Source organism: Pan troglodytes, chromosome 1 (assembly GCF_028858775.2).
Source record: "Pan troglodytes isolate AG18354 chromosome 1, NHGRI_mPanTro3-v2.0_pri, whole genome shotgun sequence".
Taxonomy (NCBI): Eukaryota; Metazoa; Chordata; class Mammalia; order Primates; family Hominidae; genus Pan; species Pan troglodytes.
The window spans coordinates 99798977-99850846 of record NC_072398.2 but is presented as its reverse complement, the minus strand read 5'-3'; the positions used below and the strand labels follow the sequence as shown (position 1 = coordinate 99850846).

At 40.6% G+C, this 51870-nt stretch overlaps 1 protein-coding gene and 1 pseudogene across 3 annotated transcripts; both read left to right on the top strand.

Annotated features, from left to right (window-relative positions):
• The first annotated feature begins 23490 nt into the window (after positions 1–23490).
• Positions 23491–42945, top strand: LOC748981 (neuroblastoma breakpoint family member 6-like protein). 3 transcript variants are annotated; one of them, XM_063797758.1, is made up of 8 exons: positions 23603–23721; positions 23937–24146; positions 28097–28199; positions 30778–31010; positions 34459–34583; positions 35021–35072; positions 35904–36067; positions 38247–42945. In XM_063797758.1, exons 2-4 carry the CDS (start codon positions 23969–23971, stop codon positions 30935–30937), a joined length of 441 nt encoding a protein of 146 aa, XP_063653828.1. In that variant the 5' UTR covers positions 23603–23721; positions 23937–23968; the 3' UTR covers positions 30938–31010; positions 34459–34583; positions 35021–35072; positions 35904–36067; positions 38247–42945. The 3 variants fall into 3 exon arrangements, with proteins under 3 accessions (XP_016781489.3, XP_063653828.1, XP_063653831.1); XM_016926000.3 differs by lacking the exon at positions 34459–34583 and having other exon boundaries at positions 23491–23721; XM_063797761.1 differs by lacking the exons at positions 34459–34583; positions 35021–35072.
• Positions 42946–45127: 2182 nt separating this feature from the next.
• Positions 45128–47970, top strand: LOC457253 (protein FAM91A1-like; annotated as a pseudogene).
• The last annotated feature ends 3900 nt before the right edge of the window (positions 47971–51870 follow it).

Genomic DNA, 51870 nt, shown 5'->3' with positions numbered 1-51870 from the left:
AAAGTGTGGTTATCAAAGGAGAACTGAGTTCGGATTCAGACCTGGAGTCCCACACCCTTGGTTAAGACATTATACCACCTTGAGTCTGGCCTGTTGACTGAGGGTGAGGCACTCCATCCTCGTCTGATTGTGGGGTCTTGACCTCAAGTGGTTTCCTGCAGGAAGAAGCAAATGGGTTTGCTTTCCTACCTCTGTCCAGTACCTTAGGGACCCTGAGAACTGGAGAGATTCTTGGAGAGCCATCTGGTGTATGTCATGGGTGGGCCTTGTTTGAAGGTCAGTCTGCCCAGTGGGCTGGCTCAGCCCGAATGAACTGTCTTGAATCTTTGGAGATGTCTGTGTACTTTTAAGGGTTTCTCATCCTTGCACCAAAAGATCCCCTGGAAATTAGGTGGGAAAACCTTAACTTTTGTGGAGCGTTGTATTTGTCTTAAAAGTTCATGCACATAGCCAGGTGTGGTGGCTCACGCCTGTTATCCTGTCCTGGATCCCTTGAGTCAAGGAGTTTGAGACCAACCTGGACAATATAATGAGACCCCATCTCTACAAAAAATAAAATATTAGCCAGGAGTGGTTGTGCGCATCTGTAGTCCTAGCTACTACTGTGGCTGAGGCGGGAGGAGCACTTGAGCCTGCACTGAGCTGTGATCTCACCAGTGTATTCCAGCCTGGGCCACAGAGCAACACCTTGACTCAAAACAAAAAACAAAAAACAAAAAACCAACAAGAAAAATTGTTGAAGATTTTGCATTCTGTCCCACTATCCATTGGTTTTCATGTCAAGATAATGTCAGAAGTTATTTACAATTGCTTCCAGAAGGAGCAGCCTTTTGATCTAGTGCACAGGTGTCCAGTCTATTGGCTTCTCAGGGCCACATTGGAAGAAGAATGCTCCTGGGCCACAGATAAAATACACTACTGCTAATGATAGCTGATGAGCTTAAAAAAAAAAAAAGGTTTGTGCATAATTTTCATGGAACCCACCACCACAGATAGGTGGAAAAGTCCCTGTAGTCAAAGGGTTGGACACGGCTGATCTAGTGTCTTGTCGTCCATTTTGGCTTTCTCCCTGACTCCAGAATGCAGGTAGAGATGTAGAGACATACTCTCAGGACAGCTGTTGAGATAAAAAAAATTCATTGTCATTTATTCCCAAGGACAGCTGTTTGCCATTTGCATTGAAAAAGTCTCCATTCAAACTGCTGTCACATATAAAATCTATTTTTGTGTCTGCATTTTTCTGTTGTCTTGGCCTTTGTGGGCAGTAGTGTATTTTAACCGAGCAATCTGTCCTTCCAAATAATGAAGCTGAAGTCAGCCTACCTGCTTGCCATTTTTCTTCCCCTTCCATTTTTCTAACCTCAGGATAATTGTAAGAATGAATTAAGATTTGTGTTTAAGGCCGGGCACAGTGTCTCAGGCCTGTAATGTCAGCACTTTGGGAGGCGGAGATGGATGTATCGTTTGATCTCAGGAGTTGAAGACCAGCCTGGGCAACATACTGAGACTCCGTCTTGTGTAATTAAATTAAAAATTTTAAAAAGGAGACAAAAGGACCTGTGTTTAAAATTTTAAAAAAGGAGGGAAGTTGTAATGCAAAATGTCGACTATGGTAGCTATGATTGGGAAAAATAATTTTTCATACAGCATTATCTGTTGACTTGTATTAGCAGCATACTGGTCATAAGCGTTTTGCTTTCCTCAAATATGATGGGGTAAGCTACTTTAAAGTGTGGTGGGGCTTTCTTCTGCATGGCTCCTGGAGGTGTTGAGTCCCAATTTAGCCACTTAATTTGGGTTTAGTTTTGATATGGATGAGGGAGACCGGCTTCATTCATGATGCACACAAAGTTTTGCCAGCAAGAAAAAAAAGGCAACCTGAATGTTCCTACTCATTAGATGCTATCTGGAGAGCTCCTACCCCACCGCCACAAAGGCCCTGGCCATTAAAAAGACTCAATGCAACCTTTCTGCATCTCATACTGTATTCTGCAAGATGCTCCTGTGAAAGAAAGTTGTGCTGCATCAGCCATCTCCCTCCTGAAGATCCCTGCGGATGAGGATTTGTGTTTTAAAGGTTCTCAGAAGTCCTGCAACAACAGTTCTCAAACTTATTTGTCCAGGGGTTATTTTCTTCCACTAAACGTAGTTGGGGAGACACGGCCTTAAGCCTTGAGCAGAGAAAGAGACAAGAAACTGTTGGCTCACTTACAACCAAGTGTTGTGTTTATGTTTTAGGTTTTTATGAAACTGAGGTGCTGTTTGAGGTTCTAAATGAAATTGGGTGGTTGAAGAGAGGCTGGTATCCCTGTAGACTTAGCCAGCCATGAGAGGTTGAGTTTTGTTGAAGGAGGTGTTTTACAAAGGGAAATAGGGTGTTTCCTGGGCATCGCATTAGCACTTAAATACATGTATCACTGAAATGAAATGAAATGATGCAATGATGACATGAAATGAAATGAAATGATGAAACGAAATGATGAAATGATGAAATGAAATGAAATGATAAAATGATGAAAAGAAATGAAATGATGAGATGAAATGGAATGGTGAAATGATGAAATGAAATGCTGAAATGAAATGAAATGATGAGATGAAATGAAATGATGAAATGATGAAATGGAATGCTGAAATGAAATGAAATGATGAGATGAAATGAAATGATGAAATGATGAAATGGAATGATGAAATGAAATGATGAAATGTTGAAATGAAATGGTGCAATGAAATGAGGAAATTAAATGCTGAAATGAAATGATGAAGTGAAATGGTGAAATGAAATGAAAGGATGAAATGATGTAATGAAGAAATGGTATGAAATGAAATGATGAAATGTAGTGAAATGATGAAATAATGAAATGAATGGTGGAGCCAAGATGCCGAATAGGAACAGCTACGGTCTACAACTCCCAGCATGAGCGATGCAGAAGACGGGTGATTTCTGCATTTCCATCTGAGGTACCGGGTTCATCTTACTAAGGGAGTGCCAAACAGTGGGTGCAGGACAGTGGGTGCAGCCCACCGTGTGGGAGCAGAAGCAGGGTGAGGCATTGCCTCACTCAAGAAGCACAAGGGATCAGGAAGTTCCCATTCCTAGTCAAAGAACGGGGTGACAGATGGCACCTGGAAAATCGGGTCACTGTCACCCTAATACTGCACTTTTCCAACAGGCTTGGAAAACGGCACACCAGGAGATTGTGTCCCACACCTGGCTCAGAGGGTCTTATGCCAATGGAGTCTTGCTGATTGCTAGCACGGCACTCTGAGATCAAACTGCAAGGTGGCAGCGAGGCTGGGGGAGTGGGGCCCGCCATTGCCCTGGCTTTCTTAGGTAAACAAAGCAGCCAGGCAGCTGGAACTGGTTGGAACCCACAACAGCTCCAGGAGGCCTGCCTGCCTCTGTAGGCTCCACCTCTGGGGGCAGGGCATAGACACACAAAAAGTCAGCAGTAACCTCTGCAGACTTAAATGTCCCTGTCTGACAGCTTTGAAGAGAGTAGTGGTTCTCCCAGCATGCAACTGGAGATCTGAGACTGGGCAGCTGCCTCCTAAAGTGGGTCACTGAACCCCGAGCAGTCTAACTGGGAGGCATCCCCCTGTAGGGACAGACTGACACCTCACTCGGCCGGGTAGTCCTCTGAGACCAAACTTCCAGAGGAATGATCAGACAGCTGAATTTGTGGTTCACCAAAATCCGCTGTTCTGCAGCCACCGCTGCTGATACCCAGGCAAACAGGGTCTGCCGTGGACCTCTAGTAAACTCCAACAGACCTGCAGCTGAGGGTCCTGTCTGTTAGAAGGAAAACTAACAAACAGAAAGGACACCCACACCAAAAACCCATCTGTACATCACCATCATCAAAGACCAAAAGTTGATAAAACCACAAAGATGGGGAGAAAACAGAGCAGAAAAACTGGAAACTCTAAAAAGCAGAGTGCCTCTCCTTCTCCTAAGGAATGCAGTTCCTCACCAGCAACGGAACAAAACTGGACAGAGAATAACTTTGACGATTTGAGAGAAGAAGGCTTCAGATGATCAAACTACTGCGAGCTACAGGAGGAAATTCAAACCAATAGCAAAGAAGTTAAAAACTTTGAAAAACAATTAGACGAATGTATAACTGGAATAACCAATGCAGAGAAATGCTTAAACGATCTGATGGAGCTGAAAGCCAAGTTTTGAGAACTACATGAAGAAGACAGAAGCCTCAGGAGCCAATGCAATCAACTGGAAGAAAGGGTATCAGTGATGGAAGATGAAATGAATGAAATGAAGGGAGAAGGGAAGTTTAGAGAAAAAAGAATAAAAAGAAATGAACAAAGCCTCCAGGAATTATGGGACTCTGTGAAAAGACCAAACCTACGTCTGATTGGTGTGCCTGAAAGTGACAGGGAGAATGGAACTCAGTTGGAAAACACTCTGCAAGATATTATCCAGGAGGACTTCCCCAATCTAGCAAGGCAGGCCAACATTCAGATTCAAGAAACACAGAGAATGCCACAAAGATACTCCTCAAGAAGAGAAACTCCAAGACACATAATTGTCAAATTCACCAAAGTTGAAATGAAGGAAAAAATGTTAAGGGCAGCCAGAGAGAAAGGTCAGGTTACCCACAAAGGGAAGCCCATCAGACTAACAGCTGATCTCTCGGCAGAAACTCTTCAAGCCAGAAGAGAGTGGGGGCCAATATTCAACATTCTTAAAGAAAAGAATTTTCAACCCACAATTTCATATCCAGCCAAACTAAGCTTCATAAGTGAAGGAGAAATAAAATCCTTTATAGACAAGCAAATGCTGAGAGATTTGCTTGCCCTAAAAGAGCTCCTGAAGGAAGCACTAAACATGGAAAGGAACAACTGGTACCAGCCACTGCAAAAACATGCCAAATTGTAAAGACCATTGAGACTAGGAAGAAACTGCATCAACAAACGAGCAAAATAACCAGCTAACATCATAATGACAGGATCAAATTCACACATAACAATATTAACTTTAAATGTAAATGGGCTAAATCCTCCAATTAAAAGACACAGACTGGCAAACTGGATAAGGAGACAAGACCCATCAGTGTGCTGTATTCAGGAAACCCATCTCATGTGCAGAGACACATATAGACTCAAAATAAAGGGATGGAGGAAGGTCTACCAAGCAAATGGAAAACAAAAAAAGGCAGGGGTTGCAATCCTAGTCTGTGATAAAATAGACTTTAAACCAACAAAGATCAAAAGAGACAAAGAAGGCCTTTACAAAATGGTAAAGTGATCAATTCAACAAGAAGAGCTAACTATCCTAAATATATATGCACCCAATATAGGAGCACCCAGATTCATAAAGCAAGTCCTGAGTGACCTACAAAGAGGCTTAGACTCCCCCTCAATCATAATGGGAGATTTTAACATGCCACTGTCAACATTAGACAGATCAATGAGACAGAAAGTTAGCAAGGACACCCAGGAATTGAACTCAGCTCTGCGCCAAGCACATGTAATAGACATCTGCGGAACTCTCCACCCCAAATCAACAGAATATACATTTTTTTCAGCACCACACCACACCCATTCCAAACTTGATCACATAGTTGGAAGTAAAGCTCTCCTCAGCAAATGTAAAAGAACAGAAATTATAACAAACTGTCTCTGAGACCACAGTGCAATCAAACTAGAACTCAGGATTAAGAAACTCACTGAAAACCGCTCAACTACATGGAAAATGAACAACCTGCTCTGGAATGACCACTGGGTACATAACAAAATGAAGGCAGAAATAAAGATGTTCTTTGAAACCAACGAGAACAAAGACAAAACATACCAGAATCTCTGGGACACAGTCAAAGCAGTGTGTAGAGGGAAATTTATAGCACTAAATGCCCACAAGAGAAAGCAGGAAAGATCCAAAATTGACACCCTAACATCACAATTAAAAGCACTTGAAAAGCAAGAGCAAACACATTCAAAAGCTAGCGGAAGGCAAGAAATAACTAAAATCAGAGCAGAACTGAAGGAAATAGAGACACAAAAAACCCTTCAAAAAATTAATGAATCCAGCAGCTGGTTTTTTGAAAAGATCAACAAAATTGATAGACCACTAGCAAGACTAGTAAAGAAGAAAAGAGAGAAGAATCAAATAGACGCAACAAAAAATGATAAAGGGGTTATCACCACCGATCCCACAGAAATACAATCTACCATCACAGAAAACTACAAACACCTCTATACAAATAAACTAGAAAATCTAGAAGAAATGGATAAATCCCTCGACACATACACTCTCCCAAGACTAAACCAGGAAGAAGTTGAATCTCTGAATAGACCAATAACAGGCTCTGAAATTGTGGCAATAATCAATAGCTTACCAACCAAAAAAAGTCCAGGACCAGATGGATTCACAGCAGAATTCTACCAGAGGTACAAGAAGGAACTGGTACCATTCCTTCTGAAATTATTCCAATCAATAGAAAAAGAGGGATTCCTCTCTAACTAATTTTATGAGGCCAGCATCATCCTGATACCAAAGCTGGGCAGAGATACAACCAAAAATGAGAATTTTAGACCAATATCCTTCATGAACATTGATGCAAAAATCCTCAATAAAATACTGGCAAACCAAATCCAGCAGCACATCAAAAAGCTTACCCACCATGATCAAGTAGGCTTCTTTCCTGGGATGCAAGGCTGGTTCAACATATGCAAATCAATAAACGTAATCCAGCATATAAACCTAACCAAGGACAAAAACCACATGATTATCTCAATAGATGAAGAAAAGTCCTTTGACAAAATTCAACAGCCCTTCATGCTAAAAATTCTCGATAAATTAGGTATTGATGGGATGTTATCTCAAAATAATAAGAGCTATCTATGACAAACCCACAGCCAATATCATACTGAATGGGCAAAAACTGGAAGCATTCCTTTTGAAAAGTGGCACATGACAGGGATGTCCTCTCTCACCACTCCTATTCAACATAGTGTTGGAAGTTCTGGCCAGGGCAATCAGGCAGGAGAAGGAAACAAAGGGTATTCAATTAGGAAAAGAGGAAGTCAAATTGTCCCCGTTTGCAGATGACATGGTTGTATATCTAGAAAAGCCCATTGTCTCAGGCCAAAATCTCCTTAAGCTGATAAGCAACTTCAGCAAAGTCTTAGGATACAAAATCAATGTACAAAATTCACAAGAATTCTTGTACACCAATAACAGACAAACAGAGTGCCCAATCATGTGGGAACTCCCATTCACAATTGCTTCAAAGAGAATAAAATACCCAGGAACCCAACTTACAAGGGACATGAAGGACCTCTTCAAGGAGAACTGCAAACCACTGCTCAATGAAATAAAAGAGGATACAAACAAATGGAAGAACATTCCATGCTCTTGGGTTGGAAGAATCAGTATCGTGAAAATGGCCATACTGCCCAAGGTAATTTATAGATTCAATGCCATCCCCATCAAGCTACCAATGACTTTTTTCACAGAATTGGAAAAAACGACTTTAAAGTCCATATGGAACCAAAAAAGAGCCCGCATCGCCAAGTCAATCCTAAGCCAAAAGAACAAAGCTGGAGGCATCACGCTACCTGACTTCAAACTATACTACAAGGCTACCGTAACCAAAACAGCATGTTACTGGTACCAAAACACAGACATAGATCAATGGAACATTGATCTATGTTGATGAAGTCAACATTTGAACTTACTGCTCCTATTCCCACTCCCCAAATAAATGCTGTTAGCAGAAAAACAGGCTTTTCCAAAGTAGGAACTCAAAATCAAAGCAGACAACATTGATGTGGTCACATATAAACGATATTCTGACCACAAACACTTAACACGCGCATTATCCAAACCCCATGAGCAATCGCAGGGTACAGGATAGAGTGAATCTTTCAGGGCGCCAAGAGAAAGAAAGGTCAGCGAGTCATACATTTTAGCTCCTGAAATGAATATCCAGCACTGCCAATATATTCATCAAAGTGCCACAGTATTCTCTTAGATTACAGAAGCAGGTCTCCTAAGAGCTTTATACTATACCATTTCACTACTTAGTATATATTATCTTCATGATGGAGAAGTCATTTATTGAAAATACTCCAGGTATGTCTGGGGAGGGGAACAGTTTAAACTGATTGAAGAAGACATGTTTAAAAATAATAATAAGAACAACTTAAGAAGAGGGACCCGCCTTATTTATCTTTGTAATAATGATAGCTAGGTAGATATTTGCTATGTTATTGTTATTGTTGTTTATATATTTTCTTGAGACAGAGTTTTGCTCTTGTTGCCCAGGCTGGAGGGCAGCGGCGCGATCTCAGCTCACTGCAACCTCTGCCTCCTGGGTTCAAGCGATTCTCCTGCCACAGCCTCCTGAGTAGCTGGGATTACAGGTGCCCACCACCACACTCAGCTAATTTTTTTTGTATTTTTAGTAGAGATGGGGTTCCACCATGGTGGCCAGGCTGGTCTCAAACTCTTGACCTCAGGTGATCCACCCGCCTCGGCCTCCCAAAGAGCTGAGATTACAGGCATGAGCTACGGCGCCTGGCCGGTATTTGATATATTATTATTCTATAACCCTCTGGGGGTTGCAGTTTATATAAATATGGTCAAAGTTACAGTCTTATACATTTTTCTGTACTAATAAATAGATTTCATTATTATTTTAAATGACTACCTAATTGGGACAAAGAACCAGAAATAGGGTGAGGATAAGAGAAAGTAATGAAGAGAAAAGAGAGTTCAGAGTTAGAACAAACAGGCCTGGCGTCTGCCTAGATAGATATGAGAAAGAGAGATCCCAAAGTAGTATATTGTGACATGTTTTATTTGGCCCACATGGTATTTTTTTTAATGTGAATTTATTGTCAACATTAAAATATTGGGACATTTCACTTAGAGATCCAGATTTCAGGCTTCTCTTAAAACAAATAAACAGATGATGTAGGAATTCTCAGCTTGCATTCCCACTTAGTAAAAATCTGCCGTTGACGGCTCTAGTTTGCCACTGGAGATAATCCCAGCTGCCCACTTAATGCAGGAAGTCTTCCCTGTCTGGCCCTTGAAGGCATTTGAAGAGATGAAGGAAGTTTGGGGCCTGAAAAAATAGGAAGCATGGAAGAGGAAGCTTATTTTGGGACAAAGAACATGTAGACATGGAAAAGGTGTTGCAGGCAATCAAGAGAAACTAGCTAGCTGGTAGCTAATGAAGACACAGACTTGGGATTCAAGTGAGGTTTGGGTCTGAGATGTGGAACTGTGAGTTACCCATGAAGTTAAATTTAAAAAGCAGATGAAGTGGTTTAAAGAAAAGTTATCAAGGAAAAGAGAGCAGAGGACTGAGCCTTAAGTATTGTCCTCAAAAGACAGGGGGGCCACGTGAGGTGGCTCACGCCTGTAATCCCAGCACTTCGGGAGGCCGAGGTGGGCGGAACATGAGGTTAGGGGTTCGAGACCAGCCTGACCAACAGGGTGAAACCCTGTCTCTACTAAAAATACAAAAAAGTAGCCAGGCATGGTGGTGTGCACCTGTAACCCCAGCTACTCAGGAGGCTGAGGCAGGAGAATCGTTTGAACCCAGGAGATGGAGGTTGCAGTGAGCTGAGATCACACCATTGATCTCCAGCCTGGGCAACAGAGCGAGACTCTGTCTTGGAAAAAACAAAAACAAAAAGAGAGAGAGAGACAGAGGAAGAGGGAAAAAATGAGAGGCCATGGAGAACAAAACAATCACCATAGGTTCCATGATCTGGTCCCAGCCTGCCTAGCTTCATTTTCCACGCCTCTCAGCAAGCAGCCTTGATCCCAGCCAGACAGGCTATGTCTTAGAGAAACCTGGTGCTGTCAATGCCTTCTTCGAATCTATTTCCCATTGCCTGGAATGCTATTTTCTCCTCTCTGCCTGTGTTACATATTTGTTTGTTTTTTGAAACAGAGTCTCACTTTGTTCCCCAGGCAGGAGTGCAGTGGCATGATCTAGGCTCACTGCAACCTCCGCCTCCCGGGTTCAAGTGATTCTCCTGCCTCAGATTCCTGGGTAGCTGGGACTACAGGCGTGTACCGCCACGCCTGGCTAATTTGTGTATTTTTAGTAGAGATGGGGTTTCACCATGTTGGCCAGGCTGGTCTTGAACTCCTGACCTCGTGCTCTGCCCACCTTGGCCTTCCAAAGTGCTGGGATTACAAGTGTGAACCATCGCACCCGGCATGCGTTACATTTCTATTCACCTTTCTCGAATGAGCTCGGGCCCACGCTTCACCACTATGCTATATACGTATGTAAGAAGTCTGCACTTGCAGTCTGTAACTATATACAAACAAAAATCTTTTAAAAAACCAAAAAATAAGCCCAAGAGTTGCCCCAAATGCCCAAGAGATGCCTGTCACAGTGTCCCCTGCACCACTATCACATTGTTCTGAGTCTGCTGCCTTCCCATTTGATTGAGCCCTCCATGAGGTAAGGGACCAGGACTCCTTCATTTTATCCTCAGTGGAGTTCAATAAATGATAACAGAAAAAAGGAAGGGAAGGAATGAGCAACTGATGTGGCGGGATAAATCTTGACATAATGCTGGGTCACAGAAGTCAAGGAAGAAGAGCTATTTCTGCCAGAGAGAACCATCTCAAATATGAGATTCCATACGATGATGATTCCATTCGATTCCATTCGATGATTCCATTCTATTGCATTCAATAATGATTCTCTTCGAGTAAATTAGATGATTCCATTCGATTCCATTTGATGATTATTCTATTCGTGCCCATTAGATGATTCCACACAATTCCATTCGATGATGATTCTATTCGAGTCCATTCGATGATTCCATCCGATTCCATTCGAGGATGATTTCATTCAATTCCATTCATTGGTGATTGCATTCAATTCCATTCATTGATTCCATTCCATTCCATTCACCAATGATTCCATTCGATTCCATTCCGTGATTCCACTTGATTCCAGTTGATGATAATTCCATTCAATTCCATTCGATGATTCCATTTGATTCCATTCGATGATGATTGCTTCGATTCCGTTCAATGATTCCATTTGATTCCGTTGGATGATGATTCCGTTCTATTTCATTTGATGACTCCATTTGATTCCATTGGATGATGATTCCGTTCGATTTCATTTGATGATTCCTTTTGATTCTATTCGAGGATTCCATTCGATTCCATTCGATGATGATTCCATTTGAGTCCATTCGATAATTCCATTTGAGTCCATTCAATGATTCCATTTGATTCCATTTGATGATTCCATTCGTGTCCATTTGATCATTACTTTCGTATCCATTCGGTGATTCCATTGGATTACTTTTGATGATGTTCCCATTCGAATCCATTTGACGATGATCCCATTCGATTCCATTCAATGACGATTCCATTCGAGTCCATTCAGTGATTCCATTTGATTCCATTCAATGATGATTCCATTCATGTCCTTTTGATGATTCCATTCGAGTCCCTTCATTGATTCCATCTGATTCCATTTTATGATGATTCCATTCGAGTCCATTCGATGATTGCATTCGATTTCATTGGTTGATTCAATTGGAGTCTATTCAATTATTCCATTCGAGTCCATTTGATGATTCCATTTGATTCCATTCGATGATAATTCCATTCGAGTCCATTCGATGATGATTCCATTCGTTTCCATTCGATGATTCGGTGCGATTCCATTAGATGATCCCCTGTGATTCCTTTCCATGATGATGCCATTCCATTCCATTCGATGATTCCATTCTATTCTATTCCATGATGATTCCTTTTGATTCCATTCGCTGATGATTCCATTCGATTCCATTCAGTGGAGGATTCCATTCAATTCCATTCAATGATGACTGCATTTGGTTCCATTCGATGATGATTTGAATGGATTCCATTTGATTTCTCCATTCGATTACATTCATTGATGATTCCATTCTCTCCCAATACATTATTATTCCATTAGATTCCATTTGATGATGATTCCATTCGATACCATTCGATGACGATTCCATTCGATCCCATTTGATGATGATTCCATTCGATCCCATTCAATGATGATTCCATTCGATTCCATTTGATGATTCCTTTTGACTCCATTCAATGATTATTTCATTCGAGTTAATTCAATGACTCCATTCGATACCATACAATGATTATTCCATTCGAGTTAATTCAATGACTCCATTCGATACCATTCAATGATGATTTCTTTCGAGTCCATTCATTGATTCCATTCCAGTCCATTTGATGATTCCTTTCAATTCCTTTCGATGATGATTACATTTTAGTCCATTCAATGATTCCATTTGATTCCATTCGTTGATGATTCCATTCGAGGGCATTTGATGATTCCATTTGATTTCATTTGATGACGATGCCAATTTATTGCATTTGATGATTCCATTCTATTCCATTTGATCATGATTCCATTCGAGTCCATTCGATGATTCCATTCAATTCCATTCGATGATGATTCCACTTAAGTCCATTCGATGATTCCATTCGTGTCCATTCTATGATTCCATTAGATTCCATTCGATGATGATTCCATCTGATGCCATTCGATGATTCCATTTGATTCCATTCAAGGATGATTCCACTCGTGTCCATTCGATGATTGCATTCGATTCCATTTGATGATGATTCAATTCGTGTCCATTCCATGATTCCATTCAATTCCATTCGATGATGATTCCCTTCGAATCCATTCGATGATTCCATTCAATTACCATCAATGATTCTGTTCAATCCCATTCTATGATTCCCTTCGATTCCATTCGATGATCATTCCATTCGATTTAATTCAGTGATTCCATTGGATTCCATTCGATGTTGATTCCATTAGATTCCATTCGATGATGATTCCGTTCGACTCCATTCGATGATGATTCCATTCGATTTAATTCGATGATGACTCCATTCAGTTCTATTTCATGATGATTCTATTTGTTTTCATTCGACGATGATTCCATTAGATTCCATTCAATGATTCCATTCGATTACATTTGTTGATGATTCCATTCGATTCCATTCGATGATTCCATTTGATTCCATTCAATGATGATTCCATTCTGTTTCATTTGATAATGATTCTATTTGATTCCATTAGATGATGATTCCATTCGAGTCCATTCGATGGTTCCATTCCATTCCATTCGATGATAATTCCATTCGAGTCCATTTGATGGTTCCATTCAATCCCATTCGATGATAATTCCGTTCATGTCCATTCAATGATTCCATTCGATTCCATTCGATGATGATTGCTTTCGAGTCCATTCGATGATAGCATTCGAGTCCATTCGATTATTCCATTCAATTCCATTGAAAGTTGATTCAATTCTAGTCCATTTGATAATTCCATTCGATTCCATTCTCCGATGATTCCTCTCGAGTGCATTCAATGATTCCATTCAATTCCAGTCGATGATGATTCCATTCGATTCCATTCCCTGATGATTGCATTCTATTCCATTCGATGATTCCCTTCGATTCCATTCAAAGTTGATTCCATTCGCGTTGATTCGATTATTCCATTCAATTCCATTCTCCGATGATTTCATTCGAGTCCATTCGATGATTCCATTCAATTCCAGTCAATTACGATTCCATTCAATTCCATTCAATATTTCCATTCGAGTCCATTCGATGATGATTCCATTCGTGTCCATTTGATGATTCCATTCTTTTCCATTCGATGATGATTCCATTCGAATATATTTGATGATTCCATTCGAATCCATTCTATGATGATTATATTCGATTCCATTCGATGATTCCATTCGATTCCATTCGATGATTCCATTCGAGTACATTTGATGTTTCCACTCGATTCCATTCGATGATTATTCCATTGGAGTCCATTTGGCGATTCCTTTAGATTCCACTCGAAGATGATTCCATTCAATTCCATTTGATGATACCATTCGATTCCATTCATTGATGATTCCATTCAAGTGCATTTGATGGTACCATTCGATTCCATTCGATGATGATTCCATTCGTTTCCATTCAATAATTCCATTCGATTCCATTCAATGATGATTCCATTCAAGTCAGTTCGATGATTCCATTGGAATCGATTTGATGATGATTCCATTCAGTGATTCCATTCAATTCTATTCTATAATGATTCCAATCGATTCCATTCGATGATGATTCCATTGGATTCCATTCTATGATTCCATTGGATTCCATTAGACAATGATGCCATTCGATTCCATTCGATGATTCCATTCGATTCTATTTGATGATGATTCCATTCACTTCCATTCGATGATGATTGCATTCGATTCCAATCGATGATTCCGATCGATTCCATTCGATGATTAGATTTGATTCCATTAGATGATTCCATTTGATTCCATTTGATAATGATTCCATTCGAGCCCATTCGATAATTCCATTTGAGGCCAATCGATGATTCCATTCAATTTCTCCATTTGATTTCAATCGTTGATGATTGCATTCATTTCCATTAGATGATGATTCCTTTCGATTCCATTCGATGATGATTTCATTTGATAACATTCCATGATGATTCCATTCGATTCCTTTTGTTGATTCCATTCGATTCCATTTGATGATGATACCATTTGTGTCGATTCTATTAGCCATTTGATTCCATTCGATGATGATTCCATTCAAATCCATTCAATGATTTCATTCAAGTCCATTTGATGATTCCTTTCAATTCCATTCGATGATGATTCCATTCGATGATTCCACTTGATTTCATTCGGTGATGATTCCATTTGACTCCATTCAATGATTCCACTCGAGTCCATTCAGTTATTTCATTAGATTCTATTTGATGATGATTCCATTCGATGCCATTCGACGATTCCATTTGATTCCATTCAATGATGATTCCATTTGAGTTTATTTGATAATGACTGCATTCGATTCCATTCGATGATTCCATTTGATTCCATTTGATGATGACTCTGATCAATTCCATTCGATGATTCCATTTGGTTCCATTTGATGATTCCATTTGATTCCATTCAAAAATGATTCCATTCGAGTCCATTCGATGATTCCATTCGAGCCCATTCGATAATTCTATTTGAGTCCAATCCATGATTCCATTTGAGTCCATTCGATCATTCCATTTGAGTCCATTCGATGATGATTCCATTCGAGTCCATTCGATGATTCCATTCGAGTCCATCCCATAATTCCATTTGAGTCCATTTGATGATGCTTTTGATTCCGTTCAATGATATTCCATTCGAGTCCATTTGATGATTCCATTCGATTCTATTTGAAGATGATTCCATTTGTGTCCAGTCGGTGATTCCATTTGATTTCATTCGATGATGATTCCTTTCGAGTCCACTCGATGATTCCATTCGAGTCCATGCAATGATTAAATTCAAGTCCATTTGATGATTCCCTTCAATTCCACTTGATGTTTCCATTCGAGTAAATTCGATGATTCCATTTGATTCCATTCGATGATGATTCCATTCGAGTCCATTCGATGATTCTATTCGAATCCATTTGATGATTGCTTTTGGTTATACTTGATGAAGATTCCATTTGATTCCATTCGATGATGCTTCCATTCGAATCCCTTTGATGATTCCATTAGATTCCATTCTCTGATGATTACATTCAAGTCCAATTGATGATTCCTCTCAATTCCATACGATGATGATTCCATTCAATTCCATTCGATGATTCCATTCTATTGCATTCAATAATGATTCTCTTCGAGTAAATTAGATGATTCCATTCGATTCCATTTGATGATTATTCTATTCGTGCCCATTAGATGATTCCACACAATTCCATTCGATGATGATTCTATTCGAGTCCATTCGATGATTCCATTCGATTCCATTCGAGGATGATTCCATCTCAAAAAAAAAAGAAAGAAAGTTTCATTATAATGTGTTTTGCTATATGTCTCTTTAAGTTTATCTTACTTAGAGTTTGTCTGGCTACTGTGTTTGTATTCATGTCTTTCATCAAATTTGGGAAGTTTTCAGCCATTATTTCTTCAAATATTCTCTTGCCCTCCTCTCCCTCTTCTTTAGAAATTCCACAATGCAAGGCTGGATGCTGTGCCTCATGCCTGTAATATCAGCATTTTGGGAGGCCGAGGCAGGAGGATCACCTGAGGTCAGGAGTTTGAGACCAGCCTGACCAACATGGAGAAACCCCATCTCTACTAAAAATACAAAATTAGCCAGACATGGTGGTGCATGCCTGCAATCCCAGCTACTCAGGAGGCTGAGGTGGGTAAATTGCTTGAACCCAGGAGGCAGAGTTTGTGGTGAGCTGAAATCGCACCATTGCATTCCAGTCTGGGCAGCAAGAGTGAAACTCCATCCCCCCACTCCCCACCCCCAAAACAACAACAACAAAAAAGGAATTCCACAACGCATATATTGGTCCACTTGATGGTCAATTAGGCTCTGTTCACTTTTCTTCAATCTGTTTTTATTTCTGTTCCTCAAACTGGATGATTTCCATTGCCTTATCTTCGGGTTCACTGACTGTTTCTTCTGCCTGCTCAGCTTTCTTCAAATTTGACTTTGAATCCCTCTAGTTAATTTTTTATTTCACTTATTTTACTTTTCAGATCCAGCACTTCTTTTTTCTTTCTTTTTTGATTTTCTATCCTTTATTTATATTTTCATTTTGTTCACGCATCATTTTCTTGTCTTATGCTACCTCTTCCTTCAGTTCTTTGTGCACCTTTAAGACAGCTGTTTCAAAGTCTGTCAAGTAGCACTTCCAGCAGGTTTTTTTTCTCCCTCTCTCTTTAATTATTTATTGTTTTTCTTTTCATTATTTCCCCCATGGCCTAATCTTAACTTGACTATCAGGCATTTTTCAGTAAGAGTCTCTATTGGTTCATTTTTTATTTTTATGTATTTTTATTGTTGTTGTTGAAAACTGGACATTTGAATCTACTAGTGTGGTTAACTCTAGAATTTAGATTTTCCTCCTTCCTCAGGGTTTGCTGTTTTTCTGTTATTGTTTTGTTTTTTGATTATTGTAGGTTGTCTCTATGCCACGGATCAGCCTGAGGTATAAGCTTATGGTCTTCACAGATGTTTTCTGAGCCTGAACCTTTCCCTGGGTGTGTGGTCACTCTCTAATTTTATCTATATTTGCAGTTATTCTTGAATATTTTATACTTTAATGTCTGGCTCCCAAAAGGGGAAAAAGAGAAAAATTGAGGGAGGGTGAAAAAAGGGTACCATCCCTTTAAACTTTCTGGAAGTTGCTTCAGCTTAGGGTGAGGACCTTGCTACAATGGGGGAAGGTACAGCAGTAGCTGCCAGCCTCTTTGTCTCTGTGCTGCAATTAGCCATTAGACAACAGAGCCCCAATGTGTGTGTGTGTGTGTGTGTGTGTGTGTGTGTGTGTGTGTGTTTTGAGATGGAGTCTTGCTCTGTTACCCAGGCTAGAGTGCAGTGGTGTGATCTCAGCTCACTGCAGCCTCCGCCTCCTGGGTCAAGTGATTCTTGTGCCCCAGCCTCCTGAGTAGCTGGGATTATAGGTGCCTGCCACCACACCTGGCTAATTTTAATAGAGAGAGAGTTTTACCATGTTGGCCAGGCTGGTCTTGAACTCCTGACCTCAAGTAATCCACCCACCTCGGTCTCCCAAAGTGCTAGGATTACAGGCATGAGCTACTGCACCCAGCCCAGACCCCCAATATTTGGAGACAGCATCCTTTTTGCCCATTTTGGATCCTGAAAGATGTGTGCAGCTTACTGTAGGAACACAAGCTGACTGCCTTGGGGGTAGTATTGGGTAGCTGCCATTGTGCTAAGGGCTGAAATTGACTGAAATTACCTATAATTTTACCATCTGGGCCTTCCTCTGGAAGTTGCAAGCCTTCAGTAGGCTCCAGAGTTCTGAAATATTTACATCAGACAGATCCTGCCCGTGCAGTTGTTGTGTAGATTCTAGGTTCTTCTCATTCTGCCATCTTCTCAGGATACCCTCTGACCTTCTGGATTTTGAATTCAGTCAAGCTGTTCTGTAACAGCTGGGGTGAAAGCCAACAAAGATCCTGCCAAGAAAGCTCCCTGGAAAAAAAAATGTTCAAAAGTAACACAAATATCAAACTGGAAAGAAATTGATTTAGTAACCGAACCCAGGTTGTCATGGTGAAAAAAGGGGCAGAACCATAGCTACTGAACTGCAGCCTGGGGTATGAGGTGACTACCATTGCTTTTTTAGTTTGGTTTGGCTAGCAAAGATGGCTTTGTTATATAAATAAAGCCCCTCAGGTAGTCAAAACCTTTATTTTCTCTTCTTTCTCTCTCTTTTTTTTTTTTTTTTTTTTTTTTTTTTTTGAGAAGGAGTCTCACTCTGTTGCCCAGGCTGGAATGCAGTGGCAGGATCAGGGCTCACTGCAAGCTCCACCTCCCGGGTTCACACCATTCTCCTGCCTCAGCCTCCTGGGTAGATGGGACTACAGGTCCCAGCCACCACGCCCGGCTAATTTTTTTGTATTTTTAGTAGAGATGTATTTTTAGTAGAGTTTCACCATGTTAGCCAGGATGGTCTCAATTTCATGACATCATGATCTGCCTGCCTCAGCCTCCCACAATGCTGGGATTACAGGCGTGAGACACCGCACCCAGCGAAAACGTTTATTTTCTTGATGGCTGCTTATTTTTTTTTTTTTCTTTCCCTGCTCTCCCTCTTTTTAATTTTTTATTTTTTATTTATTTATTTTTCTGCAGAGATTTATCCAATTCAGAGGACTTGTCCCTGTAATTTGGAACTTTCCTTTGGATTTGATCAAGTCAGATAGAACTGGTCAAATCCAATGGGGAAAAGAAGGAAACAACAATAAAAACACAAACAAAAAACAGTTCAGAAAATTAATGAACACACAATTTATATGATTGCTTAGCACTCTAATGGTGCTAAGAAGAAATTATGATCAGTTGGTTGTTAATCTTAACTTCAGTCATTTAGGAGAATTTCCAAGACAAAACACAGATTCAGTTAGTTACCCAGGAATGGGGCCCAGGCTGAAGACTGATCTATACCATCCTAGAAGCAGGAAAAAACTCAAACTCTCCTTCTCTGTTAGAAGCGAACTGAAACCCCAGAAAGGAATTGCCTGCTCTCCATCACCATGGAAGCAGGAAAACTTGCCTTCATTGTTGGAAGCAAGTAAAATTCCAGAAAATGAGTTGTACAGCAAAATATACCTTGGATCTCAACCAAATTTTGGGAAGTCAAGGATTCTCTGGAGGGGCTGGATCTCTGAGGCCTCAGCAAATTGTCCTATTGGTTTGAGCAATAAAGATAGCTCAAGCTGGTACCAAGTACAGATAGGAGATTTTTCAAAGGTCAGGGCACCTCCACTCAGAATTCCTTCATGGTTATCAATTGTAAACCAAAAAGTAGGTGAGACAGGTCTGAATTGATTTAGAAAGCTTATTTTGGACTCTTACTCATAGGTAATTCTAGTCTTCATAGAGGTATAGCAGCCAGGTGCAAATTGTGGGGGCCTGGCAATAATTTTGTTATAACAGAGATTAAATAATTTATCTAAGCAATAGCTTGGCAACTTTGGGAGCCAAATTGTAATCCTGGAAAGATTAATGCTTGGCCTGAGATGTAATAGCCACTCCTCCAGGTTGTCTTTTAATGTGGGAAGTAAGTTCTAGTGTGTTTCTGTAGTGTGGAACTTTTAGAAATAATATTCTTGTCACATTTGACAATACCCATGGCTGATCTAGACAAAATACCATACAGTCACTGTTTAGCCCTGATTTGCATATGAGGCTTTGTGCTGGTCATCTGGTAACTTTTCACTTGGCAGTAGGGATGAAGTAACTGAAACTCCAGAAAGAAGAGTTACTAGATACCTCAAAAATGATGAAGATATTAGAAGCCCTGGCCTTAGGGGTCCAAGGAGGAGCAAGGTTTGTGGGTAATAATCTGTGTAAATCTGATAGGAAGCTATAAGGAGGAATCTTAGGACTTTGAGGTGGGTGAAGGTTAGAGACTGGATTAATCAAGGGCCTGTGGCTTCTAACACCATCAGTTGCCTGTACTCAGCCACCTTCAGCAGTGCTATCTGGCTCTAGAGAGCCATAGCATTCCAGGAAAGGAGAGAAGGCTGCATAAAGCCCTGGTGCTTGTGTACCCCCATCTAGACAGTCATGGTAGCATGAAGGGACAAAGTGAAAGAGAAGAGTAGGCAGAGACAATGTGAATCTGTTCACCACATATTGTAAATGCATTTAAAAATATTGTTAGCCCATATTTGCAGGTAGCACTAATTATGAAGTTGTTGGACTGAGGACTTTATATATTTGTGACTCTCACCGTCATCAAAGTCAGCAATAAAGAGTTTCTTCCTCATTGAATCACTAACATGTTTTGGATCTCTCTGACTTCCTAGTTTGCTGACCTCTGACCTTTAGACCCAGACTTTAAAGGCCCATGTTATTAGATTAGTCAACCTTTATAATCTCCCCATTTTAAGGATAATTTAATTGTATCTGCAAAATCCCTTTGCCATACAATGTAAAATAATTACGTAATTAGCAACCATAAGAAAGCTAAAGTGACTTTTAAACCAACCCAACTGTCCCGTAGAACTGATGTTAACTGTTTCTTTTGAATAAACATAGAAATTGACCCTTACAGTCTTGAAATTTGAGAAAGTTACATTTGTATTATCTGAATTCCTTTCTCAGGAAACCAACCATCGTGCCTTCCAGATAGTATCAAAGAACTGAAATTTACCAGAGTACCACATCTGGACAATGAAATGTCAGACCCGTTATCCCATCATAATTGCCTAAGTGACCACCTGCTTCCTGTTGACCAATTCCTCTTTCTTACCTCTCCCTAATTCCTGTTTTCCTGCATGTAGTTCCATTTCTTCCCTGCTATCTAAACCCTGAATTTTCATCGGTCAGGAAGATGGATTTGAGACTGATATCCCATCTTCTAAGTTGCAGTACCTGATGAAAGCCTTCTTCCCTGGCAATGCTAGTTGGCTCAGTGATTGGCTTTCTGTGCAGTGAACAGCAAGACTTAAATCAAACCTCTGGTGTTTCAGTAACAACTATCCTAATACCAGACAAAATAAACAAGAGACTTTAAGACAAAAAAAGTTATTAAAGACAATGAGGGCTATTTCATAATGATAAAAGGGTTAATCCATCAGGAAGAGAGTACAGTTATAAATAACACAAGCATCTAACAGAGCCTCAAAACACAGGAAGCAAAAACTGACAGAATTGAAAGGAGAAATAGACAATTTAACAATAGTAGATGGAGACTTTAATACCACAACTTTCAATAATGGATAGAGCAACTATGCAGAATATCAATAAAGAAATAAAAGATTTAAACAGCATAACCTACCAGACATCTATAAAATACTCACTCAACAAAAACAGAATACACTTCCTCTCAAGTACACATGGGATGTTCTATAGAATAGACCATATGCTAGCCCTTAAAATAAATCTTAGTAAATTTAAAAAGACTAAAATCATATAGCTTCTGATATATCTCATAAACTAATACTATCACACACTATAGTTTCAGGTTAGCATGTAGGGTATGCAGTTTGTTGGTCCTGCTTCCTTCTGTTTGTCATGAATGTGGAGGTGACCATGGTTACATATGTGTAGGCCAGTAGCCCAGGAAAGTCAGGCAGCTGAAGGGAAAGGACAGATATTCTGTAAGAGTCTCCCTATCTCAGTCTCAAAAAACCAGGGAGGAATTGATACATAGGAAGTGAAGAGGTACATCAGGGGATGACTTCTCTTCTGCCTATCTATGCCTGTCTTTAAAACCTCAGTTTCTATCCCACTAAACCCCATTGCACAGGAATACTGTTGATCACCACCAACCACCACAGACTCATGAACTTGATTTTTACCATGCTCTGTCTGAGAATATATCCTCAGGCCAATGGCTTTGGCTCAATGCAAATCATTAGTGTTCCATAAAACTGCTTCAAACGTATAAAATAGTAACAGTTTATAAGTCATTCCAAATTAGGTGGCAACTACATGTATTTAAAGAGATATACATAAATTATTTCAGCGATTGTGACAAATTGGAAAGAAAGCACGTGGAGTTAGAATGAAAATCATAAGTGAAAAGCACAAAATATGTATTTAGAGATTATAACACAAAGCAACCCACATATAGAAGAGGAGAGGGGTTAGGAGTTATGAATATCAAGCTTGTCCTCAAGTTAAGTGAAAAGCCAGCATGGGCCAGGTGTGGTGGCTTACACCCGTAATTCCAATACTTTGGGAGGCCAAGGTGTGAGAATAACTTGGGCCCAGGAGTTTGAGACCAGCCTGGGCAACATAGTGAGACCCCATCTACACACACACACACACACATACACAATAGCTGAGTGTGATGACATGTGCCTGTAGTCCTGGCTATTCAGGAGGCTGAGGCAGGACGATCCTTTGAGCCTGGGAGTTTGAGGCTGAAGTGAGCTGTGATCACGCCATTGCACTCCAGGTTGAGCAGCAGAGCTAGACCCTGTCTATTAAAAAAAAGCAAAAAAACAAAAAACTAACATGCTTCCCCAGTGGGGGAAATGTGCCAGTATAACATTGGTTTGAAGCAAGAAGTATATTAAGACGTTGACCAAAATCCTTTTATTATTTATTTTGCTTTTATTTTTTGAGACAGGGTCTCACTTTGTCATCCAGAATGTAGTGCAGTGGCATGATCTTGGTTCACTACAGCAAAAAATACCTGGACCCAAGCTTGCAGTGAGTGATCATGGCTCACTGCAAGCTCCACGTCCCAGGTTCATGCCATTCTCCTGCCTCAGCCTCCCAAGTAGCTGGGACTACAGGCACCCGCCACCATGCCTGGCTAATTTTTTGTATTTTTAGTAGAGATGAGATTTCACTGTGTTAGCCGAGATGGTCTCGATCTCCTGACCTCATGATCCACCCGCCTCAGCCTCCCAAAGTGCTGGGATTACAGGCATGAGCCACCGCGCCTAGCCCTATGCCCGGCTAATTTTTTTAATTTTTTTTTATAGTGGCAGGGTTTCGCCGTGCTGCCCAGGTTGGTCTCAAACTCCTGAGCTCAACTGATCCAACCACCTTGGTCTCCCAAAGTGGTGGGATTACAGGTGTGAGCCACTGCACCTGGCCTCTAAATCCATATAAATCAATTATTCACACACCAAGCAGAATATTCAGGATTTTTTTTCTTATATTATAAATGATGTGGGAAACTGGAGAACCAAAGAAGAATGCCAGGACTATCTAAAAGTGTTAAATTTTTTCATTAGGAAGAAAATGACTTCATGACAGTCCTTAAGACAACAATAGAACTTGGGCAAATATGTATTCCTTGATATTTTCTAAGCATTTGCAATAATAAACAATGAAAATATGGTTGAATTTTAGAAAGAGATAGGCCTGCGGTATTTTCACAATGGTATGCAAATACTGAGAATGACTGCTGAGGCAGTGCTTTCCATTGGTGGTGACCTTCAGAAGAGACCTGTGTCTCCACATGGCCTAGACATCTGGAAGGCAGAGATCCTAACATTCCATGACACCCCCACCTTCTGATTGTGACTCCAGACCATTACCTGGCACTTGGTCTTACCTCTGGCATTCCTATCAGAGCCTGAATCACAGACAGTACCTTAGACTCTAAGCTTAGGCACCTTGTGCCTTGTTTCTGTGGCTAAGGATTCTCAGAGTTGTGGGATGCTGAAGAAGTTTATCCCAAAAGTAAGTTATGAATCAGATCTCCTTTCTTTTGACTCATTTAACTCCTTTGATTAATGTAAAGAAATTTATTGAGGTATAATTTACATACTATAAAACTTACCCATTATAATTGTACAGTTCAATAATTTTTAGTAATTTACCCAAGTAGTGCAACCATTACCATAATCCATGCATTTGTTTTTAATTTATTATTTGTCTGGGTTTATTCTCCTTAGGCTCTCATTCTACTTCCTCAACAAACTTCATCATGGCATTATCTCCCACCACTTGTTTTGGTCCAAGGGCAGAAATGAGCATCCTGGAAACCAATCAGTACTTGCTCTCTGAACTGGAAAAGTGCAAAGAGAACTTCCAAGACCTCACAGAGAAATTCCTGACATCCAAAGCTACTGCCTACTCCCTGGCCAATCACCTGCAGAAATACAGTAGGTCCCATAGGGGCATGGTCACCAAAGTGATAAATGATTATCCATCTTTCCTCTGTGAAATGAAACACTGCAGGCTTTATTCTCTATCAAAATTAATTTTATCCTAACTACACTCCCAGAAAGGTAGAAGTGGGCATTTTACTCTCAATTTGCCAAGGACAGAAAAACTGAGGCACAAAGGTGTAAAGTTTGCAGGGTGAGTGTAGTGAGGAATAGAGACTAAAACTTTGGTTTAGGCATGAAACTGTCTTTCCCCTCTCAGCAATGAACATCAGCTTCTACAAACATGTAACATCACTGTTGGTTAAAACATCTCAGGATTCGATTTAAACTTTTTTAAGAGCACCCATTTGCAAAGCACTGTGCCAACAGCACCACAGCACCAGGGATGAAAGAAGTAATAGGTAAAGAATAGGTAAAGTTCCCTATTCTCAGCTGAGTCACAGATATGTGGAGATGTGAACTTCAATAGCAGACAAGGAGAAAAATCTTTTTTTTTTTTCTTAATTTTTTATTATACTTTAAGTTTTAGGGTACATGTGCACAATGTGCAGGTTAGTTACATATGTATACATGTGCCATGCTGGTGCGCTGCACCCACTAACTCGTCATCTAGCATTAGGTATATCTCCCAATACTATCCCTCCCCCCTCCCCCCTCCCCACCACAGTCCCCAGAGTGTGATATTCCCCTTCCTGTGTCCATGTGATCTCATTGTTCAATTCCCACCTATGAGTGAGAATATGCGGTGTTTGGTTTTTTGTTCTTGCGATAGTTTACTGAGAATGATGGTTTCCAGTTTCATCCATGTCCCTACAAAGGACATGAACTCATCATTTTTTATGGCTGCATAGTATTCCATGGTGTATATGTGCCACATTTTCTTAATCCAGTCTATCATTGTTGGACATTTGGGTTGGTTCCAAGTCTTTGCTATTGTGAATAATGCCGCAATAAACATACGTGTGCATGTGTCTTTATAGCAGCATGATTTATAGTCCTTTGGGTATATACCCAGTAATGGGATGGCTGGGTCAAACGGTATTTCTAGTTCTAGATCCCTGAGGAATCGCCACACTGACTTCCACAATGGTTGAACTAGTTTACAGTCCCACCAACAGTGTAAAAGTGTTCCTATTTCTCCACATCCTCTCCAGCATCTGTTGTTTCCTGACTTTTTAATGATTGCCATTCTAACTGGTATGAGATGATATCTCATAGTGGTTTTGATTTGCATTTCTCTGATGGCCAGTGATGATGAGCATTTTTTCATGTGTTTTTTGGCTGCATAAATGTCTTCTTTTGAGAAGTGTCTGTTCATGTCCTTCGCCCACTTTTTGATGGGGTTGTTTGTTTTTTTCTTGTAAATTTGTTGGAGTTCATTGTAGATTCTGGATATTAGCCCTTTGTCAGATGAGTAGGTTGCGAAAATTTTCTCCCATGTTGTAGGTTGCCTGTTCACTCTGATGGTAGTTTCTTTTGCTGTGCAGAAGCTCTTTAGTTTAATTAGATCCCATTTGTCAATTTTGGCTTTTGTTGCCATTGCTTTTGGTGTTTTGGACATGAAGTCCTTGCCCACGCCTATGTCCTGAATGGTAATGCCTAGGTTTTCTTCTAGGGTTTTTATGGTTTTAGGTCTAACGTTTAAATCTTTAATCCATCTTGAATTGATTTTTGTATAAAGTGTAAGGAAGGGATCCAGTTTCAGCTTTCTACATATGGCTAGCCAGTTTTCCCAGCACCATTTATTAAATAGGGAATCCTTTCCCCATTGCTTGTTTTTCTCAGGTTTGTCAAAGATCAGATAGTTGTAGGTAAGTGGCGTTATTTCTGAGGGCTCTGTTCTGTTCCATTGATCTATATCTCTGTTTTGGTACCAGTACCATGCTGTTTTGGTTACTGTAGCCTTGTAGTATAGTTTGAAGTCAGGTAGCGTGATGCCTCCAGCTTTGTTCTTTTGGCTTAGGATTGACTTGGCGATGCGGGCTCTTTTTTGGTTCCCTATGAACTTTAAAGTAGTTTTTTCCAATTCTGTGAAGAAAGTCATTGGTAGCTTGATGGGGATGGCATTGAATCTGTAAATTACCTTGGGCAGTATGGCCATTTTCACGATATTGATTCTTCCTGTCCATGAGCATGGAATGTTCTTCCATTTGTTTGTATCCTCTTTTATTTCCTTGAGCAGTGGTTTGTAGTTCTCACAAGGAGAAAAATCTTTATCAAGATTCTCTTCCCACATAAGTTCAGATATGCCATTCCTCATGTTCTGGTTAGATTGAGGGTATTTCCAGAAAAATCAGAGACTTTGTAACACCCTTTATGTCTCTCTCTGAGTATCAACTTTACAGACAGCAAGCAACTGCAGGTGGACTTCCAGAATCAGAGCTATGAGACATATGGCCAAAATGAGAACAAAGCCAAATGGAACAGACTGCCGTTCTCAGTAGAAGGCCAGGCCAGGTTAGGGGCTGGCCCTTTCCTCTCCACAGTTAGCTCTCACATTTTTAAATCCACTGTAAAATCCCAAACCTGTTACTAATAGTCAGGGAAGGGAAGCTGTAATGACAAGGAAACATGGGAACAAGAGCATGAGAGGAACAGGGATATTAGAAGAGGATTCTGGTTAACATTGAAATTGAGTTTGCTTTCCAATTTCTACAATTATTTTTAAATAAATCATTGTGTGGGGGGTGGCTAAAAGTTGCTGTCTAACTTACCATCATAGAAAAGTAAAGCCAAAAGCCCACTTATTAAAGAAGTGAAAAGATGAGCTTTGGTGTGTGGAAAAACTAGTTTTTTAAAAAAACCTTCATTCATTACAATTGTAGGAAAACATTTCTCAAGCTAGAGAAGAAGAAAGATATTACCTAAGACCTTAGTATAAAGGTATTATTGTGCAGTGATTAAAGAGCATATACCCTAGGGCCAAATTTCCTGGGTTCAAATCTAACTTATCATCACTGTCCCTCAGTTTTCTCATCTGTAATGGTAATAGAGTAGGAACTACCTCTTTGGATGGTGGTGATGATCGTATGATGATAATTCTTAAAAACCTACTGCAACAGTACCGTGACAAACACTATGTGTTGGTTCTCCCTTTAAAACACCACCTACTAGCTTTTGGGCATATATCATGTGGCTCTTTCTCCTCTATATAGAGTTTTACACAGCAGTATACAGATAAATGTTTAAATCTTTGAAATATTTTGGGATTACTGAGACTCTTGAAACAAGAGGACCATCAGTCCTACAGTTCTTAGTATCTTCCGAAACACATAGGAAGTCATTATTTCATGCGCTTATGTTCATGTTTTACTTAAGAGGCTGTAAGGCTTGGTGAATTGGCCTTAAGATTTCAAGTCATGGCTGGGTGCAGTGGCTCAATTACTGTAATCCCAGCAGTTTGGGAAGCCAAGGTGGGTGGATCATTTGAGGTCAGGAGTTTGACAGCAGCCTGGTCAACATGGTGAAGCCCTGTCTCCACTGAAAACACAAAAACTAGCAGTGCATGGTGGGGCACACTTGTAATCTCAGCTACTTGGAAGGCTGAGGCAGGAGAATAACCCAGGAATCAGAGGTGCACTGAGCAAAGATGGTGCCACTGCCCTCCAGCCTGGGCAACAAAGTGAGATTCCATCTCAAAAAAGAAAAAGAAAAGAAAAGAAAAAGATGTGGAGTCAGACCCCAGGGGATGTGAATTCTGACTGCTTCATTCCAGTTGAATCATCTTGTCAAGTTACTTTATCGGCCTGTGGGCTTTTCTTTCCTCATCTCTAAAAGAGGGAGTAGTTGAGAGACTGAGGAATAAAGATATGGAAATCTCAGTGTAAAGCCTGGTACCGGGGATACTTTTATCCTTGAGATAGACCCTGCCTCCTGCCCTGCAGGCAGTGACCACAGCAGCATATCCAGCCTTCTATGATGCAGGCATGTCTGTCTTTTCTCAGAGTGTGAAGAGTGCAAAGACCTTGTAGAATCTGTGCTGGAGGAGGAGCTGCAGTTTCAGGAGAGAGAGCTGGCTGAATTGCTGAGGCCAGCTGCAAGGCTCCGGTAAGGAGGTACCTCTGTTGGAAGTGTATAAATACTGTTTGAAGTGGGGCAGCTCAGGCAGGTAGAACAAAGAGCAAATTTGTGCTAGGAGAAGGGCAGAAACGTGTGACACAGGCACAGAACTAGATTAAGACACAATGAGGCTATGGTCTAGTTAGGTCTCTAGGGTTTTCCATTAAAGAGCATATTAGTAAAATGGAGACAGCTGCCTGCATTGGAATACTAGCAACGTGGCTTCTATTTGTGTGTCCTTGGTCAAATTTACTGTACTTTTCTTCATGTCATTAACTAGGCTACCTCATTTATAAAATGGAAATACTGACAGTATCTACCTTAGAGGGATATGAAGATTAAATACACAATTGCAAGTAGTTAGAATCATCTCTAACACATATAAAACTCTGAACAACTATTTTCTGTAATTATTATATTTGTTCCCATTTATAGATGTGGTGATTGTCATTAACATTTCCTATAAGAGATATTTTCAAACTTTCAAAAGTGCCTTTCATGATAAGAATGTTTCTCTTCCAAACTTTTTTAAAAAGTATTATACTAGGTGAAGTATTAACTGATAGGGCTATTGGGTAGATAGATGATTGAGCAGCTGTTGTGTGGAAAATGAATTATTAATTTGCTCAAGACCAGCATTGACTATCCTTGGAGGGTTTCAGACATAAGGTAGATTGTAGCATTTGAAACTTCTTTTAATCCTTTGTTGAAATGAAATCATAGAAGCTCAAATGTGTAAAACTCACCAAAGCAGAGATATCTGATTGAAGGGGTATAGGTTTGGGGCCCCTGTTTCTCCCCAGTATGTGTCTTTACTTCCCCTGATACTTTCTAGTAACTCTATGGAATAGAGTTTGAAAGAGGACCTGCAGATAACTACTTAGAAGAATAGCAGGGAGAAAATTCAAGCATTAGATGGGGTAGATGACTGTAAATGTTCAGTCCAGCTCTGGGATTACATGGTTCTAAACATTAACTGAATAACTACTTGTATGTGTACATACTACCAGGTGCTGTGAGTTGGGTAATAGGTGGCACTGTCTTTAGACTCACAGAGCTCACACTCTACATTGGAACCCATGTGTATTAGTCCATTCTGACACTGCTGTAAACATGTATCTGAGACTGAGTGATTTATAAAGAAAAGAGGTTTAATCGGCTCATGGTTCTGTGGGCTGTACAGGCTTCTGATTCTGGGCAGGCCTCAGAAAACTTACAATCATTGCAGAAGTCAAAGGGGAAGGAGGCATGGTTTTCACATGCCCAGAACAGGTGAGAGAGAGAGAACAAAGAGGGAGGTGCTACACTTTCAAACAACCAGACCTCATGAGAACTCACTCACTATCACAAGAACAGCAAGGGGGAAATCCACCCCGATGATCCAGTCACTTTCCAGCAGGTCCCTGGTTGGATTGCAATCCAACATGAGATTTGAGTGGGGACATAGAGCCAAACCATATCACCATGAGAAATATTTAAACAATAATTAGAAAAAAAAGAAATCCCTATAGAGTAATTAAATTACTACTCAGAACTTTATTATTTTTTTTTTTTTGAGATGGAGTCTTACCCTGTTGCCCAGGCTAGAGTGCAGTGGTGTGATCTCAGCTCGCTGCAACCTCCACCTCCCAGGTTCAAGCGATCCTCCTAGGTCAGCCTCCCAAGCAGCTGAGAGTATAGGTGCACACCACCATGCTAGCTAATTTTTGTATTTTTAGTGGAGATGGGGTTTTGCCACGTTGTCCAGGCTGATCTCAAAACTCCTGACCTAAGGTCATCTGCCTACCTCGGCCTCCCAAAGTGCTGGGATTACAGGCGTGAGCCATCGCACCCAGCCAGAACTTTAGTTTTAACTGCCTTCTTACTGATTATAGTCTATCTTTATGTCATTCAAAAGAATACTGCCCTTCTTGAACTTTTCACTTATATTTCTTTTTAACTTTCAATTAATACCAGAGATACCTGCCCAACACTTTTGAACCTGCATTTTTTTTTCTGCCAGTTACTGCATATGAAAATGTACTTGGGCTAAAGTGTGGAACCAAAGGGGCATCTTTTTAAAGGAAAGTTAGTAAAATAACAGACAAACCCAAGACTGTTTCTTCATTCCTTCTGCCACAGGCAATTCACACAACTTGTACAAGTATTCATCTTGGGCCAGGTGTGGTGGCTCATGCCTGTAATCCCAGAAGTTTGGGACACTGAGGTGCATGAATCATTTCAGGTCAGGAGTTCGAGACTAGCATGCCCAACATGGCAAAACCCCATCTCTACAAAAAATATATAAATTATCCTGGCATAGTGGTGGGCACCTGTAGTCTGAGCTACTTGGAAGGCTGAGGCAAAAGAATTGCTTGAACCTGGGAGGCAGAGGTTGCAGAGAACCGAGGTCATGTCACTGCACTCCAGCCTGGGTGACAGAGTGAGACTCTGTCTCAAAAAAAAAGAAAAAGAATTCAACTTGGGAGTTCCTTACAGGGATTCTAAGAGATCTCTCCTCTGAAACTTCTGTAACCTATTATTCACTACATTCCCTCTTACATTTTACTCTTCTTTCCCACCTTAGGATACATGATCCCTTAATTCAGGCTCAGGGTGAAGAACTGACCCACTTACGACAGAAGATACAGGAAGGGAGAGGTGTCTGCTACCTTTTCACCCAGCATGTGAAGAACACAGTCAAGTCTTTTGAGGGCCTTCTCAGGAACACTGGCATTGCCTACTAGAGACAGAGATTCCGTGAGCAAATGGTGCAAGGAAGCCAGCTAACAGAGATCCTTGTCAGAAAACTTGCCACAGGTAAGTTGGCTACAGGCTCTGAAGACCCTTAGCTCCTCCAAAGTGGGGAGAAAAAATGCAAAGTTATCTCCATTGTAGATTTTATTTAAGTTTTGACTATGGTCCTTAATCTGCATTCTATTGTTTCCTCTTTGGAGCACTCAGGTAGTCACTTTTCATATTCTTTCAAGAGTTCTGAGTATTGTTTTTTATTTAGAGACAGAGTCTTGCTCTCTTACCAAAGCTGGAGTGCAGTGACACGATCTTGGCTGACTGCAATCTGTGCCTCCTGGGCTCAAGCAATCCTCCCACCTCAGCCTCCCAAGTAGCTGGGACTACAGGTGTGTGCCACCACGCCTGGCTAATTGTTGTATTTTTTGTAGAGACAGGGTTTCTCCATGTTGCCCAGGCTGGTCTTGAACTACTGAGCTCAAGTGATCCACCTGCTTTGGCCTCCCAAAGTGCTGGGATTACACATGTGAGCCACTGTGCCTGGCCTGAGAGTTCTTAGTTTCAATCAGTAAGAGAGATAGAGTATAGTGGATTACTTCATTTTGATGAGCATAAGAACTCACCTTCATTTCTGGAAGATATTTTCACTGGATGTAGGATTCTAGTTGACAGTTTTTGTTTTAAAAAAGTGTTTGGAAAGTGATATTCCACTGTCTTCTGGCTTACATTGTTTCCAAAAAGAAGTCTGCCATAATTCTTATTTTTGTTCCTCTGTACATAATATGTCTTTTTTCTCTGGCTGCTTTTGAACTTTTCTGTTTATCACTGGTTTGAAGCAGTTTGATTAAGATAAGACCTTGTATAATTTTATCTTTTACATATTGTTTTACTTTATTTAGTTTCTTGCATGTTTATAGTTTATACTTTATTTAGTTTCTGTATATTTATAGTTCTCATCAAATTTGAATAATAAAGACATATATGTCTTATCTATGGCATGTACAATATATTATATTTGGCATATATATACCAAATATATATAATGTATTTTCTATTCTTTCTCTCTATCCTCTCCTTCAAAGACTCCAGTTATATTTGTATTAGCTGCTTTGAAATTTTACCACAGCTGACTAATGGTCTGTTCATTTTTGTTGTATCTTTTTTTTCTCTATTTGTTTCTTTCTCTTTCCATGTCTTGGAATTGATTAATCTTTCTTTAGCAGCATCTAATCTGCTGTTAATCCTATCCAGTGTATTTTCATCTCAAACTTTATTTTTCTTCTAAATTTAATTTATGTCTTTTTTTAAGGTCTTCTATGTAACTCTTCATCATTTCGTATTTTCCTCTAGCTTATTTATTTTATTTTATTCTATTTTTTGAGACAGAGTCAAACTCTGCTGCCCAGGCTGAAGTGCAGTGGTGAGATATCAGCTCACTGCAACCTTCACCTCCTGGGTTCAAGTGATTCCTGTGCCTCAGCCTCCTGAGTAGCTAGGATTACAGGCAAGTGCCTCCACACCCAGCTAATTTTCATATTTTTCAGAGAGACGGGGTTTCACCACATTGGCCAGGCTGATCTCGAACTCCTGACCTCAGGTGATCCACCTGCCTTGGCCTTGCAAAGTGCTGGGATTACAAGCATGAGCCACCACACCAGCCTAGCTTCTTTAATACAAGGAATACAGTTATATTTGTTTCAATGTGCTTGTCTACAGATTTTGTCATCTGTGTCCTTTCTATTGTATTTTAATTCTCACCTGGTGTGTCTTTTCTAAGTCAGTCTAAGTAGATTGATTTTTTTTCCCTTCTTATCATGGATTATAGTTTTCTGTCTGTCTGCATTCCTAACATTATTTGATTTGGAGTTAGACATTGCAAATTGTAACTTATTGAGTGCTGGACTTTTTTGCATTTTGTGTTAAAATTCTTTTAGCTTTGTTTTGGTATACAATAAAGTTACTTAAAAACAATTTTCATCTTTTCAAGCTGGCTTTTTAATTTTTTTAGTCAGGATAATAGCAGCTATTAGTCAATGGCTATTTTTTTCCCACTATGGAGGCAATATGACTTTTAAGAAAATAGACCTTATTTTTTAGAGTAGTTTCAGATTCACAGCAAAATTGAGCAGGAAGTACAAAAAGTCCCCATGTACCCCCTGCCTCCACACATGCATAGCCTCCTAGACTATCAACATCTCTCTCCAGAATGGCACATTTGTTACAGTTGATGAACTTACATTGACATGTCATTATCACACAAAGTCCATAGTTTACACTGGGGGCAATAATCTTTTGAAGATTCTAAGTCAGTGATCTCCCACAGATTTGGCACCAGGGACTGGTTGCATGAAAGACAATTTTTCCACAGACAAGGTGGGGGTGGGGTGGTAGGGATTGGGAATTGGGTGGTTTCAGTATGAAACTGTTCCACCTCAGATCATCAGGCACTAGTTAGAGTCTCATAAGAAGCATGCAGCCTAGATCCCTGGCATGTACAGTTCACAATAGGGTTTGTGCTCCAATGCTAATCTAATGTCATCGCTGATCTGACAGAAGGCTGAGCGCAGGTGGTAATGCTTTCTTGCTGGCTGCTCCCCTTCTGCTGTGCAGCCCCATTCCTAACAGGCCATGGACCAGTGCTGGGGGTTGGGGACTCCTGTTCTAACCAATGCTCCCTCTATTAAAAGGGATTTTCACTCTAGCTGATGGAAACACCAAGTGTTGCAAGCTATGTGTGAGCTACAGAGATTATTCCTTTTGGGAAGTTATTTGCCCTGCTTTGCATAATTTCCTCAAATACATGTACTAATCAGTACTTAGCTGAAGATTGAAGACAGATATCCAAGGCATTCTATCTGTGCAGCAACCTATTCTCTAGTCTGTCCTGTGATGTCTAGCCACCCTGACATCTTCAAACTTACTACCAGGCTCTGCCTGGGTCCTCCCTCCCTGCTCTACAGTTGACAATCTCAGGCAGCAAACTGGAGCAATCATAGGGCTCACCTCTTTTATTTATTACAGTACTGCACTATATCCAATGTTGAAGCTAGAGTTTAAAATACTTTTTCCAGTTTCTTAGTTTAAGGTGGAGGACAAATCTGGTCCCTATTACTCCATCTTGGCCAGAAGCAGAAGTCTCCATTCCATCTTTGTGGTCAGAAAGAAGAGTATGACAGAATGCAGCTTGTTAGAATGGGAAGACCCATGGGCTAAGAATCAGCATTACCTAGGCTCTAGTCTCAGCACTATATTCACTAACTTTGTGCAAGTAATTGACCCTTCTTGAATTTCTGTTTCTTCATTTGTAAAGTGAGTCAAATCATAATTCCACGGCTGCTGTACAGATCAGTTGAAGTAGTATCTTAATGTTCATGAGTGTATCTCTCTTTCAGGGTTATTTATTTATTTATTTTCAGGTCCCAATAAACTGTCCAAATCTTTAGGGGTTAGTTCAGGCACTGTATATAGTAGAAGCTGGTGTTAGAAAAGTTGATTTATACTGGAATATTTTTCATAGAATCACCCCCAATTCTCACTAACAAACTGAGAAGAAAAAAAAGAATTACCCCCAAGAACATCTGAGGAAGCACAACAGCGACAGACTTGAAGGCACCTGGGCAGTCCTCTGGTTTTGGAGTAGAGGTAGGACAGGGCTATTTGTCCTCTCAGAGACTGGAGCAGGTTCTGTGTGTGAGTAGCAATGGGACAAACAGTCATGGTCTGGCAACCAGCCTGTGGCAGGAAGGAAGGTTACAACTGGAGAAGTCCAAAGGGCAGCCAGGCAAGTATTATTTGAGCTGGGGAACAAAAGACATTTTAAACTTTTTGCTCTGCTTCAGGCAGCTGATGTCATGGTGATGATTCACCACATCAGGAACACCCTGTCCAGTGGGCTCAGGCAAGCCTGCCAGGCCACTTCTCTAAAGACACAACCTGAGGCCTCCTGCAATAATTCTCACAGAGCATTCTGAACACACATGTAAAGTGTTATGTCCTTGATCATATAGGGCCCATGTGTGCAATGTGTGAAATGGAACCTGCTTAATTTCTGACTAGCTCTTTCTAATTTTGGTTTGCAGAAAATCACAATGGTAAGAAAAATGAAGACAGGCAAAAGCCACTGGCTCCCAGGTAACTCTAAATGATGAAGGGGCTGATAATGGACTGACCAAGTCTAGAGAGGATTCCAGAAGCAAGGACTCAAGAGGTTAAAGGTCCCAGATCTAGAAAAAGCAGAAACTGCTGATTGTTCCTTTTTTTGTTGACTGATTTTACAATGTGTCCTTTTAAAAATGGTTCTCTGTTCTCTTTGCAGTTCTTCTATTGGTTCCTAGTTCCTAGAAATTTCTCACACTTAGTTAACCAGTCAGTCTTACCAAAAAGTAAACTAACCAGGGATCCCTGGTTTCTGTATCTTTAAAACCTGTATGGTTACAAACCAAAGTGAGATACCTATCTGGTTTCTGCACAGTTGTCCTGAATTATGTTGGCAGATATTTCATAGCCAGAAATTTACCTTGAAAACTAAATTGAAACCATACCAACTATTTAGAGCTAGGGGTCTAAAATCTGCAAAAGCCCTGGGAGGTTGCATTGTCTCAAGAGCCAGTATTCAATGGACCACTCCACATCATATTAAATAAAATTTGGCCACAGCATTTTGAAGCCAATAGTATGGGTCTCTGTGTCCTGTGTGCCCTGAGTGTATTTTAGAGTATTTGTTGAGTCTGCTGCCTTATCTGTGTGTTATGAGGTCAGTGCACTGATCACTTGCTGTTTTCACTTCTATACTAACTCTAGGCACACTCTACTCCCAGTCAAAAGTGGACTGTATACTTCCTCTTTGATATGATGGTCCCTTTGGTTTTGGTGCCTCTTCCATGAGCTTCAGATCAGAGCTAGTTATGAAGCTGTGGTTCCAGGCTACCTTGGTTTATTCCCTTGTCTTGCCTACTCCACCAGGCTCAGGAGGGAAGTCCAGGAGGAAGAAATGGATGAAGTCCTGGAGGACTCACTAGATGAACAGTATTTGACTCATTCCAGCCACCATGACTCCCACCAGCTTCCCAGCAGCAATGCCTTCCTCCCTGATGCACAGGAAGACCCCTCTGCTCTGGATATAGCCAGTGAGTGCTCCTTTGATAAGAAAAATAAAGCTCCATCAATCTCTCAGTAGCTCCTACATTCTACATGCTCACCACCTCTGTCTAAACTGAGATGTTATTCTCTGCAGGCAGGCCCTAAACATTCACTTTAAAAAAGTGATTAGGCTGAACACAGCTCTGTGATCAAGTCTTGAGTACAGGTCCCTGGTGGGTCAGGTAATTTGCTCTATTCCTGTCCTAATCTCAGTCCCTCTGGCCCCCACTGGCATCTGCAAGCTGGTATACTCAAAGCAGGCCAGAATGGAGAGAGTGAAGAGATTATGGCAGACTCTCTGCCACTACTGCCACACATGTACAAATCTGTTTAACAGATCTCCTTCTTTAAAATGGGACATCTTATCTTTCCTGAAATATATATATATATAGAGAGAGAGAGAGAGAAAGAGAGAGAGAGAGACAGGTTCTCTTGTTCTGTCGCCCAGGCTGGAGTGCAGTGTCATGATCTTGGCTCACAACCTACAACCTGGGGTCAAATGACCCTCCCATCTCAGCCTCCTGAGTAGCTAAGACCACAGATGCATGCCACTACTCCTGGCTATATTTTTGCCTTTTTGGTAGAGACAGGGTCTTGCCTTGTTGCCCAGGCTGGCCTCAAACTCCTGAGCTCAAGCAATTCACCAACCCCTGCCTCCCAAAGGGCTTGGATTACAGACATGAGCCTTCCTGAAATATTCTTGATAATTATAGTTCCTGAACAGTTTTCCCAAGCTGTTCTAGCCATCCCAAGAATGTTGGCAGGCTTGTCTATATGTTTGGAGGTGCAATTGTAATGGTTCCTGGGTTTCAAGCTCCAGTCTCCATCTCCCCTCAGGTGCTTGCTTTCCCATAAGGTTCCATCTGACTACTAGAATATCAGGGGATTTCCATAAAGACAAGACTTTGATCTTCGCAACTCTTTGGTAAATAGCCAGGGTTCTCAGTCTTTGTGCAGCACCAAGGTATTTTCAAGATCTCTGTTAGTTTAGTCTCAGTGTTGTAATTCCATCTAAATAAACAATGAGGCTATCTGCTGGAGAAAAGGCTGAATCTAAGAGCAATGCCACCAGCATGCCCTCTTCCCAGAATAACTCCACGCTAGCCATTGGAGCTTCATTAGGTATATAAGAGCCCTTTGGGTTGGTAGCCTCACTGGTGTGAGTATAGATTAAAACCTTGACCTAAATCTCCTCTCCCTTACTTGAATGTTTGCCTTTACTTTGGGGGCAAAAGTTTGGATTGTTAGGTGACTATATGCTTTATATGCTCTTCTACACAATAGAAAGAGATTATATTAATTCACTCATTGAGCTTTCATAGTAATATAAACCATATTAATCTTGTCATTTTGTCAGTGATGGGTATAAGTATGTGGCTTTTATGACTTATACCATCCTCTGACAAAGGCATCCTATTTCTGTCTCCAATTTCACAATAAGGTGCAGAAGAAGGTCTTTACCATCTGTTAAAGATGTTCAGGGCCAGGCATGGCACACCTATAATCCCGGCCCTTTGGGAGGCCTAGGTGGGTGGATCACTTGAGGTCAAGAGTTCAAGACCAGCCAGGCCAACATGCTGAAACTCCGTCTCTACCAAAAATGCAAAAATTTCCCAAGCATACGGGTGCACGCCTTTAGTCTCAGCCACTCGGGAGGCTGAAGCATGAGAATCCTTTGAACCTGGGAGACAGAAGTTGCAGTGAGCTAAGATGGTGCCTCTGCACTCCAGCTTGAGTGACAGAATGAGACTCTGTCAAAAAACAACAACAACATAAAAAGATATTCAGGAGAGAGATTTTGTAGAGAGGAAAACATTCCCTAGTACCTATAAGTCACCTCAAGGAGGTGGTCATAACTTTCCTAGTGCTAGAAAAGCCCTACTCAGAGACCTTCAGTGTTTTCCCACCTCCTGTCAACCTGCTTTATACTTCCCATATCTCCATGTGGGAGGCATCCCTGTGGAGTTTGCTTAGCACTTGGCCATGCTTTGTTTGAAACCTTAAAAGATCTTAAAGAAAGTTGCCTTATGTTCCCTGACGAGAAGATGAAGTTGGCAAAAGAATGGCGAAAGGCAGGGATCTTGATGAGAGGCCCCTGACTACCCCTTTAGTGATTGGCATTCTTCATTTCCCATCTCATTCCATGTCCTGGTGGAATGGCTGCAGAAGATGAGATCCAGAACCAGCAGCAGCACCTGAAGGAGACCCTTTTCATCAACAACTGCCTGTGAGAAAAGCTAGAACGTCATCACAGCAGCTTTGATGAAGAAAATGGTAGGAGAGGCCCAAGTCGGCCTGCTTCTGGCAATATGTATTTTTGTAAAGGTGTGTGACTGGGGCAGTTTTATAGATTTCAAGCACTTTGACATACTTTACTTCACTTATTCATTACAAATGTCCCAGCTAGAGAGGTAGGGCAGCTACTATCATTCCTATTTATAGGTAAATAAATAGGCTTAAAGGTTTGCCTCCATCTTAGAAGTATCTACCTCTAAAATCATTCTTGTGATTCCTAGACTGTCTGCTGTCTTCTGTCTGCTGCTGTACACTGCCTGCTGTCTCTCTGCTTCTTATGTGATTGGCATTCAGTAGAACCCAGGTTTCTCAGCACCTCACGTAGCAGAATGAGAGTCTCCTCTGCTGCCCTCCTCATCAGCTTCCCTTATGTCTCAGTTACTCTTCATTCTACCACCCCAAGGTGGTTCTCTCCAACCCCCCTCCTCTTAGATTGTTCTCACACAGAGGCCATCATTTCATAACATTGTGCTGGGCCAGAAGAACCATAAGCAGGTCCCTTCCCATACCAAAGCAGCAAATATTTCAGAAAAGCCTCCTTCATATTGCAGCCATTGGACATGATAATACATGTGATGTGCTGGCATTTGTTGAGAATCATGAGAAAATTAAGCTACTGCCCCATCACACTAAAGTTCCTGCCCTGAGTCCCCACGGTTTTCTCCCTTGGCTAAGACAGGAAGACACGAAATGAGCAGAAAGCATTCTCTTAAGCAAACGTGTATAACTTGCCTAAATTGTAATTATTTCCTGGAACAGGATGCACCTCTAACCTCCACAGGCAGATCATAGATTCCATTTTCCAGCTGTATAATGAAAACAGAGTTCTCAGAGAATATCGGAGACTCCCCCGACTTGCCTGAATCAAATTTCCAGAGATAAGTGGTAAAAGGCTACAATATGAAGTCACTCTCAGATGGGTCCCTTCTCTTGTCACACTCCACTGTAGAAACAAAAGAGGACGGGGAGGCCAGAGCTGCTCAAAACCTTATAACCCACAATTCTCATAGTTATTCTCAACTTAGAGAGGGCTGATTTCTAGACGCACCCCCTCCAGGCCCCCAGACTGCCAGGCTCCAGGAATAAGTAGCTCTGAGAAATACAGTATTTCGGCGCAAGCCACACTCCACTATTGCAAATTGGAGAAGAGAAGGACAAACTTAAAAGGTGAAAAGATTTAAGAGAACAAAATGGTGAAACCCCGTCTCTAATAAAAATACAAAAATTAGCTGGGCGTGGTGGCACGTGCCTGTAGTCCCAGCTACTCAGGAGGCTGAGGCAGGAGAATCACTTCAACCTGGGAGGCAGAGGTTGCAGCGAGCCAAGATTGAGCCACTGCATTCTAGCCTGGGTGACAGAGCAAGGCTCCATCTCAAAAAAAAAAAAAAAAAAAAAAAAAAAAACAAGAAAGAAAGAAAGAAGAAAACAATTATTTTAATTGAATACATTTTGTCAAGATTAAATCAACTTTCCCCTAGAGTACTGAAAGAATAAGCAATCATAATTTAGATTCTAAGTTACTGGTCTTTGAGAAAGTGTGAAAACCAAAAAGGTGCCATAAGCCAAAAAAGGAGCAAAAGTCCTAATTTTCAAACCGATGAAAATGAAGTACTAAAAAATTGAAATCATCATAGTTCATCTTGGTCCTTGGCAAAATACAAATTTATTGATTGAAATTATAGTATCCTAGCTACCTTATTGTGCCTAGCTCTTACCACTGAGGAGAAAAACCAAACACAAACAAAAGTATGTTCAAATTGGCAAAAATGTTTAGAAACCTGCAAAATCTCTTCAGTCTATCCCTTAAACTCCAGACTTGGTATTTACTAAGATCTGCTGTGTACAATACCCACCTTAATATCCATTCTTGCACAAGTTCTGTTAGGTATAAGCCAAGATCACATGGGATTTTTTTTCCAACCCTCTCCTGCCTATGTTTGTTTTTGCTTCCAAAGACCCTTCTGAGTAAGGACTGTCCTCAGACTACTGGAGTCACTTAGTCACAAGCTTGCCTGAGGCTCAGAGCTGGCAATACCTGGGAGTTTATGTCAATCCCACAGCACCCAGCAACCCTGCCTGCAAAGTATTTACCCATGATTGACAGGTGCAGGTGTATGAAAGTCCAGCTCCTTGGCTTCAGGGGTGCCTTTGTGGTGAATTAGCTTTGGGAAAAGGGAATCCAGAGGCCAACTTTGTAAAAATCCAGATAGATAAATGGAAAGAAATCTTTGCCTTGGAAGTCCAATTGAGAAAGATAGTGATTTACTTGAGACTGTGAAAAGAGAGACTAAAATCTTTACTTTCTCATGGGAAAGAAGCCTATGGTGAAAGAGAAACAAAGAGAATGGTGGGAAATAGGGTGGGTCTACTCAGTAGCTTTAAACCATTCTGTCATATTATAAAGCCTGGTGAGGTTTTAACTAACACAAGTGCCTGGACTCTACACATAGAGATTCTGATTTAAATGCTTCCAGGTGGGTGGAAGACACTAGTAGTCTTAAAAAGCTCCCAAGTAATTTTAACATGTGGCTAAAGATGAAAAGGACCATCTATCTACTAGAATGTCAAGTCACCAGCATAGAAGTGTCCCAAATGTGCAGCTACCTCATAGAAAAGGCTTAACCCCACCCATTGATGGAATTTGCCTTCCTCCCTCCATGGTCTTGTTTGCATAGCATGGAAAAAAAGAGAAGAGAAAAAGAGGTAGATGGATAGATTGAACCAATAATTTGCCTATGTAGAGCAGTTTCTCAAACTTTTCTAACCACAAGATGCAGTGAGAAATATACAATTCTTTGTGATCAGTTTTTTAAAAATCTTTTACTATGTGTAATCCACCCTACCTAGTATTTAAATAAAGCCTGTAGTAGTAAGCAGTCCACTATATTGATTTCACAACCATAATTTGTTCAGAAGTGCACTTAGAAAATTTTTACTTTTGGTCAGGGTGGTGGCTTGTGCCTGTAATCCCAGCACTTTGGGAGGTTCACCTGAGGTCAAGAGTTTGAGACCAGCCTGACCAACATGGAGGAACCCTGTCTCTACTAAAAAAAAAAAAATAGCTTGGCATGGTGGTATATGCCTGTAATCACAGCTACTTGGGAGGCTGAGGCAGGAGAATTGCTTGAACCCTGGGGGTGGAGGTTGTGGTGAGCCGAGATTGCACCATTGGACTCCAGCCTGGGCAACAAGAGCGAAACTGTCTCAAAATAAAAAAGAAAGAAAAAGAAAGAAGGAAAAAAGAAAAAAAATTTTTCACTTTTGCTCAGGCTTTTTATCAAGCAAAATCCCAAAAGGACATTTACTGTAAAAGAACATCGACTATAAACATCTTTCTGTGAATCTTTATTTCTGTCCCAGCCACCATGACCCAATAATCTCTAAAGCCTGTTAGTGTTCTCCAGATTGAAGCCTTCCCTCTAACTGCTCCTAAACTCTGTGATGTAGTGGGAAAGGTTTGAGGCCTCGATTCTCAGCCCAGGTTTTTCACCTAGAGATCATATGGCCTTAGCCTCTTGACACCATTGTCTCCTTATGGCCAAATATGGACCTGAACTTGGGTGGTATCTGAGCACCCTGTTGGCTTTGACATTCTAGGGCTCTTCCCTTGGCACCACTCTCTTATTTAAAAGGAATAGGATGTGGACTTAGGAGGGCTTTTTCTCTGCAAACTATCCTCTCTTTCTTATGACAAGCTATTTCTGAATGTGCATACTTGAGGCTAAGCAAATCCCTTCCTGGGAGGTGTGAAAGATCTTTATTTCTCTCCAGAGGAGTATTATGGAGAGTCAGTTGATGCTGAGGAGGTGGTAGAGACCTAGCTAACTCATCTTCAGCAGCTTTGAGCAAGGCTTTTAGAATCATAAGGTGGCTGGGGTCCTGTGTCCTACACCACAGGCCAGCTAGTTCATTTCAGGAGACTTTCTTTTCAATCTATTATTACTATCTTCTTCTAGACTGTAGTTCACTACCAGAGATTATCCACTTAGCTGCACTCAGTTTGCACCTGGCCTGTATCACCACTTAGCTCTCACTCTAGCCTCAGTTAGGTATCAGCAAGACCTCACCAAAGATTATTGTTTCACTGTATGCGTGTGTGTGTGTTTTTGTTTGTTTCAGATAACAACTAATGTTAGAACTATGGAAAGCTCTTCTCTACTTTTAACAAAGCTTAGTCACAAACAGTTCCCCAGTTGATGAGAAAAACCAAAACAACAGAACAATTGAAAGTCCAAATCTGAAAGCTCCATCTCTGAGAAGCAAATTTTATAGCCACTCCAGATTTGTATCCAAATGGACAGTTTGATTGTAGAAATCACATCCCTTCCGCCTGCAAATGTGATAACTGCCCAAGAGACAGTGATGCCTAGATCCATAGATAATCCCCTTTCCCCCATCCTATGTATAACTGGAGTCAACAGCAGCTAGAGGAAAATGGCAAGGACTTGGAACCAAGATTAAGTTAGAATAACACTGCTGTAGACTGCTTATCAGCTCTTCAGCATATGTCCATTTTCCTTGAGGGATGAGCGTTTAGAAACCTCTGACAATAAAGTTTATTTTACACACATTCTCTTGCCTATGATTTTTTTGTACAAATCACAATTATAAAACTTTCTTGCTCCAGCTAAAAGCACGAAACTCAATCACACATGTGTTCACTACATGTATACCACAGAATGATAGCAGCCAGTCTGATTGCATCACTTGATTTCAAAATTAAATATTAGCACTCAGTAGTGAAACTACATGTATCTCCAACTCTGGAAGCCCCAGGCAAGATACTCCTATTTCCTGCAGGGAAACAGATCTATAAGCAGGGCAGCAGTCTCACACACGTACATTCCTGGGAAACCCAAGGAAACAATGATAGTGACGCAGGGCAGGCGAGCCCCAAAACTGGTTTGTAGCCTGGGAAATTTCTCCCAGACTGTAGTTTCCTTGGCTTTGCCAAGGAAAGAATTCAAGGGCAAGCCGCTGGTGAGAGAAAGCAACTTTTATTGAACTGGTGCTGCTACTTGCAGAGCAGGGCTAACCCATAGGCAGTGTGCCCAGAGTTGGTGCCTGTGGGCTGCTAGCTAGTTGTATTTAGACCCACTTTTAATTACATGCCAATTAAGAGGTAGGTTATTCAGAACTTTCTGGAAAAGGGGCAGGGAGTTTCCAGAACCATATAAAGTAACTTCCAGGCCATTGCCAAGGTGTGTTGCCATGACATTTGTAAACTGGCCATGGTCCCAGTGGTAGTGTCTTTATGCTCATAAGCAGTGAGGGCAACTAGAGGTCACTTTCATCATCATCTGCTGGTTTCAGCAGGCTTCTTCATGGCACCCTGTTTTGACCAGATGCTACTCTATTCAATGGGATTGTGACTGCAAAACAAGTCCTTCTGGTCTCCTACCTCTTTTCCCCATCTGAGATTATATACTCCTCCTTAATCTTAAGGGGCTTGCAGAAGGGTGGAGGTTCATCTTCTGTAACTGCTTCCTGCTGATATTACGGGCATAGATCCTGCCTAGCACTGGAGAAGTAAAGTCTCTGGATACCTGTTGTAAAAGGCTCAAAGCCAGGATGTCTTTATTTTCTGGGTCAGAAGAAGGGATGGGTTGAAAGCCTTGTGCCAGCATCATCTTTACATAGAATTATTGTAATCTAGAAGACACAAACTTTACAAGGAGGTTAAACAAGCAAGGACCAAAGATTAATAATAAGGTATCTGTTAAAGGTCCTAGGAAGGGTAAAAACCAAGTGTCTGCTGGTAGAGATTCCATTATTGAATTCCATCAGCAGGGCAAAGCGGTAAGAGAGAAAACATTATATTTAAGAGTAAGAGAAAAACTTTCATGCTCATCCACAGCATCATGTTATTAATATTTATCTGTGCATTTGCAAAACAATAGCTTTAAGTCTTCTGGGAGTTTGCAAGTATAGGTCATGGCATCTTTCTCTGACATCTGTGAGGACTCATAAGAATCTTTGAGGCTGGGCACGGTGGTTCATGCCTGTATTCCCAGCACTTTGGGAGGCTGAGGCAGGCATTTCACAAGGTCAGGAGTTTGAGAGCAGCCTGGCCAACATGGTGAAACCTCATTTCTACTAAAAATACAAAAAAAAAAAAAATTAGCCAAGTATGGTGGCACGTGCCTGTAATCCCAGCTACTCAGGAGGCTGAGGCAGGAGGATTGCTTGAACCCAGAAGGTGGAGGTTGCAGTGAGCCAAGATCGAGCCATTGTACTTCAGCCTGGGCGACAGAGCAAGACTTCATTAAAAAAAAAAAATTAACTTTGGAGTTTAACAGCAGTGGGAGTGCTTAATAATGCCTGATAGGGACCCTTTCCATTTTGGTTATAATTGATTCTTGGGGGATCCTTCTTTCTAAGTTTTTAGTAAGACTAAGTCTCCTGGTTGAATGGGGGAGTTAATCCTTTTCCTTGTGGGAGGTTACGTTTCATTTCCATATGATTGAAGGGCCTTTTGAACCTGGCCTAAGTTGATAATCTATGTGTCTCTTCATCAAACAGAAGGTCTAAAGTTAAAAAGGGCCTTCCGAGCTGCTCAGGCGACCCAGTGCTCGGTTGGCCCGGGCCGCGCTTAACTGTCGGGAGCCCAGGCCATGGGGCAGCCCAGGCTTTCTTCCGTGTGAGGCTCCGGGCCTCCCGCGGCGCTCCGCTGATGGGCTGCGGGCGGGCAGGCGGGAGGCGTAGCGTGGGTCGTGGTCGCGGCCCCCGCCGCCGGCCCTGGCGGCGGCATCATGAACATAGACGTGGAGTTCCACATTCGGCACAACTATCTCTGGAACAAGTTGCCGGCCAACGTGAGGCAGTCATTAAGTGGAGATGGCTCATCATGGAGGTCTTCAGAGGAGGAGCTTTGTCTTCAAAGCTGAGAAGGAGGAAATACAGGAAGTATTGGTCTTGCTGTTCAGAGTGGCAGAGGAGAAAGAAAATCCCAGCCGTCTTGGAAATTCACAGAGAGAATATGAAAATCAGGTTGTCTGTACAGTATCTGCAATCAGTTACGATACAGAAATAACTTAAACATGTCAAGAAAGATGAACGCAGATACTATGAGGAACTGCTAAACTACAGCCGAGATCATCTCATGCTGTACCCTTACCATCTATCGGATACTATGGTGAAGGGCTTGAGGATAAATCACCATTTTCATATTACCCTGGGATTACGGAGGATATTATGAACAGTGAGAAAAGTTATGATTCATTGCCCAATTTTACTGCTGCTGACTGTCTAAGGCTTCTTGGCATAGGAAGAAACCAGTATATTTATCTTATGATTCAGTGTAGATCATCAAAAAAATTCTTCAGAAGGAAAACAGCCGGTGATCTTCTACCAATAAAGCCAGTGGAAATTGCCACAGAGGCGTGGTGGGTGGTGCAGGCTGGATGTATCACAGAAGATGACATCAAGATATGCACTTTGCCTGAGAAATGTGCTATTGATAAGATCATCGATTCAGGCCCTCAATTCTCAGGATCACTAGATTACAATGTAGTACATAGTTTGTGTAACAAAGGATTTGTTTATCTGGATGTACCAATGTCTGATGACAGTTGTATAGCAGTTGCACCTCTTGGAGGTTTTGTAATGAATTGAGTGCTTATTTTGATTATTTTGAAACTCTGCTCTATAAGATACTTGTTTCAATAGATGAGCACACAAATGTGGCAGAGCTTGCAAATGTCCTCGAGATTGACTTATCCCTGGTTAAGAATGCTGTTTCAATGTATTGCTGATTGGGATTTGCCCATAAGAAGGGACAAGTAATAAATCTGGATCAACTTCATTCATCATAGAAGAATGTTCCACCCGTAAACAGATTAAAGAATACCTTAGTTCCACAGAAGATGCTCTTGTCATGGGATGGAGGGGAATGTAGGAGTCCTATACAAGAAGCTTCATCGGCAACTGATACTGATACAAATAGTCAAGAAGATCCAGCTGACACAGGCAGTGTAAGCAGCCTGAGTCTGTCTACAGGACACACAAAGTGCATCGCATTCCTGTTTGACTCCACTCTTACTGCCTTCTTAACGATGGGATATCTTTCACCAGTTCAGAGCGCTGGTGAAGGAGAAGCACAGAGATATTTTGATCATGCACTTACTCTGAGAAACAATACTGTTTCTGCATCATAACAAAGATCTAGTTGTGCAAACTGCACAGCCAGACCAACCTAATTATGGTTTTCCTCTGGATCTCTTATACTATGAAAGCCTTCTTGGTCTGGACCCTGCAACTTGCAGCAGAGTTCTAAGCAAAAATTACATGCTGCTTGTTTCCATGGCTCTCCTCACCAATGAAATCCGGCCTGTCAGCAGCTGCACCCCTCAGCATAGTGGACCAGCTATCCCAGAAGTCAGCTCTGTTGGTTTAAACTGTACATTTATCATATCACTGGACAAGGACCACCATCCCTTTTATTGTCCAAAGGTACAAGACCTCAAAAACTGCCAGATATATTTCAGAGTTATGATCGATTGCTAATAACATCTTGGGGTCATGATCCTGGAGTAGTTCCTACCTCAAATGTGCTCACGATGTTGAATGATGCTTTAACACATTCTGCAGTTTTAATTCAGGGGCATGGTCTGCATGGAATAGGAGAAACTGTCCATGTCCCATTTCCATTTGATGAAACAGAACTACAAGGAGAGTTCACTCGTGTCAATATGGGTGTTCATAAAGCATTGCAGATACTAAGGAACAGAGTGGACTTACAACATCTCTGCGGATATGTCACCAGGTTGAATGCTTCCAGCCAACTTGCAAATAGAAAACTCAGTGATGCTTCTGATGAGAGAGAAGAACCTGATTTAGCTTCTGGCTCAGATGTAAATGGGAGTACAGTTATTTGAAATGGTCATTGAAGAAGCAACTATAGATTCAGCAACAAAGCAAACCTCTGGTGCCACAACAGAAGCAGATTGGGTTCCTCTCGAGCTGTGCTTTGGAATTCCACTGTTCAGTTCCGAATTAAACCGGAAAGTATATAGGAAAATTGCTACACATGGCCTTTGCAGAAAAGAGAGACTTCAAAACCTCTTACATTCCAGTAGAAAACTCTCTCTGCAAGTCCTTAACTTTGTTCACTCATTCCAGGAAGGTGCTTCAACATTGGATATTCACACAGAGCCCAGTTTTTCAAGTTTGCTTTCACAGTCATCGTATGCTGACATGGGTGTTCCACTTCCTGCAAAAAAAGCTTAATATTTAAAGATGGTGTCTTATCAGAAGGGGGTAGACGGTCACCTTCCTCACTTCTTATTGCTAATCTCCATTTGCAATAATGTGGTTACACTGTTTGCTGCTCACACTTTCTGCCTTTTTTCTTTCTTAACGTTAGCTTTATAGTGTCAGCCACTAAAAAGCATCCTGCTGCTGTGGAGCAATTCTTGCTTAACTAATATTAAAAGTTTGGGGAACATATTCATGTTTTCTGAAGTTTTGCTCATTATTGCACATCTTATTGCAACAAAGGGCTTTTTAGCAGCCAGCACTGTATTTTTTACCTTGAGACAATCTACATTTCTTTTATAAAACTAAGTATATACTTTATAGGTTTTATGATGACTATTACGTTTATAAGCAATCACTATGAAAATTGCAATGGTAATTTTATATGTTAGTTTATCAGACATAAATCTTGTTTAATTTTTTATTTTGTTACGTATACTTTGGGGGATCAAGGGAAGAGATGGAACTCTTCCTCTAAAAAGGCTTCTTGGTACTTAAAGTAGTAAAACTATAAAACAGTAAACATCCAGTATTGAGAGATGATATGATAGGGCATTATGAATTCCTAAGGGTGTCTAAATTATGTATGTCAGTTGGACATTGTAGAAGGTATGTAAATCAGCATAGTTATGTATAACTTAACCTTGATTTATAAGGTCTTAACTCAGATTATGACTATTCATTGACATCTCATGAGAAGCTTTAGAAAACTTTCTATTGTTAAACACCATTTATATGTGGACTTCTGTTGTCACTGACTTTGGGCTTTATATTTTCATAGAGTCTTTATGAAAAAAGTAGAATTTTTTTCCACTCTTGTAGCTATAGCTGCTGCACATTTTCACCCTGATTTATTTTTTTGTTTCTTACCTTTGATGTTTTCAAACCAAGGATTGTGATTTTAGGTTAGAATTACATATTAGAAGCATTAAGACTATGTCTTTGGATCAGAATGCTTTAGTGATTAACCTACTTTGAAGACATACTCTTAAGCAATCTGGATCTTAAATTTATGTGAATACTTTTTTAGAAAATGATAAAGAAAAATGGAATTACTTCAAAGTATTTCTTGAGTCATTGATTCTTTTAGCATCTCAAATGTTAATTAGAATAATTGGAATCACTTTTTAGACCTTTCAAGTTACCTTCCTTGGGAAGTTTGTGTAGTATTACAGTTCAGTTTAGCTCCTCTTATAGGGTAATGGTTTGCTGGTTTAAAACTGTAACCAAACAAACTGGTCAGACAAGTCATATCTAAAACACTTAAAATGTTAGAACGTTTGGGAATGTTATAACCTAAGCGTTTTTGCTGATAACTTTTTGTTATTTATAGACATTTGTGTATTTAACATACTTACTTCTGGAAATATATGCCTTTCCTAAAACTTAACCACACATCCACTACCATGGCCTATGTATAGAATTGAATATTTTGGACCATGTTATCTGTGGCACAGTCAGTGCTGTGTTTGAGGTAAATGCAGTAATGGTTAGTTTTCTACCTTGTCTTATAGAAGGTAGAAACCATGTGTATGTTATGTTTGTCTATAAAAGAAAAAATACTAATATTAAAAAATTTCTTATGACTGTGAGTCACTCACTTATTTTTCCAATAATTGATGTACATTCCTAGTGCCATTAGGTATGTATGTATGCAACTTTTACAGTTTTTCAGATGAAAGTTGTATTTTTTTAAATCAGGGCTCTTTAATCTCATTTTAATTTCCTTTGTTTGAATGAACTGTAGTTATTTTCTTTATTCCTATATTAACCATCTAAACCAACAGTAATGACATGTACACTAATAAAGAATTGAACATTTGTAGTTGTTGGCAGTGAGCCCAGTTGCTGGTGAATTTAAAGCTTAAAATATGGGAGTGATTTGCTGCTATATTTCTTTTGAGAGATAAAGGAAGAAGAAATGGAACCTAATAGTGATCATGAATTTTAGGGAAAGTACTGAAAAACCAAGGGGTTCCCTCAGGTTTCTTGTGTTGAATGAGGCAAGAGTAATCATCTGATTCTGAGCTGAAGACCTCTCGTACTCTCAAGGAGGGAGAGTGCATTTTTAGAGCTTTTACCAAAATGTGAAAAGCTGATGTTTGCCCTTTGCTTTGTGAATTTGGCTTCGTTTTGCTTACACATTAACTCATGTAATCTCTTAAATCTTACAAGTATTCATCCATTTCAACAAAAAGGTAAATTTAAAATGCAGACTTTGTTATTTGCCAAAAAAAGACTCATGAAAAATTTATATCCAATTATTTTCCAAATAGTTAATTTCATTTGGCTTTTTGCCATGTTCCTTCCTTTCTTTCCCCACTTCCTTAATGTAATTTAAACATTCTTTAGAAACCAAGAGGAAAAAAAGAACAAATAACAAAAAAGACACAGAATTTAATATTGTACAATTTCACATCTAAAATGGGTTTGAAGAAATGCAACTTTATATCATTAAAAAATATTATCATCTGATTTCCTTTATTTCTTTTTTAAATTATGTAATCAGATGATTTTGTATTTTTGGGGAGGCAGAATACTGGTTTCTTTTACTTGATGTTTTCAGTTTTCTCTGTCATTCATGTTTCTTTTTTGTGTTCGGTGTTTCAAATACAAATTGTACTTAAAGGATTTTAAAATACCAAACTGTAAATGAGTACAGTGGATCACTTTCTGTTAGGATGTTAATATTATACAATGAAATCTATAAAGTGTTGTCAATTTCATTATTGACACATATAACATGCTTACAAATATACTGTGGTATTGATCAAGGTAAAAAAAAATGGGGGGCCTTGCATAAGTCATTTCAAATGGACTAAGCTTTAAAGTTCCCTTTGCAGCCATCCTTACATGCAAAAGGGCTATGAGTAGGAGAAAAACTCAGGCCTTTGAGGTCCCCTGAAAGAGTTTTGCTAATGTCATGACTGGCTTTCTGTGTTATCTGAAGATTGAGATCTCCATGAGGAGTGAAGATAGGTAACGCTTAAGGCTGAGGCATTACCTCACTGGGTCACCTTGGCTGGAAAGGGAGGTCAGTTATCCCCTTGCAAACCTTTTGGTAATCCAAATCTTGGGATGAGTTGTTTAATAAGAATTTAGACACTTCCAATACTTTTCCTGTCCTTGTGGGGAAAGCTTCTATCCACCTGGTGAAAGTGTCTATAAATACTAGCAAATATTGTAGTCCCCTGTAAGGTGGCATCTGGGTTAAATCTGTCTGCCAGTCTTTGCCATGGTGTGTTCCTTGGTGTTGTACAGGTTTAAGCAGGGAGTGGGGTATGGGGTGGCTTCCTGATTGGTATATCTTTTCATAGTTTGGAACAGTCCCTTCCCCAAGAATATTTAGGAAACTAATTTGAATGGAAAATCCTGTCCCAAATGTGAGGAATCATGAAAAATTTAATTATTTCCCATTTGTCAGCCTCAGGAATAGAGTTTGTTCTTTTCTAGCAACCATCCAGAGGGGTCTCACTGGAAGCCTTTTACTCAGTCCCTTTAATTTCCTTAGGGGTATAGTATGGTTCCACTGACATTGATGGAATACCTGGTAGTAGCGCAGCAGCATGAAATACCAGGGTTTCCTTAGCCGTGGCCTTAGCTGCTCTTTCCACCAGGGAATTTCCTCTAATAAGATCAGTATCTCCCTCTGGTGTCCACTGCAGTGAATACTTGTTATTTCTTTGGGAGTTGGACAGCATCTAAAAGTTCCAAGATCCAAGTAAAGTTGTATGGGGGATCCCTTGGCTCATGATATTCCCCTTTCCTTCCCTATGGCTGCATGAGCATGAAGCAACAGGAGCCCATATTTAGAGTCAGTAAACACATTGACTCTTGAGGGTTTTTTTTTTTTTCTCTCTTTTTGAAATGGAGTCTTGCTCTGTCTCCCAGGCTGGAGTGCAGTGGCATGATCTCAGCTCACTGCAAACTCTGCCTCTCAGGTTCAAGTGATTATCATGCCCCAGCCTCCCATGTAGCTGTGATTACAGGCACCCACCACCATACCCGGATAATTTTTGTATTTTTAGTAGAGACGGGATTTCACCATGTTGGCCAGGCTGGTCTCGAACTCCCAACCTCAGGTGATCCACCCACCTCAGCCTGCCAAAGTGCTGGGATTACAGGCGTGAGCCACCACACCCAGCCTTAAGTCTTTTCACAGTTGGAAGGTCCTGATTAAAGCAGCTAATTCTGCTTTTTGAGCAGAGTCTGAGAAGGTAAACCCTTGGCCTCAGTGACT

What these genes read in the sequence shown, in the direction of transcription:
- LOC748981 (XM_016926000.3), top strand. Translation starts at nt 23,969, where the DNA reads ATGGCATTATCTCCCACCACTTGTTTTGGTCCAAGGGCAGAAATGAGC. An exon ending in CAATCACCTGCAGAAATACA is followed by an intron (nt 24,147 to 28,096) that starts GTAGGTCCCATA and finishes GTCTTTTCTCAG; the next exon opens with AGTGTGAAGAGTGCAAAGAC. An exon ending in AGGCCAGCTGCAAGGCTCCG is followed by an intron (nt 28,200 to 30,777) that starts GTAAGGAGGTAC and finishes TTCCCACCTTAG; the next exon opens with GATACATGATCCCTTAATTC.